The 72,089-nt window shown below is 36.1% G+C and overlaps 2 protein-coding genes and 1 pseudogene across 3 annotated transcripts; all 3 read right to left on the bottom strand.

The window, feature by feature from the left end:
- Window positions 1-2,294: 2,294 nt before the first annotated feature.
- Window positions 2,295-17,557, bottom strand: ENAM (enamelin). Its single transcript, XM_079152963.1, has 8 exons — window positions 16,289-17,557; window positions 14,914-14,982; window positions 14,747-14,791; window positions 14,010-14,051; window positions 12,180-12,437; window positions 11,181-11,243; window positions 9,219-9,272; window positions 2,295-6,506 (listed from the first exon to the last, which is right to left on the bottom strand). The coding sequence occupies exons 1-8, from the start codon at window positions 16,340-16,342 to the stop codon at window positions 3,681-3,683; spliced, it is 3,411 nt and encodes a 1,136-aa protein (XP_079009089.1). The 5' UTR covers window positions 16,343-17,557; the 3' UTR covers window positions 2,295-3,680.
- A 13,664-nt stretch (window positions 17,558-31,221) lies between these two features.
- Window positions 31,222-39,010, bottom strand: LOC306669820 (vasculin-like protein 1; annotated as a pseudogene). Its single transcript has 2 exons — window positions 38,939-39,010; window positions 31,222-32,252 (listed from the first exon to the last, which is right to left on the bottom strand). The product of its transcript is annotated as a vasculin-like protein 1 (transcript).
- A 687-nt stretch (window positions 39,011-39,697) lies between these two features.
- AMBN (ameloblastin) lies at window positions 39,698-51,626 on the bottom strand. Its single transcript, XM_079153062.1, has 11 exons — window positions 51,522-51,626; window positions 50,531-50,599; window positions 47,845-47,907; window positions 46,340-46,387; window positions 45,788-45,898; window positions 44,159-44,395; window positions 43,092-43,130; window positions 42,808-42,867; window positions 42,660-42,704; window positions 42,231-42,275; window positions 39,698-40,502 (listed from the first exon to the last, which is right to left on the bottom strand). The coding sequence occupies exons 1-11, from the start codon at window positions 51,534-51,536 to the stop codon at window positions 39,960-39,962; spliced, it is 1,275 nt and encodes a 424-aa protein (XP_079009188.1). The 5' UTR covers window positions 51,537-51,626; the 3' UTR covers window positions 39,698-39,959.
- Between the last annotated feature and the right edge of the window lie 20,463 nt (window positions 51,627-72,089).

Genomic DNA, 72,089 nt, shown 5'->3' on the forward strand with positions numbered 1-72,089 from the left:
ACTCTAGATAAAGGAGGCAATTGCCAATTTGGTTTAACAACTAGGGGACTGACAGGTCCTCTACCAACAAAAAGTTCTGCCATTATCCTTCACTAAATACACTGTGATTAGACACTCTTTAAGGAAATGGTGGATGGTCTGGGAAGAATATATCCTATAACAACGCTTGAGAAAAAATCTTTTTACCAGATTTAGCTACAACAAATACATGTGTCATACAGTGCAGAAAGAAATTAGATATGGTTATTTGGATAAGTTCCGAGGTAATTAATATATAGACTCATGAAATGCAGAAATGGAGGGAGCTGGGTGCTCAGGCAGATGAAATGGGGCACTAGAAGAGCAGGGAACGTTGGTTGGGGAGGTGACTAGTCACCATCTATTTCACAATTTTTGTCTGTGTCATATTACAGCTTGGCTTCCTCCTTACTTGTTCATTTGAAGGGTTCTTTGCCGCTAGAATTGAAATTTTCATTGTTACTTGCTGAATTATGTTTGTAAATTGCATTAACTATAAATTCAAAAGGAGAAAAAGGTCCAGTGATTGTTACTGGAATGGGGTAAGGTGAAGAGGCAAAGAAGAGGTGGTTAAAACCAAATACCGTATTTTGTGAAATGGTGATACTCTATTTTCCATCAATTGAGTTTTTCGTCTGAGTTTTGATTAACTGTTGGCTTGAGTCACCCTGAAACCTTTATAGTTTTGTGAAGGAGGGACAGGCCTGTTGATTTAAAGTACATTATTTCTGGTTCTTAGAAATGAAGTTTGGTTTTCAGAGGGCAGGATGGGTCTTTTTTAGGTTTCTTAAGGTTATGACTGATGGAGATAGGAGTGAGGAAAGAGGAAACAAATGGGCAGAGATTTGTGTAAGTAAGTAATAAATAATTCAAAGTTCTTGTTAAAGATGTGTAAAGTTAAGAGTAATGTGAATGAACAAAGTGGAATATGTTATCTACATCCCTAGGTGCTTCAAAAAGTCAAAGGAAGAATCTCCATGATAGTGGTTGCTAGGCTACATTTTCAGAGGTTTCTTGGAACCCAACATTTCTTCATTCTACTTTGCCTCCCACATAAAGTGACAGACTGCAAGATTTCTTAAGTCAACAGGAGCAATGCCTCCAGACAAGTCTGTCACAAACTATGTGTCAGAAACATTATAAGACAGGTGCGTATTAGTCTTGTCGTATTATCTTCTGTGTTTGTGATCCTCTGATATTATTTTCTTCTTCTTATTAACTTTATCAACTGAAGGTTATAACCAGTCATTTTAAAATCAGCAGGTGATGACTGCTAGATGTAGGAACTCACTATCGTAGTTGGGCAGTAGTGGTGGGGTGGGGATGCTTGAGCAAGGGGATCATTTTCAGAGCCTCCCATCTTTACTGAGTAACCCTAACTTAGGGCACACAGTGATTAATTGTTTTAATATAAGTAACTCAGTTCTGGTATTGAGGCTTGCAGAAGCATAGGTGCGCTCATGAGATACAGTCATTTTCTACAGGAACACTTTCCCTTCTTTTTACAGTATGTTCTCAAATTCATTAGATGTTTTAGTCACACAGTGCTTTTTACATTTTGCATTACAGAAATATCAGATGATAACTTAAGTAGTAGTACCTCACAAATGTAGATGAGTCAACTGACTTGGCAAAACAACTATGTGACTCATGTTTTAGTGAAATACAAAGTATGTATTTCACAGTGAAAGTATTCATATTGAGATAAAAATTGTTTTAAAAAGTAGTGAAATATAATGTTTTATTTTGAGATGGTATTCTCAAAAGACAGTTTTATACAGATTAAGTTCATGATTTTTCACTATTAACTAAAGTATAAAACTAATGACATGGGGAGGAATTAGAAGCTAGTGGATGGCATACATAATCTATAATTCTATGATGCAAATGTTGCTGAATATATTAAGCTACAGAATGCGGTGTCTTATTCAGCATCCCTTACATTTCACCTGCAGGAAAAGTATACTATAGGGTTTTCATGCAAGTGTTGAAAACCATTAAAAAATCAATCAAAAAATATTTACTGGGTATCTTCTGTGGTCAAGACACCATGCTAGGTACTTTAGAAAATTCAAGTGCAAAGTTTCTTTTCTCAGGAAATTTTAACATTGTTTTTCCCTAAATTTCTGAGATCATATGAAATATGTTCTGGGAAATTTTCTCCCAAGAACTCCTAGGATTAGAAGTTAACTTTCTAGGTAATTTGAGAATTTTATTCCTCCAGGTAAGCAATGTCCAGATAATAGACCAAAATGCCTTTAGTAAAAGCAAAAATAAAATGAAAAAAAACTCAGATATATTCTAAGCAAGGCAATATAGAAATACCTACTTTACAAAATAATTTACACTATTTAATTAAGACACCAAGAAACTGTGCCTGTGAATAATCCTACAAGGACATGAAGAATAAGCATTTTAGTGGTAGCATATGTTGGTGGAATCACTTATACTGAACTAGTAAAGAAAACTAAACGTTTAGTGTTTTTTATCTGCATAAGACAGTGTTTCTTGAAATGTCCTCTATAGATCCCGCAGATTACAAATTGGCAATAGGCTGTGGCAAATCCTACTCTATTTTTCTGGATTCGTAATCCCAGAGTGACAGTTTATTCAGTTCTTCATTCTCTACTTTTCTAAGCCTTTCCCCTAGGCTTCTAGTTCTGGTAACTAACCTGTCTTCCCTTCTGGAATGGGTTTCTCTAACTGAGCTGTCTACCTGATAGAGATCATGAGAAAATTAAAAATATAAGTAAGTGTCAGTGTCTGCCATTTCCTAAATATATCCTACAGTGATGGTTTGGCTGAACCAAGGAAAAATTAGAGTAGAATTTAGATGCAAAAAGTGGGGAAGTGGCATTCTGTCTTAAGATATGAAAATGGCATAGCAGGAAAAGGAGAAATTGAGGGGGAAAAAGGAGTCAGAGAACAGTGATTAATTGGCAAGTGATACAGTAGGAAACAATATGAAAATGGAAAGAAAGGAACATATAATGGAGGAACATAAAGAAGAGATTAATGATGGTTAAAGATAACTTTCTTAGTATGCGAGAAGTGATACAGAAAAAGATGAGGAAGAAAAATTAGAAAGCTAAATATAGAATGGTTGAGGGAGAAAGAAAAGGAAGGTAAGAAAATAAATGATAAAAGTAAAGAGAGAGACACTGGAATAAAAGAATGCCAAGAATATTAACTAGGAAAAAACCTGACAAAAACCAACACACACAAAAGAAATGTAGAGTGCATCAGGACTAAACTGATATTTAGATCTCTGTATATAAAATGAAAAGTTCATCTGCCTTTCAGACATGCAAAACCAAACTATTTTGCGAGTAGGGAACTTTGAGAGAAAGAGAGAATCATCAAGAAAAAAAGGAAACAAACCTAGAGGAGTGGTTTCCAAGTTTCGGGGGGGCAGGGATGGTCATGGCCTTCATGCTTTTCCTTACGTCTGCACTTAATATGTGAAAGTGCTGGATCCAGCTACCCCCAGAGGTCCAATCTCATTCACTTCACCTGAGCCATTATTCCTATTGATGGGGAAAAACTTAAGGGTCACCAAGAAGGTCATATAATTAAGTCTTGGATGGGGCTGAAGTTTGTGAACCACTGGTATAGAAGATTAGTTATTTTCCTTCCCCAAGAACGTTTGATTGAAATAATCCCTAGGCCTGAAGTAGTAAGCAGTCTTGTATATGGTCCTGTGGATTGGTCCCTCTTTGAAAGGATTCAAATGGAGTGTGTTCATCTGCATTAAGTTGGTCTACATTTATATTCTTAAATGGTTCCTCAGTAGCTAACCCAACCAATGTATTAGGATTTTCAGTAGGTATAGTTAGATCCCCATCAAATTGGCCTTGCCTTCCATTACTAGATGGAGTTCCAGGGCTGGCAGAGTGAAGCTTTGCTAATTTGGAGCCAAAGCAGGGTAAGCGAATGATGCTAGGTGGTCTTTGTTGCTGTCTCTCATCCTCATTTTCTTGGACTTCATTTTGAATGCTTTCAGGCTTGGGGCCTTCGCCAGGTGTCCCAATAACAAGCTGCTCAGGAGTAAGGTCAACTGTTCTTTCATTCAGCTGCTTGCTTTCAAAAATTTGTTCCAGAATATTGTTCCCATCTCTAAGATCATTCTTGAGACAAGGTGTATTTTTTGATTGAGGAGAGGACATTATTCCTATTTGACCCAGTTGATTCTCTACAGAACATGGTGTGTTCTTCCTCAGAGTGGACACATCATCTCTAAAAGGACTTGAGTTTTGGCTTTCCCCAGGCAGATTCTTCTCTGAGCTGTTTCTTTGGCCAGGGAGAATGCTTGTCGGGGTGACAATAGGCCTTGTATGCTTGGTATGAGTACTTTCTGTGTAAACAGGGTTGGTGTCTTGGTTCTCCCCTGGTGCAAGACCATAAGATGGAGTGTAATCTTGAAGAGCCAGTGGATTGTCCTTGTGTCCCATGGAGCCACCAGCACAGCAGGAACCTCTTTGGTTGTGGTGAAATAAATGTGCTTCTTTTTGTCCTGATGGGTAACTTTGAGGAATGAAGTCTGGGAAAGCCAAATGTTCTTTCTCTGGTGAATTTAAACTAGTAATTTGCATGTCATAGTTCAAATTCTCACCTTCATGCCATGTTGGATTTTTCTGAAGCCCAGCTGGGGAGTTACTGGAATAGGGATGGTTCTCTCTCTGATCTGGTAGACTAACTTTGTATGAATTTGTTGCTTGATCCCAGAAATTTCTGTTAAAATATGACTCTCTTTCTTTCTGTCCTTGGGTTTGAATCCTCTGGTCCCAGGAGTTCCATGAAGGAAAGAGAGTGCTTTCTTCTTCTCCAATAGCATTATTACCATAATAGCCCCTGTTTTCCACAGGTGGTGATATAGTGGGACCTGGATTATATGAAAAAGTCTCATCTGGGCTCCAGGGATAAAATTCACTATAAGGAAATTCTTCCCTGGGTTTTGCTGGATTATCTAAGGAATAAGGAAGATACTCCTTTGGTTGATTTGAAGGATATTGCTCTCCTTCATAGACCCTCACTGTTGGGTTTCCTTTAACGCTCAACTCTTCCTCTCCCCATCTACTTCGTCCTGGAAAAGATTCATCTCCAGTTGGATCAATTGGGTCCTCTTCATTGTAACGAACTGTCTCTTTCTGGACTGGAGTATTCATAGAGTACCGTGGATTTTCTGGTTGCCTTATAGTGTTGGGAGAATCAATTCTCTCATCCCAGGTATTGCTTCTAATGTATGGCAAATTTCCCCTGGGATAATAGGGGTTATATTCACGGTAGAAAACACTTCCTCTAGAACCTTGGGAAGGATGCATCAAATGTTCTTCCTGCCTCCCAGGATTTTCCTTAAAGTGTGGAGGGATTTCTTTGTTGTTCCAAGCATTTTTTACAGTAGGAAAATGTTCTCTTGTAGTAGAGGGGATTTCCTCAGGGTATATAGGCTGTTGTGTACTGTGCTTTAATTCAGGCTGATGAGTTTCTGATTCATATGGAATTCTTCTTGGCTCTAAAGCAATACCTTTGGGCAAATTCTGACTTTGGGTTTGTACATCAGAACTTGGTGCTCTTCTGGAGTCTCCTCTTGGATAATAAGAATTTTCACGTTGATCAATAGAATTAAAATTTGGATTTAGCATATTGTCCTCAGGGCGAGGTAATTTATAATTTGGTTTATTAATTCCATGATGTTGAGAGGTTTTCCAGGCACCAGCTGTATCCTTTGTAGGACTGACTATTCTATCTTTTTGACCTAATGATTTTTCCTTTGGATTTTGGATTTTTTCGTTGCGACTAACAGTAGCCTGTTTTGGGCCTAATGGAACACCACCGGTTCCCATTAGGTGTTTATTTGGCGCCTGAGGCTTTCTTCTGAAATTTGCTGGATTTCCTGCATAATTGGGGTAATTGACTCTAGAAGTGGGAGCATAAGCTTTGCGATAAGTTGGATTTCCTGGACGAGCTGCTTGTTTGCCTTCCCAAGCAAAAGAATTCCACCGAGGTCCCCTTTGAACTTGTTGATTTCGGTAAAAAGGCCCATATTGTCTCTGTCCCATGGCAGTACCAGTGGGCTGCCACTGTCTTCCTGTAGGAGAATTTCGGATGTTAGGATTTGGATACATTTCATAAATATTTGGCTGACTTGGTCTCCATGGGATTTGACTTCTGGGCACCCCCTGGCCTGAAACATTAACTGAAGGGGGAGGAAGGACACCATTTTGAGCTGTAGGGTTGCTCCCAGGGTTGGGTCCAGGGGCATTATTTCCTGGTGGGTGGGTGTCATTTCCACCTTGACTTCTTCCAGGATTTAGTTGGGTAGAATTAGTCTCAGTAACTGTTGAATTAGCTGAGGGTTCTGTGGGAGGGCTCTCAGTTTTAGGAGGATCTTTTTCTTTGGGTTTTTCAATATCGTCAAACATCTCTTCTGAATAATAAGGAGGGTGACCCCCAAAGCCATGATATCCAAAATATCCAAAATAAGGATTCTGTAGGAAAGGAAATGAAAATCAATAATTATTGTTTCCCATCGTGGTGTTGCTTGGAATTTCTTAATGTAATAGGGAAATCTTATCAGCCACATGCTTCTTTTAACTTAATTGGCTGTGCTTTATTTCTTGAAATTTGATTCTTCTTTTATTTCCATGACCCTGTCTGCCCATTTTTGGTTCTCTCTTCTGATATTCTTTCTGGCCTAGATTTTCAATCTGAAGAATTTTAAATTTTGATTTTTTTATTCCATCCTTTATGCTCCTCATTTTGCTGTTCTTGTTTTACACACATACCTTGAGCAGTTTGCATTGCTAATACTTTCAGTAGGAATCCATGCTGATAACCCTCAAAGGCATAACTGTCCACAATGGTTTCTCTTGAAGGTGAGACAGCAAGGCTGCTTCACTAAAGATCAGATGAGTACTTCTAAGTGAATACACCCAGAACTGGGCTTATCTCCTCTAAAACCCCCTTCTTCAAAATTCTATATTTAAGAAGCACTATCAACCCTGTTCCCCAGTTTTCTGCTCTCACCTTTATTTCCCCAGACAGTTAATTACCAAGTCCTAGAAACTCTAAACTTTCATCCTGTCTCAACTTTATCCCCAGTACTACTGAACTGTTGTAATGGTTTTCTTAATGCCTGCTACAGCTGTATGTAACCTTACTTTCCTCTAATCTTGCCTCTCAGTTGCCATCAGAGTAGTGAAGGCTAGGGATGGGCATGTGAAAATCTTGCCACTTTCCTCCTTTAATATAAATGTATTTAAAGTTCCCTATACTTTATAGGATAAACTATAAGTCCTTCAACATAACATAGAAAGCAGTACAGCTTGATGCTAAAAAATGGGGCTCTACACGGATGTGGGTTAACATCTCTAGTCCACCAATGTTAGTACTCCGACTCTTGACTCATCTCAGTTTATTAATTTGTAATATGGAGATAACAAAAAATAATATCAACTTTGTAGTTGTTATGAAGGTCAAACGAGACAACATATATAAAGTTCTGTGCCTGGAGCTTGGCAATTGATAGTGTTATAAATAATAATAATAATAATAATAATAATAAATAATTTTTTATGATCATCTGAGCTATAAACATTACATTCAGCTTCAGTTCCTCCTCCTTGTACTTAAGGCAGTTATAAATCACAGTTACTGTTAGTTTTCTAGGAACTCAATTCATTTTATGTTTCAGTGACTTTGCACTTGGCTTCTTCATATCCAGCCTTGTCCCACCTACACATTTATCCTTTTTTGGCACACTTGACTCATCCTTCAGGACTCAACTTGACTGCTACCTCTCTGTCTTGACATCTACGGGCAGAATTAGGCTCTACTCCCAGGTGTCCACAGCAATACCAACTTCTGTCATAATGATCATCCCACTGAATTTCAGTTATTTTCCTGGGATTCTCCCACTTGATTTTCCCATGTGAAGTTTTTGAGTGAAAACATACTTTTCATCTTAATTTTCCAGTACATACCACAGTGGGAAGTGCTTAATAAATTTTAATTTAATGATTTATCATCATAAGCTTTGTCAGTTTCTAGACATTTGTGATGCATTTAAGTAGTGTAATTTTTCTTTCAAAATAAATGCAATTTCAAGAAAAAGTTTTTTATCCCAATTTGTGGATAGACATGATGAAACAGATGGGTGAAATCCTCATCATTCAGGCAATGGTGGCAGTGGCCCCAACTGGTAGAATATGGGCTTAATGCCTATGCTAATTGCCTGAATTATTCTGTTTCATTTTCTCATGTTATGTTTGTGAAAATTTGAAGTACCGATTTTTAGGTTAGATTGTATATAATTACCTGAATCATTTTTATTTGGGGTTATTATAATATTTAAAGTACTTTAAAATTTTTTTTTAGTTGTCAATGGATTTTCATTTTATTTATTTATATGAGGTTCTGAGAATCGAATCTAGTACCTCATACATGCTAGGCAAGCACTCTACCACCGAGCTACAACCCCAGCCCCAATACTGAAAGTACTTTATATCATTACTGACTTAGTAATCTTTGCTATCATTAGTTTAAGGACACTGTTTTCCCCTCCCCTCACCAAACTATTCTTCATTTCACTAAGCACATATCATATATTTAGGAAAAAGAGGAAGTAAGATCTCGGAGTGGGGTCTTATGTCATGACTGCTAAAATGACTCCTTTGATGACATGGTGCTGGAATATTTTAAGAATATCCTGTGATAGAGTGTAATATAGTAGAAAACCATTGGATAGGATATCAAAAGGCTTAGATTCTGGGTCCAATTCATCCACTAACTTAGTAGGCAAAATTAAATCCTTATTTATCTTCTCCGGGCTTCAGTTTATTTATACAGAGAGGGATCTAAACGATCGTTAAATTCCATTCCAAAAATAACATTGTAATATGCTCTTAACTTTCTTCTCTTTTTTTCACTGTCTGAGTCCAGCATCAACCTTGATAAAAGCTTATTAGCTTTCTTACCAAGTGTGTGAGGGAAATCTTTCAATAAGTGTAGAGGAGAAATGATGTATCACATTTTATTTAGGCCACTGACTAGATTTGTTTAACTTTTTTTTTAAGTTTTGGGAACTTGAGCTAAAGAAAGTTCATATGTTGGATTTGAACTTTCTTACTAGATGTAGATAAAAAAATAGAAGCTAATAGACTGTAATTTCTAACAGGCAATGTAGCTTTTCTTGTACTTACTCCTCCTTCTTCATTGCTGAGTGGTGGACGTCCATAACCTGGTGGTGGTACCCTCTGAAAGGTGAAAAGCGCAGGGAACACAAGAGAAAACCCCTTTTATGTTGCCATTTGTTTGTAAGACTGAAGGTATGTTAAATTAGCTCCAGTCAGTATTGGACATTAGTACTGTGAACTTTTAGCTTCCGAGCCATTGGTTCTCACTAACTATTAAAGAGTTATCCTATCAAAATACTTTTATGGCCACATCTGTTAGCCATCACTCCATCCTACTTCCTTCAGCATTCATAACCTCCACCCCCCATCACACCCTGCCACGCGCTACATGCCACACACTGGGGGAGGGAGAGGAGAAAAGAGAAAGGGGGGGGGAGGGAGTGAAGGAGAGAAATTGAGAGAAAATGAGAGATATTGAGATTGCGATTTGATTGATATTAGGATCCAAACCCAAACATCCATATTAGGACATCTAGTAATAGAGATTGAATAATGTTGTTATTTTTAGATATGTGCTTCATATTTAGGGTTAATTTTCTTAATCAGATTTGGAGGATGAATTTCTGTTCAGGGATTCGCAAAGTGGGAGGATTTAGAAAAGCAGTTGGTTCCTATAGACTTTCTTTTTTTTGGGGGGGACAGGGTCTTGTTAAGTTACTCAGGCTGGCCTTGAAATTGTGATGCGCCTGGCTTAGCCTCTCAAGTAACAGGGACTACAAGCATATGCCACGTGTAGGCTAGACTTTCAAGAAGTTCTGTGTAGAGGAGATTAATAGTTACTTTGGCATGAGAATTATGCAGTTTTAAAAATCTTTACCTGGAACTGCTTTAATTTCCTTAGTTTACTATGGCCAGTGAAAGGAAGTCATTTTTTTATGGAAAAAAAAAAAAAAAAAAAGGAACTCTACAGGGTGTGGTGGCATGTCTGTAATCCTAGCAATTTAGGAGGCAGGAAGATCCCAAATTGAAGGCCATCCTGGACAATTTAGGGAGATAAAAAAATAAAAAAGGGTTGGGGAAGGCTGGGGCTGTGGCTCATTGGTAGAGCGCTTGCCTAGCATGTGTGAGGCACTGGGTTCAATCCTCAGCTTCACATAAAAATAAATAAACAAAATAAAGGTATTGTGTCCATTTTCAACTAAAAAAATAAAATAAAAGAAGGGCCGGGGATGTAGCTTAGTGGTAGAGAACCTTTGGGTTCAATCGTAGTGCTGCCAAAAACAAAATAAGAAATAGAACAGAACAACGAAAGAAAGAAACTCATACTTCTTGAAGTGAATTGTTCTGATTGATAAGCTCTTTCCATTGTAGTTGTGGACAAGAAAAACCCATGGGACAGCTGAATGAACAGTCTTGATGTTGTTTTAGTTTTAAAGACATTTAGCCTTTACTATTAATTTAGTTCAAATAGTTTATTTTGCCATTCATGTTTTAAAAATATTTTTTAGTTGTAGATGGACATAATATCTTTATAACTTTAATAATTCTTTGAGCATTCTTATAAATATCATTTGGAAGATTCTGTATTATGATATATCTGTGACTAGAAACAGTAAGATATGGAAAAATTTTTATTTATTTATTTAAAAAAATTTTTTTTAGTTGAGCTATAACCCAGTCCCAAGATCTTAGTTTAATCATAGCTTACCCTATGTTTTTAAAACTCCATTTAGTCTTAATTTTCCCTTACATTAAATGGAGACAATCATTGTGTTTTTTAATTTCTTAGGGAAGTTGGGGCATAACTGTTTGGTGATTTAGGCAGTGTTCATGCCACTAATTAGTCTGAGCAAAAATTCATTCAAAAAATTATCATTTTCCTGCATGGTTACAGATGGGATAATTTTGGTTTTATGCTCCATTGATTGGTATGTGGCATTGGATTAGAACATATGAACTTGTGTTAATTTAAGATATAAAATGATAATATTAATTTTCATTTCTAATGTAAAGATAAAACATTTTTACCTGTGGAATTGGCCATGGTGGTTGGCCATAGGGAAATAGTCCATTGCCGAATGGTGGGAATGCCTTGAGAGAAAGAAAGAATCAGAGTTATGTGGAAATGAGAAGAATAAATGAAAAATGAATTCTATTATTTGAATGAAAATGAATTCTATTATTTGAATCTTGGGGGACATTTATTTCCTTTTGCATTAAACTGTGTTTTTGTTTTAGGGCAGAGATAATATTATTGAACCTTTGTGTTTCAAGTACTATGCAGAACATTATATATTGTTAAATTCATATAATGCTCAGATAGCCATGGAAGATAGGTACTTTTATTATTTCCATTTTACTTAAGAATCTGAGATTCATAGAAGTTAAGTCACTTTCCCAGAATCTCATGGTAGGGGAATGATTGAAACCAGGATTCAAATCCAGGAGTGTCTTTTTATTCAATTTTGTATTCCATACATCTATAATTGTATGTGATAATAAATGACCAAAAGCCATTGGATGAGATCTTGAGAAACCCATTTGCACATCTTCTTGCCTCATTTTGGGACTGAAGTACTGGAAGCAGTGTTTATTTCAGAACAGTATTTTAGGTCATCTAAGTGTGGATCTGGAAAGGACTTAGAGACCATAGAGTTTATTCTTAGGAAACAGTTGTCTTGAAAGGTGAAATGACTTTCTCATGATCATACAACCAATAAAGCCTGGGAGTAGAACTTAACCCTTCGTTTCTTGACACTTCCTCTAGTGGTCATTTTTGTTATACCATGTTGACTGCATTTAAAAAGGATCTTCTTTAAGTCAATGTATCTGAATAATTTTGAACCAGTTGGAGTTGACTCTTTAGACCATTTTGGATAAATGTCAGAACAAAATATTGTATTACACAAAATAGAACCCTATTAAGTTTCAGAGGAAGTGTGTATTCAGGGATAATATGGACCTCCAAATCCCTTTTATGGCTTTTTATGACTTGAATTTGGAATTTTTTTTCTGGGTGAGACTTACCTGAGGAGGTTGGGTTTCTTCTTTGCCTTGAGTTGTGGCTTGTGGTGGCTGCTTTAAAGGCTGTTTTTGTGGTGGCTTTTTTGGCTGAGTTTGGTTGGGTTTCTGTGTCTCTTGGGTTTGATCAGTCTTGCTCTGGTGTTTGGGTGCTGGGGGATTCTGCCATGCATTGGGTGGTGGCTGAGGCCACATGGGCATCTGGTACTGTGGGAATGGCTGAGGGATTTGCATACCATTTCCATAAAAGCCCATATGTGCCATCTGAAAGAGTAGCAAAAACAGTGAAATCGCATTAGGGTTGATATTTAGGCTTTTCTCACCTGCTAATATCAGTCTCCAAAACTCAACCTAGGAGCTTAAAAATTGTATGGAAATTGACTCAACAATGGAAACTTCAGAATCTTTAGCAGGAACTTTTTTACAAAATTGTGTTACCAAAATGAACTTTAGTTTCTATAAAAGCAAACTAACCAAAAGGCAGAATTCAATGAGAAGTTTATTTCAGAATTTGATAATTTTCTAACTCTGAAATCCTGACTCAGGTAAGAGGTGTAGAAGTTAGGTTCCAGGGAGTTGGATGTCCAACTCAAAACCCATGTGACTTGTTATAAGGCCGGATAAAAAGAAGAAAGAGCAAAAAGAAGATAAAGTAAGTGAGACTATAAAGCAAAATAGAAAAACAAACAAAAATAAAAACACAAAGACAAAACAAAAATAGAAAACAAAAAAGAGAAAGAATTAAAAGTCTGTGTAAACACCCTTATATGGAGCACATATTTCTTGATTACAGAGGGGTCCTCATTAATTCTGCCTTTATCAGAATTTCACAGTTACCAGGTTGAACAGGGAAGCAAAAGTAGTTATAATATGAGAATTCTTATTTATGAATTGATGTCAGTCTTACAATATCAATCCCCATTCAAAGATTTCCTCCCTGATTTAATGCCAGTCGCTATCTCCAGTCTTCATTAATTAGTCTCTTACTATCTGCTCGATGATTACCCATGATACAGTGCAAAGATTATGAGAATTGATGGAAGGCAAAATTGTAAATCTGTGTTGAGATACAGGATTTTATGACAATTAAGTTGAAAACTTCAACTCACAGGCAAGGGCACTAAAAAGAATGAGAATGTGAAAGAGTTGGACCAATGAGAAATTGAGGGAGAGAATATTGAAAATGATGATGATTTTAGGCAAGGGGCTTCAGGAAAGAATGATTTGAATGAGAAGGATTTAGAGAACATTGATGAAGTTCATGTCCTCCCTCCCATCAATGCCCATCATCATTTTACCCCAAAGGTCAAAAGTAACACATTAGACTGTTGCAAGTTTGTTGGAGAAATTACACCAAAAGAAACGACTGATACTTGATTCATGTACTAGTTTTTTCTTAAGAATTAACACATAGTGACAAGAGTAACCCACATTTATTACAATAAAATAAAAAAAACTCTTTCACAATTTTAGTGTCATCTTTCAAGACAATCCAAATAAAATTTACTACCCCCAAATATTTATTATGTTATTTTCTACTATGCTATTTTTGTTGTTATTGTGAACATACAATCTGTGAGCCAATATTTTTGATATTAAGAACACTTGTAATTATGAGACGATTTTTAGTTATGGGAAAGAATAATAGTATTGAAAAAGGAGGAAAATTTAGCAAGAGGGGACAAGCGAAATGATTTTCCCCTTTGAAACTTTTATAGTGATTATGCTGTAATTAAAACGTGTGTAGCTATTAATTTCTCTATTGGCTAAGTCTAACCGTGTAGTTATCTGGATTTAAACAAGAAATCCTCAGATATGCTATAAAGAAGAACTTACGTGTGGGGAGTTCATAAAGTTGAACTGACCAAAACGCATCATCTGCAATGAAAGGAATCCATTAATGTGGAAAACGCTTTATTTAGTCAATTCACAATTCATAAGCAAGTTGAATTTCTGATTTTAAGTAACAGTAATTATAATGTCTTTTACTAGTTATACACAAACATAAAATAAGTATATATAAAAACTTCTAGGGCATTTTAAGTTAGAATTTTTAGAAGAATCAATATAGAATGATAGAATATAAACCTCTGGCCTACTTTGATGTTTTAAAATGTTCTGTTCTATTCATTTGGAGTTCAGAATTTGAGAAGAAGGCAATTCTATGATAAGATAATTCTTTCTGATGTGTATTGAATTTGGTTAGTGATCCCTGGTATGAATTATGTAAAATATATTTATGTACTTAAGCATCTACCATCTAACAACCTTTGGTACAAGTGGCTACTTTTGTTAGCTAACAAAGTTATCCAAAAAGCTAACAACTAAATTTTAACATAAATCAACTTTTACCTTAAAAAGGAATATTGAAGCACACAGGTAGGATCATGCTGGGCGGAATTACTTTGCCTTGATTTGAGAGTTTAAGACATGCAACGCTTCCTACCTTTGCCTTTTTCACAAGAAATTTAATATATTTTTTAAATATCATAAATTTTGCTAGTATTCTAATTTTTTTGAACTTAGAGGATAGGGCCTTGGAAAACTTTTCCCCTGATATTGAGCATACATACCTCTTCACTTTTACTGCTAAATCCAGGCATTCGGGGCATATGCATCTGGAACTGAGAGAATATCAGTGACAAATGCAGAACCTCAGTTGAAATAAGCCCAACAGCTATTCCCAAGCTATGCAACAATAGTACATAAAGACATGGCCCGATATTTAAAAAATACTCACTGGCATAGCAGTAGAATTTCCAAGCAGACCTAGAAAGACCAGGAGAATCTTCATTCTTCCACTTGATACCTAGAATATAAAACTGAGTATTATTTTTGGACTGTGAAATAATTGTGCTGGGGCACTCTGTGGTTTTGTAAGTGCCAGTTCACTTATCTGTCAAGGAGAGTACAGAAATACAAGGGGTCTCTGTTCTTTTCTTATGTTAAGGAACTAGTATTACCTGGTACTGTTCTAAACTGTTGAAAGTATCAGATTTAAAAGGAAAAACATCGGGGCTGGGGATATAGCTCAGTTGGTAAAGTGCTTGTGTTGCAAGCAGAAGGCCCTAGGTTCAAATTCCCAGCACTGTAGAACAGGAAAGATAAAGGAGAGAGAGAGAGGAAAAAAAGAAAGAAAGAATGATGATGTTTGGGAGTTGATTCTTAACACTAAGAAGTGGAAATTAGAAATTAAGTTACCTGAAAAATAGGAATACTTATGGTTTTGAATTTCTAGTTCTCAATTGGATTAGAAAGCCATAGTAATATCCAACTACATTCACTTTAAGGAATAATCTCAATCTCAATGAGTGTATGCTCCAAAATTAGAACTTTGTGCTATCAAGATGTTATAAACAACATTCCATTATATAGAAGTTAATTAACATTCTAGTTAAACTGGAATATTCCAAAATCCTATTTTTTCCTTCTTTCCTCTATTATTCCTTTTATTATTTTAAAAAGTAATAATAAATAACATCACTTATAATAATAAATCATTTCTGCTCAAGGACTGGTCAGGAAAATAGGAAGAAATAGGCAGAAAAGTAAACTTATCTTTTCTAGATATGTAACATCTGTGACTTGTGTTTGGTATAGGTTACAGCAACACCAAGAAGATAAAGTGAATGCTAGTGGATGCTTTCTAAATGTTTCTAAGACTATAGATCAAGATTTTGGGGGAACCTTTGAATGTTTAATTTCTCTCACTTAATCGTCTATTTCATCTCTGTAGTTAAGATGTCACAGTGATTCTTGATAATTCTGTACACTCATGAAGGAGAAGTGGAATTTTATTTTACTAATATAAAATGCCACTTACTTTCTCTTTTGTAAAATTGGTGTATTATGTTAGATGACTCTTATTATTCCCTTTACCTCTTGAAAGTGCAAGATTGGATAAAAGTCTACGATATTTTTTGAATTGAAAATGATACTCAGTGATTTATTTCTGTGAAGTACAATGACTGTGTAAGTTCTTCCACTTCATCTGTGAATACAGATGCTTTGGTTCTTCTGACATACTTAAATAGTGTTTTGTGCTCTCAAGTATACTTCTGATAATGTCTAGTGTCATAGAATAGACATTAGGAAAAATAAGTGAAAATACTCACCAAGTTATGTAACTTAGGAAAAGAGGCTCTATCCCTGCACTGAAGCAGCAACATTTTTTCACCAAAATTTTCATAAGCCTTTGGAAAAATTAAAGATTAAGTATGAGAAGAAACTCAAATATAGAAACGGAATAAATAAATGAAACGAATAGCAAAGCTTCACCTCTGAGGGAGCACATGTCATGTTAACCATTTTATCCTGTCAGACCCTTAGTGGAGGGTTCTCAAAATGAAACTTAATCTTCTGTTGTTTTAAGATTAAGATGAGAGCTAAATCAGAGAGAGAATGACATAGGCATGTATTTTTGAGATACTCCTAGTGCATTGTTGATAAAACTTGACTTCCTTATGGGGAAATGTATGAAGGCACAATATTAAAGGAGTTCTAAGTAGTTTGGAAGAAAATCTATAAGAAAAACAAACATACCAAATAAACCAAAGATTTAAATTTTTATCAGAAGATCAGTCTACAAATAGATTATACAACCAATATAAAAGAATACAATAAGGAAATCAGTCAACATCTATGAATTCAGTTCATTATTTGGCACACTATAAATTTATATTGACAATATCTAATACTTACCCAATGCCGGTTGGAAACTGCAATACATAAAAAAATAAACTTTTACTTGAACTTTGTTAGCCTGTCTTTGAAATATATTCTTAATGATCTGTAGTGGAAATGACCATAAATTGCTGAAGCCAGGGAGAGCTGAGCATGACACATTTATTTTTAAATAACAAAACAAAAATTCTTCATGAATATGTCATGTTCACTACCAAAAAGGCTTAAAATAAAAAGATTCCTCCTTGTCAGAAAGCATTGCATAGCAAGATCACATTTAAGCACTGTTATAGATACGCATAACCAATCAGCTTTAAGGAAAACGGTTTTGCCATCACAAGAATTTAAGGTAACACACACACACACACACACACGCACACACACATGCACAGGTGTTATTATAGGAGCTGTCAAATCAAGTCTCTTATTATACATAATAACAGTTCAGGGAAATGAGCTTACAGCAGTAAGATTTAGAAGATGCTTTCCTTGTGAATTTGGGTTTGAAGTATAGAAACTTCATTTATACAAATATATTTTGGGAACAAAGGTATTAACTATTTACTATTGTCATAAATCATTGGCAATCATCAGAAGGCAGAACAACATATTTAATATGTTTAATATGTAATTAGGATGAACTGCAATGTTATATCCATGACTGACTGAATTACTTGATTTGATTTGTATTATGTAAAACCATGAGGACCTAGTTTCTTTTTTAAAAACTTTTTAAAAATATTTTTTTAGTTGTAGATGGACACAATACCTTTATTTTATTTATTATTTATTTTTACGTGATGCTGAGGATTGAACCCAGTGCCTTACACGTGCTAGGCAAGCACCCTACCACTAAGTTACAACCCCAGACCCCTAGTTTCTTAATAAAATCAAATGTAGTTCAGTCATTGATTTAGAATTTTTAAAAAACTGGTTAAAATGAAAAGTGAACTCTCAGCTATTCATGACAGTACAACCCCATAAAAACAGGAGTAAAGAAATTCACTGAAGGTGTTATGTTATGCATTTTTTTCTGCACTATGACTTTTCATAATAAAGATTTCACTTCTAAATAAATCCAATTGTACTTTCCACTGACAAGAGCAAACTTTGCTATCTTTACTGAACTTTACTGTTTCCTTGTGGTTCCATGAGATAAAATGTTTGTCATGTTGATGTTTGCTTAGTTTAATGCTGGCATTTTAAATTTAAGAATAATTGAATTTGATGCCAAAAGCTGGTTTCTACCTGGTGTGGTTGTACATGAGTTCATCCAGTGGTTGTATATGGTGCTATTCTTCTAAGACATGAGAAGTGCCATGTCTATTATCCTGGGCCAAATAACATTACGTTTTTTAAGCCTTCTTGATCCCCAAATTTAGTACCACAAAGAATAAAATTGTGCTAGAATAATCATCTTCAAGTCAGAAATATTTTTTAAGTTTGTATGTATTCAAGATATGCAAAGTGTATCTGCCTCAAATATCTGACTGCCTTTGTCTGATTTTGTAGAAATGAGTAGCAATTATAAAACTATCCATTGAGATGAATTTGCAAGTGTCCCCTAGGGGACAGTGTATTCTGAGAGGCGAGTGGTACTTTTGGTGATAGATGACCCTACTATATGCCTGTACCATTCATGTAAACTGGATTTTTAATTTTGACTTTAGCATACATTAGGTTATTGGTAGTTGCTCCTAAACCTCACTGTTACCTGCTTTCTCTGTTTACCCTCATTTCCTTTGCCACAAGAGTTATTGGTGGTCATGAAATAATTTGCATTTTTAAAATTCATGCTAATGAATGAGTGAACTTTTTACTGTTGGATTGAATTGAGAAAAAAAAAAACAAGCTCTTTTTTCTTAAAAAACAAAAACAAAAACTAAGGAAGTGCTTAACTATATTTTGAAACCAGTTCTTTAACCCTTTACTCCAACCATTACTTTTTATTTTATAAATTCTTTCTCTCTCCAAATAATTTAAAACCATTGGTGAACATGTTTTATAACTTAGCTTTAAAAATTGTAAAGTGTACTCTTTGCTGTTTTTCATCTGTATTTCTTTTATCCATAAACAAGACTTCTCAATCTGGGATCTGTCAACCCAAGAAATTTTTTTATAAAAGAATTTGTGTGTTAGAGTGTAAACATACTTTTTTACCCCTCCATGAGATAGAATATATATCCTCAAGGGTCTATGACCTCTCCACTTATTTTCCCTCCAACTGTTAGCATTCCCTTATTGATCTAGATTTTAAGCTACTAGGAACAGAATAGTTTTTTGATTTTTTGCTTTTAGCTATGGTGGAAAGAGACTGGGTTTTAAGTTATCAGACTTGAGTTTAAACTTTTTAACAAATTATCCAACTGCCAAATTTCCTGTTTAGTAAAATGGGGGTAATATTACCTGACCCATACTAAATAAATGAAATAATATATGTAAAATGCCTTGCATCTAGGTGATAAGTATCAGCATCTGATTGCTCAATCTATGAAGGTAATTTTATGGTTCTCCATTATAACTTGTAATGATTACTAATGATTTATTAATGATTTAAAAGCAATAAATAACGTCATACTTCTCAGAGAAAATAGATCCTTTTCTAAGTACAGGAAGTTCTGTGGCTTATTAGCAGAGCATTCTGCCACTGCAGGATCACTCAGTGAAGGTACTGAGACTTAAGTAGTATTTTAGAGTTCCATTACTGGTGCCAAATAATGTCAGAGGATCTCCAACCTTGACTTCTCTCTGAAACCATTCAATATATTTTTATTAGAAACTCTTCTAATAAAAACAAGAGGAATAGTTTAATCTTGTATGGACTATGTGGCTAATAGTCATGTTTTATACTACAGTTGCTGAGCAGCTGCTTCACACAAACTGCTAGCTTAGCTGTCTGCCCACCTTGCACAGGATATTAGGGTAGGAAATTTTCTGAGTTAGTACTCAGCAGGGGCTTCACATTCTGGCTTTTCAGCTTATTTATTTTAAAGTCAGTTTCCTCATTTGTAAAATGGGGGATAATAGTAATATTCTTTTTATAGGTTTGTTAAGAATTCAGTGAGATACTTCATTTAAAGCTCTTAGCACATAGAACTGGAAGTGGTGGCATATGCCTGTAATCCCACTAATTTGGGAGACTGAGGCAGAAGAATTGCAAGTTCAAGGCCAGCCTCAGCAATTTAGGGAGGCCCTCAGCAACATAGACTCTCATAATAAGTAAAAAGAGGATGTTGAGTCAGTAGTAAAGTGTCCCTGGGTTCAAGCCCCAGTACCAAAACAAAAAGCAAAAAATACTGCCCCCGCAAAAAAAGTTCTTAGCACATAGCTCGACTAAATGTTACAGGAAAATAACTTGTTATTCTTATTGGTGCTTCTCAATATTTTCTTTATTATTCATTACTGACACATTTTCTCATGATTTCTGAGGATTGTTCTCCTCATTGTACTTATTTATTCATTAAAAAAAGACAAAACAAACAATAACCTCTAAACAAGCAACTAAATATCTATATGAACAGAACAGGAAAAAGAAACTAGATCATAAAGTTTATCAGATTTTATTCAAATTAAATTCAGCATTTTGTCCTCAAGTAGGAAAGTGACTCAGTGAAGTCAGTGAGTAACTTGGTGGGTGGCTATTTATTTGGGCCACCCTCAGAGGTAGTAATTACTTCTTGGAGCTCTGAGCAGTTAGAAATCTCTTATATATGTTCAAGAGCAGCTTTAAAATGATTCAGAATCAAGCAAGAGTATCTTCTCCATCTTCCCTTTTCACCTTGAGGAGACAGTGTTGTTTAAGAACACAGGCCTTGAAGTGGGAAATACTTACAATAGCACTTGACTCAGTAAGTGTTTCACGGTTTGTTTCACGGTTATGATGTCTCATCACGGAAATAATATATTTTATCATTTTTTTCATAACTTTCTTCCTTTGCTATAAAAAGAAACATGTATCTAATATTCTCTGTTTCCCATCACCCTTGTTATTAAGAAACTGAGAGCTAAATTTGATGCTTAATTTACAATGGATATAGATTATATGAGGACTAGACTAATAAAATTTTAGGTGATCTCTTTAAGAAAAAGAATACAGTATTAGACAAGAAAGTAAATATTTGGTTCTGATAAGAAAAGAAATTGCAATAATTTTTAGATTTTTAAAAGGTGAAAAATAGTATAAATACCACAAAATCCAGAAAAACAAAATTTTTCTAATTGCCTGATGCACCTTTATTCTGATTCTATACATTTCGAGCCCCATTTCCCTCTACCCACATGTTTCCAGTGCTAGTTGCCAAGGACACGTTCAATATGACCTCTGGTCCTGCGTCTTTGGGTCACATGCCAAATGTGCATAGTTATCAAGAATAAGGCAGGAAAGAGGAAAATTCCTGAAAACCATTCCTACATGCGATATATAACAATATTTTAACTATATACAGAAGTTGACTGAGAATTATATAAATATTTTCTACTATACCCAAACTACATATATCCCCATCTTAGTTTCCTCAAAATATCATGGTTGTTCCAAAACCATTTGATTTTAGAAGTGTGATGAAAGGAACATTGGAGTAGAAAGAGATAGCAGTCTTAAAATTTTGGGAAAATTTTATGAAAACTCATGACCACGTGAACACATTGTCTCGTCTACTCCTAGGCTGTAGAAGGAGCCTGTGCTTTGCAAGTTGTATGGTGATTCTCTTTCTGACCCTTTACTGAGCCTGCATGTGAACTTCCTTTCTGCTGATGCCTATCATCTAATTTTATTAATCGGATTCTCATTTCTTGCTCTGAACTGTCTAAAAAAAACCTTTTGAAAAGAGAAAAATATAAACAATTTAATAAAATAAAATGGTGATAAATCTGCTGAAATAGTATTCTTTTATAGCAAAGGCATTTTGCAATGTATAATAATAGTGACTTCATTTACCATGTGCTAAGCACTGTGCTAAATGCTTTAGATAACTTCTATTTAATATTCACAAAACCCTATGAAATTGTACTGTGATCCTCCTGCCAACATTTTATTGTTGAAAAAATGGAATCTTAATGAAGTTGAATAACTTGCCCAAGGCTAAGTGGTAGAATAGGGATTTGAGCTCAAATATGCCCGTGGTTAGTCATTTCCCTGGGTAGAGATAGTACAGTATGTATGTTTTTACTAGTCATGTCAGTATACCAGTATTCTATAAAGGTCTTCTCTGTAAAAATGAAGTGGCGTGTCCATAGGGGAAATATTCCAACATTTTGGCATAGCAGCTGCTTTCTCAGTAAGACTTCTATTGCTCAGAAAATAATAGCAAGGATCAATAAATAAGATGGCCTAAACTAAAGGCTTAGGTACAGCATAGGAAAAAACAGTATGAAGAAAAAAAAAAAAACAAACCCTACAGATTGGGAGAAAGTCTTTGCTATTTTAACAACAAAAGATTAATATCTAGACTTTATAAATAGCTCAAAAAACTCAATAGCAAAAACCAAAATGAACAATCCATTCAAAAATGGGCAAATGAACTAAACAGACACTTCTCAAAAAATAAAAGTACAAATGGCCAACAATTATATGAAAAAATGTCAACATCTCTAACAATCAGGGAAATAAAAGTCAAAACTGAGATTCTGTTTCACTCTGATCAGAATGGCTGTCATCAAGAATACAAATGATAATAAATGCTGGTGAGGATGCAAGGAAAAGGGAACCCTTATACATTGTTGATGGAAATGTAAATCAGTACAGCTGCTATGGAAGTCACTATGAAGTTTCCTCAAAAAAGCAAAAACAAAAACAAAAACAAAAAAACCTAGAAATGGAACTACCATATAATCCAGCTATACCATTTCTTGGTATTTATTCAAAAGAATTAAAGTCAGCATACTTTGGAAATAGGTGCATTCCTGTGTTTATAGCAATACAATTCCCAATAGCCAAGTTATGGAATCAGCCTAGGTGTCTGTCAACAGAAGAATGAATAAAGAAAATGTGGTATATATACACAATGGAGTTTGCTCAGTCATAAAGAAGAAATAATGTCATTTGCATAAATGGATGGAAATGGAGAGCTTTATGTTAAGAAAAACAAGCCAACTCAGAAAGACAAGTGTTAGAGCTGGAGGAATGGCTCCTCTTGGAGAGCGCACCCCTAGCATGTGCAAGGGCCGTGGTTCGAATCCCTGGCACCTCAGAGGAAGAAAGACAAGTGTCATATGTTTTCTCTCATACATGGAAACTAGAGAGAAAAAAGAAAAAAACCAAAATTTTGGGGATCTCATGAAAATAAAAGAGAATAAGCCAAATTCAGAAAGTAAGGATCATATATTTTCTCTCACATGTGGAAGCTAGAGAGGAAAAAGGAAATTAAAGGTAGAAGGGAGTCTCATGAAAATCAGAGGGAGATCAGTAGAGGAAAGGAAAGTGACCAGGGGAAGGGAAGAGGTAAGGGACAGGGAAAATACTGGGGAATGGTATTGGTCAAATTATATTGTTTTATTGTGTGCATGTATGAATATGTAATAATGATTCCCACAATTATGTATAATTATAATGCACCAACAAAATATTTATTAAAAGGAAAGTAGAAGAGACACCATTAGGGTAGAGGAAGGGGATCAGGACTTGGAGGGGGGAGAGGTGGGTAAGGGGAAGTACTGTGAAATCAATAAAATTATGTTACATGCATATATGAATATGCCACAATGAAATCCACTATTCTTTATCACTAACATAATTTTTTTTTATAAAAAATGAAGTGGGGTGTGAACTTAAAATGAAATTGGTTTATAAAATTTCAATTTCAAATACTGACATAAATTAAAATATTTAGAAAGTCCAATTGCATGGAAAGTGAAAAAAATGAAAAGCTTTACTTTTCTTGAAAAATAGATGAATACTTTCTTGGTATTGGAAATGGAGCTCATTCTGGCAGAATGAACCAACTTTAAATAAACAATTATGGCAGACTAGATAATTGAGTAAGTTGATGCTTATTGAGTCTATGACATCATTTCTGGCCAGACACTCTCTAATCACTTTTTCCAGAAGTGTTAGCACATACACTGACACATCTTTATTCAAATGATGCACATATTTCAGACTTCCTTTCCTAAATGGGCCCATATTCATGGGAAACAACCCTTTGTTTATATATTATATGGGTTCTCTTTTCCACCATTCACCACCCAAATTCATAGGGAATGGATCTCATAAGCCCACCCTTAGGATGTTAGTCTACTGTGTCCTTGGATGCCAACATTTCATACTACAGATGTATTATCTTTTTCTCCCAACTCTGAACAGTAGGTATTTAACACATGTGTAAACTGGTTTTTCTGTCTTCCTCTCAGGACAAGATTGTTCTGAATCTACCAGCTTCATCTATAGGAAACAGTGGGAACACAGCACAATTTATCATTTGAAAGATAAATAACTGGAAAAGATTGGATTTTTTTTAAAAAGGCAGTGTTTTATTTTTTATTTATATATATATTTTTTCTTTCAATGTTTTATGAAAAAAACTTTGCCATATTGTAAAGCTTTCTGAAGAGAGAAAAGAATTTTTAAAAGAGGTAGTATGTAATAACTCATTTCTAAATAAGTAAAACATTCCACCATGAAGAAAGAGAAAAAGGTTCTACAAATCATAGAAACTCAGAGTCAGAAAAGACCTTAAGGGTCATATAAAGAGATGTGTCTTTGTTGTTTCAGTTCTGAAGACCTAAAACCCTGGGGGTCATCCTTGACTCCTCTCTCTTCTCTCATTCTCAAGCAAATCCTGTCAAGATAGATCTAGAATTGTTATGTGCCAAGCTATATTGGTAAATGATCAAACATACTCCATTTTTACCCTGAGACTCCATGTCATGTAAGAAATGTTTCCCCCATGGGAACGCCCCTTCCCCGGTACCCATCAACAGTTGCTTAGCATAGCATGTTAGGCAACACAAAACGGCAATTCTTAAACAATATAAAATTGTTCTCTTATTGGTTCCCATTTTTCTTGGGCAATGTAACCCAACTGCATAAAATGTTAATGTTTGTCTAGACGTTAGTAACCATTCTTTAAATTGTACTCAACTAGGGTCCTTTCTACCTACTTCCCCTTCTGCTTATGATTTTAGATCTCATGATTTTTGTTTATGGTTTTGAATCATAGCAACAGCCACTTATGATTAATGTATTGACATGCTCTAACTCCTGGAGGGAGTCGGAGAATGTAGACTTGCAAGCTGCCCTCCACCCTGCCAGCTGGTGAATCTGGACCACTTACTGGTGAATAAATGTTTCATGTCCTGCTTCAAGACTGACCCGTTGATTTGTTGCAATCTTGCCATAATGGAATGAGACCACTTTACAAATCTCCATCCACTGTGGTCCAATCTTAACCATCTTACTAGCACCACTGTTTCTTGTCTCTCTTTAGTTTATTCTCAAATCAGCAGTCAATGGTACTTTAAAAACATAAGTCAGACCATAACCCTTCTCTAATGGCTCCTTATGCATCTATGTGAAAGCTAGGCTTTGACGTTCTCACAGGGTCCTATGGGATCAGATCCAACTTCTCTAATGCCCAGCTCCTACAATTCTCAATCCCTTCTCTACTCCAGTCACTTAGGCCTCATTGCTTTATCTGGATCATACCAGGCACGCTTCTTAGGACCTTTGGACTGGCTATGTCCTTTGCAACGTTTTCTTTCAAGGTCTGCATGCCTTATTCCCCTGTCTCCTTTAGGCCTTCACCCAAATGCTACCTTCTTATCTAGGCTTACCTAATGAAAATGTAACCTCATCATTCTTCTTAGTCCCTTTTCCTGCTTCATTTTTCTCTATCACATTCATTCCCAATTCATATTTTCTAGCTTAAATTTTGTTGTCTGTCTTCTCTACTACAATGTAAGTTCTATACAGGCAGGGAAGTTTTGTTTGTTATTGTATTCCTTGCACCTAGAAATATTTTTGACATAGGTGGAATTAAATAAAATCTAATCATTGAATTTTTTTATTATATAAAGAACAACTAAGCTCTAGAGAGATTAATTGATTTTTCCATCATATCCACTGCTGACTAGAATCAGATTAGGGATGTTGACTTTTAATTTAATGTGCATTTCACTGCATAATGTCTTCTTTTGTGCAATTATTTTTTGGGGGGGGATACTGGGGATTGAACTTGGGGGCACTCAACCATTGAGCCATATCTCCAGCCCCATTTTGCATTTTATTTAGAGACAGGGTCACACTGAGTTGCTTAGTGCCTTGCTTTTGCTGAGGCAGGCTTTGAATTTGTCACCTTCCTGCCTCAACCTCCTGAGCTGCTGGGATTACAGGCATGTGCCACCACGAATGGCTTGAGCAATTCTTAACAATTGATGTCATATTACATGTTGAAGACTCAGTATACCAAATACTGAGAGGAGCAGAGACTACAAGAGAGGAAGAGTGATAATGAAAGTATCATACATACACAGTCAGGAAGATAGAGCAGAGATTAAAAAAAAAATGGAGATAGCCCTAACTCTATGCCTGACTATTTCTAATCCACGTACAACCTTCAATTTTCCATTTACTTCAGGGGTAATTTTCCCTAATCCATTTATGATCCTAGAACACCCTTGGGGTTTCCCTCAGAGCTATAGAACAAAATGTTTAAAATGTTTGTTTCTTAGCTTGGTATACAAGTCACCTCTGCCTCCTTTTTTTCTTAACACAGAAACATAATTTTCCCTGACATTTGACACTCATGTCATAGTGTTCCATTTTTCCTTTCTAGATTCTTCAGATCTTTCTACATATTTGTGTCTACATGTGCGGTTTACTGAGCCTAGAATATCCTCTTTATTTCTTCTATGTGGAACACATCTCCACATCACTTAAAAGAACCAGCTCAAAAATCCTTTCTATGAAAAATTCTCCTTCTCTCCCAGCAGTCAGGCTTTTCTGTCTTCTTGGTGGTAACATTTACCATGATGTCTATGTATCTAATTTTTGTGATATCATTAGTGGCTAGTACAGTGCCAGGGCCTAGATGGTTCCCAAAATATGTTAGTTTAATGAATTAAGACCAACCACAGAAACTTACTTGAATTTGATTCTTACAATAAGTGATTATGGGCAGGAAGAAGTAGGGGATCATGCAACTTAACTGGTTATGTAAAATAAAGTTAGGTTACTGCTTACCCAAACTTCTCTCGTTTTTTTTTTTTTGTTGTTGTTGTTATTTTGTTTTTGGTACCAGGAATTGAACCAGCTTTGTTTTCCTTTCCAATGATTTTAGAAATTATGCATTTTAATTCATTAATTAATTTAGTAAATATCGAACATGCATTCTTGTCAGGTACTGTAGGCCTTAGAGACACTGAGGTAAACAAGACAAATAATAGGATAGCAAATCTTAAACAAATATTACATGAACTTTTTTTTTTCTTTTTACAATTGGGATAATAGGCAATAGTGTAAACCTTAGTAATTCTGAAAAAGCACAGTAATACCTTCTATTTATTGAGGGTTTTGTGTGTGTGTGTGTGTGCTGGGAATTGAACCCAGGGGTACTTACTCACTGAGTCACATCCTAGTCATTTTTAATATTTTATTTAGAGAAAGGGTTTGACTGAGTTGCTTAGGGCCTCACTAAGATGCTGTGGCTGGCTTGGAACTCGAGATCCTCCTGCCTCAGCCTCCTAAACCACCAGGATTACAGGCATGTGCCATGGTGCCTGCCCCTGCCCTTATTGAGTTCTTCACGTGTGTAAATCACCTGTAAGTTTTTTACATGTTTAGTTTTATTACTTCTCTTATCCCTCATTGTTGGACTCTATTATTATTGTTTTGTTTTGGCATAGAAAAATTAAGTAACAGGGCCACAGGTTGGCAGGGGCAGAATTAGAATTTAAACTGCTGTGTTATATTGCTGTTTAGTGCCTATATAAGAGGGAATATTTTCAAGTTCTAATGAAATCAGTCATGGAGTCTGTTTTAATTTAAAAAAATTTCCCCCCACCAGAACAACACTGAAACCAAGAAGGTATTTCAGTATGTGGCAAATGTTAACCCAGAAACCAGACTGTAAATGCTTTAGTCAGGGAGACATCAGGCTGGTTTCTAATTGTGGGTCTTGTTGTCCTCTCTGGGCAATTCTGAGCAAGTTTTTTATCAACTGGGTTTTGAAAAATGTGTGTGTTTGACTAACTGTTCTCTAAGGATATTTCAGTTTTGAAATCATTCTATTTTAAGGTCATTTTCTCAGGGAGCTTTCTCTGACCAGCCCACATCTCTTCTCCTTCTCTCTTCTCTCACTGTGCTTTAGATTTCTCCATAGAGTTTATCATAACCTCACATTGAATTATGATTTGATTTTTTAAAAAACTACTGTTTTCCTAATGCCTAGAATAGTGCTTGTTATGTGGCATTTAGTTGGATTTTTACCGAGCAAATGTGTCTTCCAGGAGAGTGAGATAGGTAACAGAACCAACATGGGATCTTTCACAAAAATATATGCTTGCATAATAATCCCAAAACTGTAGAAAAGAATGCAAAAATCTGTTTTTAGAATCTTCCCATCAAAGGGAAAACTACATTTTGTGAACTTGGCTTGACAGTAGTTGACTTGGGATGTTTGACCATTGGGCAGATCTAAATGAAAACCTTAGAGAACCAAAACAGAAAGTCTCCATTAGTGTTTCTCTCTTTCTTCCTTCAATTTTTTCCTACAAGAGGAGGAATAACAGTAGCCTGCATGATAGAGGTGCTAAATTTCTGTCTTTTGGGAATGTGTCCTCCTTATTTCATGGAGGTTGCAAAGCCTTCGACAGTCATATAGAAATGATGTCCAAAGTGTGCTAGACATAACTTCAGGGTTGGCCTTGTTTTAAATGCCAGGTTTCCCAAAACACATATTCAACACCCTTGCATTTCTAGTTTGTGAATAAATTAGAATGTAAATCCCCATCCACTCTAAAAAACCCACCCTCATTTCCTTTGTTGTGCTCACTGCAACTTATCTTTAAGTCATTATCAAGCTGGTTATTAGCTGGGTCTCTGGGTAGAAAGCTGCTGAAACTTGGGGAAAGATGAAAGTACGGGGAGAGAACTGAAGGCATCAGCAAAAGGTGTGAAGACAGACAGCTTGATAATGGTCATTTCTCAAAGGTAGAAGTTTTTGTTTCTAATGTCTGGCTTCTGTGAAGTGTGGTTGTGCTGCTGTTTCTACTTTTCTCCAAGTCGCTAATGGTTATGGAAAAAAAAGATTTGTCTAAACTTCTGGTTTGGTCTCCCTCTTTGCAAAATGCATCACTGCTGTCTGTTGATGTCATTTGACAGATAGCCACATGCTCTCTATAAGAGTCAGCTTTTTAGTGCTGAGCAGTTTGGTATAGAAGAGGAACACACTTAGAAACCCAAAGTTTTAATGTGTTTGAGACTTATTTTTCTGGATAGAATATTTCAAGTTCTAATAAAATGTAGATGGTAAGTCTGGGTTAGTTTTAATATTTGCTCCATCTCAAATAATACCATATTAAGACTAAATGGAGTTTTAAAACCATAGGGTAAACTATGATTAAACTAAGATCTTTCCATCATATCTTACTATTTCTAGTCAGGGATACATTATAATACAGACTCTTCCAAAATAATATTTATAAGAATGCTTAAAGAATTATTGAAGTCTGGGCATTAGTCTCCTCAATCATAAATGAAAAGATTAAATTACTGCTTTCTTCAAAATTACTTATGTACACAGTCATAGTCATCTTTATGATTATTGCCACATTCAGTTACAATCTGGATTATTTAATATTTTTTCTTTCATAAAACATTAAACATTTTATTTCAAAAGGAAGCTCTTCTTTCAATCTGTAAGTGGAAAACCAGTGTCACTTGTAAGTTAAAGAGGTTTTTCATATGTTACATAAAGATTATTGTTCTACTGGGCTCAGTGATCTATTCCTGTAATTCCAGCTGCTTGGGAGCCTGAGGAAGAAGGATCACAAGTTTTAGACCAACCTGGAAAACTTAGTGAGACCGTCTTTCAAAATAAAAAATAATTTAAAAAAGGCAGGGGAAGTAGCTCATTGGTAGACCACCCCTGTGTTCAATCCCTAGTACCTGCCCCCCACACAAAAGTTTTTGGATTATTGTCTTCACACAGCTGATGGTTGTGCTGCACTTAATATTCAGTCGCATGGAGATGTTATGTGTTTATCAGTCCAGATTCACTCTTCATCCTTTCCTGCCCAGAAAATATTCCTTTGTCAAAACATTAAGAAACAAAAATCTTTGTGGTTTTATTTTCCATAGGTGAGATATAATGAAGGATTTTTCTTTGGATTTTCAAAGGGGAAATAGGTAAGGACAAATAGAGGTCAGACAGTGATGCTTATCTCTTAAGGTCAAGGAGGATGCAATGAATGATCATAACAAGCCATAGGATGGAGTTTTTTTTAAAACTGATGCTTAATATTTATTCCAAGTTAGTCATTTTTTGCAGTTGTTTTTCCCCTCAATAGGCTTGTGATAACCACATATTTTCATTCTGTAAATAATGTTGTCAAAATGATCTTTGAAATCTCACAAAAGTTTATATTTTACAATTCACCCTGAATATCAAGGTTGCAAGAATAACACAACATTTCCTATATCCAAATATTTCACAGCTGTACCCAAAAAGGAAAAAGAAAAAAAAAAAAGCCCTAAAAAAATCACATGTGCTTTGTTAAGGGCTGAAGTTACCCAAGCAGCCAAAAATAAAACAAAATATCCAAATTATTAGCATTGATTTAGATAATTATAACTTGAATAGTCACTTTGTCCTTGACAATGTTTGCTGGAGCACGGATTTTAGTACCCCAGGGACTGGTTGTAGAAGCTGTTGCTGTAGACCAGTGTCTCCTCCTCTCTGTATCTCTGCAGCGCCAGCTCCCACCTGTGCATCCACACGAACTGTGTGTGTGCATTTAAAAAACCTTTTCCATCACACAAACTTCAATGAAGAACAATGACAAAAGCTGAACATGCCTACTGCTCTTTCTTTGGGACATGATTATTTTCTTTGTGCATGAAGTATTCAACACCATAAGTAAAGGTAAAGGAAAAGGGAAAGAACGATTTCTTTGTATATTTCCTAAACACAGAAGACAAGTTTACTAGGTCAGATTTACTGTGAGCATATGTGTCTCCTTCCAGGCCTCATCATCTGATATTTCACTGTTACTTGTTTCTCTGCCTGAGACTTCAAATACTGCTTTATAAGTGCTTCTCCAAAGGGAGAGCAGGCTGAAACTGAAGCTTTGCAAAAAGCCATTCTTTGCAAGCATATTCTTTCGGAGAGGAAAGCAATTCTCATCATTTTCAAAAACACGTGCTCTGCTTCTAGAGAGTGTAACAGGATACACACTTCCTCCATGACAGAGAGAAAGACTGTTCTGAAGGCAGCCTTGGTTCAGGTGCGCTGTTGGCCTTCAAATCCTCCAGCTTATATAAGTCTCTTTTCTTTGAGAAGTCTCCATTCTAGTCATCCTTGAGACTTGAGGCACTCACTCACTCATGCTATTGTTGGTTTTGTGGGTCAGCTTGGTCAGATGAGAGGGGCTGATCTCAACTGAAAGGGTCATGTTGGAGGGACTCTTTTTGGGAATGCTTAGAACTGTGCCACCAGCTAGTACCACTGGTTTGGTAACAAAGATTGGATTAGTAAATGCAGACTTCTGGCTAGAGGAAGGGGATTCTGATTTGGGTTCTGTTAGATTTCCATGCATTGGTCTTGGAAGGAGGTGGTGCAGGTATAGACACTCGGAACCATGATGATTTGTTTGATGATTTGTTCCCATTTGCATGACGAGACCCAGGTGAGGTGAATGCAGCAGAGAAACCAACAACAGGATTCTCTTTGGAAACTTTTTGAAAACTAGCATCTTGGAGGGTTGCTTGGCAATATGTGGGTTTTTCCACCCTCTGGAAGGGCTCCCTATAGGTCTGCATGACTGGCTCTGTTTGCCAGCTTCTGAATTCAAAGAAGGAAATTCTTCCTCTTTTAACTGCAACTTTTCCTCCTTGTCTTCTTCCTTTTCTTCCCTAAGCTCTGTAGGCAGGTTTTCCTGAAAGGCACAGCCTTTCCAGCAGTGGAATCTGCCATTCCAGTGTCACTGGTTCCCTGTGCCACCTCCACAATGCTGGCTCATCCCATGATGACTTCAGGAGGAGCTATGCCAACTAGAAAGGTTCCCTGTGATTTCAGCACATGCTCCTTAGAGATACCAAAGTCTATAGCATCATGGTGGAACAAGAAGGGCTGGTGCCAGGAATCTCCTGTGGTTCACAGGAGCCCATTGTTAAAAAAGCCATCAAAAGGAATTGTGCTGACAGCTTTCTCCAAATCTATCTTCTGTTTTTAAAAATTTGTTCTAATTAGTTATACAGGATAATAGAATGCATTTGACATATCATACATAAATGGAGTATAACTTCTCATTCTTCTAGTTGTACATGATATAGAATTAAACTGGTTGTATAAACATATATGCACATAGGGTCATAATGTATGATTCATTCTATTTTCCTTGCTACCCCCATGCCCTCTCCACTCCCTTCACTCCCCTCTGTTTAATTCAAAGTACCTCTATTCTCCCCTAGCTCCCTCCCCCATTGTGAATTAGCACCCACATTTCAGAAAAAAACATTTGACCTTTGGTTCTTTGGGATTGGCTTATTTTGCTTAGAATAATATTTTCCAACTCCATCCATTTATTGGCAAATGCCAACATTTCATTCCTTTTTAGTGCTGAGTAATATTCCATTGTGTATATATACCACAGTTTCTTTATCCATTCATCTGTTGTAGAGTACCTAGGTTGGTTCCACAGTTTAGCTATTATGAATTGAGATGCTATAAACATTGATATGACTATGTTACTATGATAAGCTGATTTTAAGTCCTTTGGGTATAAGCCTAGGAGTGGGATAGCTGGGTAAAATGGTGGTTCCATTCCAAGTTTTCTGAGAAATCTCCCTACTGCTTTCCATAGTGGTTACATCAATTTGCAGTCCCAGCAGCAATGTATGAGTGTACCTTTTTCCCCACATCTTCGTCAATATTTATTGTTGCTTGTATTCTTGATAATTGCCATTCTGACTGGAGTGAGATGAAATCTTAGTTTTGATCTGTATTTCTCTAATTGCTAGAGATGTTGAACATTTTAAAAAATATATTTGTTGATGGATTGTATTTCTTCTTCTGTGAAGTATCTGTTCAGTTCCTTAGCCCATTTATTTTATTTTTTTTAATCAGAAAAGAATGGCTTAATTTTTTAATTTATTTCCATTGTACGTATACCTTACATTTTTGTCACGTGCCATATTAGATTATATGCTTGTTTTTTTAAATTAATTTTTATTGTAAACAAATGGGATACATCTCATTTCTCTGTACATGAAGTAGAGGCATACCATTTGTGTAATCATACATTTACCTAGGGTAATAGTTTTTGATTCATTCTGTTATTTTTTTTTCTTTCCTTTTCCCCCACCCGTCCCATCTCTCTTTTCCCTCTATACAGTCCCTCCTTCCTCCATTCTTGCCCCCCTCCCACCCCCCATTATGTGTCATCATTCACTTATCAGCGAGATCATTTGTCCTTTGGTTTTTTGAGATTGCCTTAGCCCATTTATAGATTGGGTTATTTGTTTTTTGGTATTTTTGAGTTTTTTACATATCCTGGAGATTCAAGCTCTGTCTGAGTTGTATGTGGCAAAGCAAATCTACCTTCTTTTTGTGGTGGGTGCTCTGTGTTTTTCAAAGGGGACTGGAGGTGACTTAACTGACTGTGATGTTGCAAAATTAAATCCAATAGGAACAAAGTCATGCTGTGACATTTAGGTCATGGTCTCTTTTCAGCAAGGTGAGGCATCCAACCTCATGGCCAAGATCCCAGAGTATAACCTCTGTTTTCTGAACTCCTTGAAGTTACTACTTGGCTCTCCCTTGACATTTTCTTGTTAAAAAGTTGCTTAAATAGTCTGGACAGTAACATGCCTCGTGATAAAGCACAAAAAAGCCCAGCTTTGTGTGGCTCAGTCTCATAGTCCCCTGGATTGCTCACCCTAAACTACCTAGTGCCTGACGCACTTCCAAAAGGGGAAGAGGGAGGGAACATAAAAGTATTTGTCACATTTGAAAAGGGGGGTAAAGGGAAAAGAGCTATGTCAATGGACATAGCTCATTCAGTGTCCTTGAATAATGGCACTATGATGCTACCTAAATAGGTAATAACAGTGAGTATAAATTATAACAAGGTCATAGCCAGAAAGACAGGTGGTCTCATGCATGAACAAGTAATGTCATCAGAGTGACAGATCAAAAATATAATATTAAAGCCCTGGAAAAGATCTTCTGAGTAGTCAACTCCAGTGGCAAAACGACCACTAAACAAACCTCTTAAAACGCCAATGTTGTGACTCTTACACAACACATGCAGGTATGTTTATATTTGTCTTAAACTTTAGAATCTGAAGATATGAGAAATCTTGTTTTAGAAAAGAATCAGAAAGAAACTTGATGTACTTTCCCCTCCACACAATAGCAGCTTTCAAGTCAAACGTCTCAGTTTAAAGCGCCTAAATGTAGGCTTTTTCTTTGGTCTTCACTATTTATAAATTCAGAACAAAATTAAAACAAGTAGAAAGATAGGGGGCAGGAGTAGTCAAGGAGAAAGAGTTTCCAAATGAGGCTTCCTTCTCTTCGGTTTTCTGTGTTTCTGTGTTGCTTCTACCCCACACTGAATTTAGCGACTGGATGGTGGTACAAAGAATTTTCTGAACATGTTTGAAGAGTGTGGCGGAGGGAAACACTACTGCCTACGGATTAAGACTTTTGAAACTATAAACCCCCAAATAAACTTTTCCTCCTCTATGATTGTCCTGGTCAGATCTTTTAGTCACAGCAGTGAAAAAACTGACTAAAATATTCCTAAAAATAATTATTGATCACTTTTAACATAAACCATCAAATATACAGTTATATGTAGAAAGAATAATCGCCTCATCCTTGAAATTTACAGTATTGGGGAAAAAAAGACAGACAAATGTGTTATTTAAGAGGTGTGCTGTCTGCAACACTGGCATGGCTGAAGTGGCTAGTTCTGTATTTGTGGAGCACAAGACTGATGTGCCTTCTGTGGTACATTTCTTACAGATGATGACTCATATGTGTGCCATACCAAAGGGAACTGACCATAGTGATGAGCATATTCCTGTGTATTCATTTGTTTTTCCCATAACACTGAAAGATGTTTTAGATCTGTGGAAGAAAACTGTGATACTCATGTATTCTTACAAAGTTCACTGCAATACTCTGGAAAAGTGGAACTATAATAAAAGACATTGACAAAGTGAAAAAAAAAAGAATTTTTCTACTGCTTGATAGAGAAGTCATTTTTAATTTTGGATCAATTTTCAACATTATTCAATTGTTAAAAGTTCACATGAATCTACCAATCAGGTGGTATTGAGGCTACAGCCAAGACAAGATGTGGCATCTGAGGATATGTCCCCTGCTTCTTGGCCCAGCAGAGGTGAACAGCCCCCAGTCATTAAAAGTTCTTTCCAAACTAGGATGGAGGGTTAATCAGGATGTTTGACCAGTAATGTTCTATTTTGATCACTAGTTGATCACAGGTCTAGGAAACAAAAAACAAAAAACAAAAACAAAAACAAACAAAAAAAAGATGAGCAATCTGTTACAGTGCTGCTTCAGAAACAAATTCTAGTTTCACTGAACCTAACACAAATTATCATAGTGGAATTCATAGTCTTTTATCTAGTTTTCAGATTTAGAGCCCCTCAACTGGTGGACACCAGATCCCTAAGAGGGAGGACTCTGCAATGTGGCCACATATGTGTACTATCAAAGTTTCCTGAAGCTTTCTCTAGAGGGTCCTGAAACAATTTACTAGGGAGACAGTGTAGGGTGGGATGGGAAAGGAAAATACCCAGGCATTCTGTGGTTATTACATAGTGATTATGAACCTAAAAAGCCTTCATAGTTTACTAATTAATGCTTATAGAAGTCATATTAGAGATGGGATTTTGGTTCCTATTCATCTAACAGTGGATCTCGTGGCTCTATCATGTGGTAGTTTCTCCAGTCCCAGAATGTATGGTAAGAATAGTTGCACCTACCAACTGGCAGGATTCCACAATGATTCCTACATCAGTGGAATGAATGCTATAGTGGGAATGGACAAGTGGAAGGAGGCCCCTGGAACTATACTTTCCTTCTTGGTCTTAACAATGTAATAAATACTATGGGTGAAATGCAGAGATTACTGTTACCATTGAAGACTTGAGAGATGCAGCAGAAGGTGTCCTAATACCTCCCCAATTAACTCACCTATTTGGCTGGTAAAAAAGCTAAATGGGTTATGAGGTGTCAAAGTGGAATATTGTAAACTCAATCAGGTAGTGTCGCCAGTTGCAGAGTTCTTTGCAGCTGTAACTTACTTGGAGCAAATCAATATAGTCCATGGCACTTGTGTGTACCTATTGATCTGGCAGATGCTTTTTCCTAATCCAATCGGTAATAAAAATCAGAAGCAGTTTGGTTGTAAAAGATACAAACAACACCAGTTTTTAATGTTTTATCATAGAACTATGTCAACTATTGTGCAATTTGTCATAATATAGTCCTGAGGGTTCTTGATCATTTTCATATCCCAGATGACATCATGACTGCCCAGGACATTGAAGACTTAACGCAGCAGGATTTGATTAACATGGAGTAGAAAGTCATAGGGTGGGATATAAATACTATAAAAGTTTGTGGACTGTGATGGCATTTCTAGGGGTCTAGTAGTGTGAGGCATATTGGTAGAGCTGGAGTTGTTGTTTCTTATGTTATCCTATAAGAAAAATGAAGTGCAATGTTTCTTGAACTTCTTTGTGTTTTGAAAACAACATATGCCACATATTGTATAACTTGAAAGGCTGACAATTTTGAGTAGAACCTAGAGCATGAAAGGGGTCCATGCTATAATGTAAGCTTTCCTATCACTTGGGCATTAAGACCCAGAAGACTCCAATTTATTGGAAGTATTTATGTGGTCACAGTGTGGGATCTGTGACCAATCCTGACAGGAGAATAACAGCATAGAACTTTAGGATTTTCTTTGTGAAAAGTAATTTTTGCTTTTCTACTAGACTGTGCTAGAGACAATGGGAGGTCAAGTGATTGATTATTCCATTTGACATATCCATCTTGGACTAGGTGCTATATGATTCACTAAATAATAAAAATGAACATAAATGGCAGCAATGGAAATGATAAATATGACTCCTGGTCTGGCAGACACAATTGCAGAAGCAACTCTTCAGACTCGCACAGACTTCATCGATATAACTTTGATGACTTTTCTTCAATTCACGCATGTGTCATAGGGAATTTCATGAGACTAGAAACCAGATATCTAGGTTTGTCATAGGTAGTACTAGTTTATAACTGTTGTCCAGCATAATCATTGACAACACTCCTTTTCATTGTCAAAAATGTCCCAGTAGAGAATCACTTACATGGCCACCCTTCCTGAGACCAATTTATGGAGAGGAAAGAGTGTGCATCTAGTTCATGGGTTTCTGTGTGGTAGTCTGGTATCAGCCAAAAATGCAAAGTCAATATACTCAGGGGGCAGAACTTTAAATGGTGTATCTGATTTTTTATTTTGTGTGGAAGAAGAGATGACCTGAGATACAGAATTCTCAATCAGGGTATTCAATCAGGGTATTCCATATAAATCACCAGGCCAGGGATTTGGAAAGAATAAAATTGGAAGATTGGTTATAAGGAGGGTCCAGAAGAAAATTATTTGTACAGACCTCTCAGGATAGGACATAGTATGAAGATATTTGTTTCTCATGAAAATGTCTGCTAGAGGGAATGCTCAATAATTAAGATGACCCTTTCTGCCAGTGACATTTAGCCTCCTTCTCTGGCAATGTTGTTGTCTGCTCAATGTGCTGGTGCTGGGGAGAGAGCTCATTCAGGGGCTCGACATGATACTACTCCTCGATTTAGCTTTTACCACTGTTAACCCCCCAGCCTAGTAATAGCAGACACAAACTTTGGCCTTTGATATTACAATATTTTCCAGCATATGAGGTCTCACAAATGCATGAGATAAATGACAAAGAAAGACCAGAAGGGCAATGTGTATAGTGTTCATGAAAAAGCACAAATTCATCAGATTATGGGAATAATCCATTCTTCCAAAGTTACTGCTGCTGTTTTGTTGATTTTTTTCTATGAAATGGATCAGCTGGAAAAGAAGAACACTCTTATGATTCAAAAATTTCGCCTGTGTATTTTATCTCATGGTTCTTACATTAACCCTGTGAGCCAGGTATCTGCTCCACTGTAGAAATCAGTGTGTGCACATGCGCACGCGCACACACACACACACACAGATTAAGTTTCACATCTAAAGGCTCATAGATTTTAAGGTGTGATGTCAAGGTTTGAACCTATATCTGTCAGTATGTCTTTTACCATTTGTATTTTTGGGACACTGTTTGGAAGTCTAAAATGGGTCTAATCTGTTGGCTACTATGGAACAGTCATTCTCTTGCTCTTTCACCTATGCCAAAGTCACTGAGATAGATAGACTGAGTTTTTATCTTCTGCATCTTCTCTTCCAGCTCTTGTCATGGGGAGAGCAGAGCTCTGCCTGAAGAGAGGAAGTCAGTAAGTTGTGGCAACTTGCTCCTGTTAAGGCTCCTGAAGTATGCCAGTTGGGAAGCATCTCAGGACTTTTTTTTCCTTGTCTGTATCCCTAAAGTGTTCATCAGGGGATAGAGGAGAGTCTGAGTTCCATGGAATCTAAGCCGGGGCTAGGCAACTTAGTAGGAAGTGGAGAGAGTAGAATAGGAAACAAATTTTTAGGGATAACCAAATCTGGACCTGCAGTCTCTTAATTTAGGAATATAGCCCTGACATATACACACCAGACCCTGGTGACAAGCAAGGGTCATTTTCTATACCTCCTTTCCCATGTTATATTTCATAGGATTGAACTTATTCCATGTCTTTTCTTGTTGTTCCTACCTCTTGGTAACTTTGTTCTGCATTTTTGATACTGTTGTGAGAATACTTGTCTGATTCTTCCTCGTCTTCCATGCCACTTATGCTGGATTAGGTGTCTCTTCTCTGAGATTCCAAGGGTACCTTGTGCTTGGTCTTTTCATAGCGCTTTTCATGTGTACTGTAGGATTGAGTGTATCTATGTTGCAGTATCGATGTGAGATAATATATGTAAAGTAGCTGATCTTGGCTTAGAGTGGCTGTTTTTTAAAATTAATATCGTGATTCTCTATCTAGTCAATCATCCCCATTGTTATCTTCGAAAGAAGGAATTATATGCCTGATGCCCTGCCCACTGTGTAGGATTTAGGTAGATAGTCAACTTTGGTTGAAAAAATAAATGAACTGAATAAAATGAGTTAATGACTAGCAAAGGTAAGGGATGAGTATGCTTTTCTTAACTACTCAAATATGTAAATAATAAGCATACAATTCCTCATATTTTCAATGAGAAAAACATCTTTATTTAAAATAGGCTAATTGTTTTAGATTAAATAAAATACTCTAAAAATAAGAATTTAAAACTCAATGTATGAAACCCAGTAATACCAGTAAGAGGTTCTTTACCCATCCCAATTTAATCAAGTTTAAATGAAATAGCTTTGGATTCTGAGACTATGTGCTTCTTGCATAGAGAAAAGAAAGCAGTGCTGCATTTCCTGGATATAATAGTGTCATGCTAGTAAGAGAAATTCTATGATGCCGAAGATAGTTAAGAAACAAGATTATCAAATGCTGAGACTCTTAGACTTTCTGTTGATAGTGTTTCTAAATCATAGAGAGAGTCAACACATTTTATTTCAATAAGAGAATGAAAGCAAGAAGGGAACCTACACTATTTCTAGCCACTTGTATTTATTAATAGATGCTTAGCGTCTTCAATGCCTTTGCTGTAGAAGGTAATAAGTGTTTTAGCAAAAAGGTACACTATGGGGACAAAACTGGGAAGCTTGTGCATACAGAAATAACTGATACCTCAAGGTTGTCAGGGCTCTTGGAAATGCCATGCATCATGTACCATCTGGGGTTGGTGGACTTTGTGTCCTGGCATTGATGTTTGCTGAGTATCTGGGGTCATTGTGGTATCCATGGTTGCCTCTCCCATACCCAGGGGTGTGGTAACATCAGCCCCATAGGTCTCATAAACCTCAGCTAATTCAGGGGTCATCAGTGGGTCAGCAGATGCTGGGGTGACCCCAAGGGGTCCCTTTCTCTGCCCTGCAGGGCCCCTTGCCAGGCTGGGAATGTTGTCATTAGGGAAAGCAAGGAGCCCTGCGTGGGCACCAGGTGCTGTCTGTGAAAGGAGTGCTGGGTTTTCTGGATGGGCTGGGTTGGCTTCCTGCACAGGGGAGCCTTGTGCACCTCCTTCTCCCTTCTCAGGACCTTTGGTTCCAGCCACTGGGGAGTCAAATTCCAGAGTAAAATCTCCACCCATGGCTGGATTGGTGGACATTCTCCTAAGGCTGTGCCTCAGGCCTCCAAATCCTGGGAACATGGCTCCATAGGCCATGGGGCCTCCTCTTCCTCCCTGGAAAAATCAACATTTATCAAAGACACTATTAGTACATGCTATTAACAATGCCATGCAATTATACTTGGTCATATTCACTGAGAATCTAGGAAAACATTGATGGAGAACAGGGAACTGGCTGACAGCTTTGTGTAAGCATTTTTCTCCCTGAATTGGCTTTAAAATATAACAGAAAATATTCTGCACATATCCAAGTGGAAGAAAGCCACTTCTGTGTAAGGTAGAAAGAGGCCCTTCACTATGCTTGGCTGGAGGGTAAGGCGAGCAGTGGGGCACAGGACAGACGAAAGAAAAAATTAGTTTGAATTTAATTTTAAGAAAACAATGAGCAATTGAAATGGCTACTACAAAGAAAAACTGAAATCCATAACTGTGTTTGTTGACTGATGTTTTGGAGGATCTTGTCAATGGAATTTCACGGTATTCCAGAACTTATCATGTTTCTTTTCTACCTTTACTACAAGAAATATGGGAGCCCAAATCTGGGACTGTTTGTGGTTGATCAGAATTGTGTGACTCATGTGTGTGTATTCTCATTTCCTTACAGTTTTGACTCACTTTGAATCCTACCTTCAAGTTTCTTTGGCTATTTTTATTGTGTGTTTTTCATAAGCCACCACAAAATCTCTTGGGAACGAGGCAGAATATAAATAACTTGATTAATATTATAAGATGGTAATTAGCACTTAATTTGAATTTTTAATTTGCAGCCAATTGTGTTCATGTTATATAGATACAATGCTCTTTCCTTCTATCTTCTCCTGGCTCTATTCTAAGTCTCAGCTCTTGCTGTAAATCCTTGGTCTGGGTTAGTTACATTTCCTTTCTTCCTCTCTCTCTCTTTAATAAGACAGTGATTCTCCTTATCACATGAATTTCACATTATCTGCACTGTACCTGTCTTTTCTGTTCATTAGAATATAAGCTCTGTAAAAGCAGGAATCTTATTTATCTTATTTATAATATTTTCCAACGCATATGGCAAGCAAAAGGCACTCAAAAATGTTGAGCTGTGAGTTTTCTTTTAGTGATAGCATGTGTATATATTTATTAATTTGATAGGATATGTAGTTGACAATAATTTGTTAATTTAGTATAACTTTTTCTTTGTGTTTTAACAGATGTAACAGGAATTTCTGAGAGAAAATGTCAAGTTGTGTGAGTTTTTTGGTCTCAAACTTAAAATTGTAATATTCATATGTGATGTGAATATAAGAATATACTATCATTGACTTAATGCACTTTAAAGTTTATAATAATAACTATAAATAAATATAAATTTTAAACTTGGCTAATTTTCTTTTCCTTTTTGATCCTTTAATTTTGTGATGTGAATTATTTTTTGCTGCTATCAAATTGAGTATTTAGGAGATTAAATGGTCCTAGAAAGAAAGGGATTGTGTATGAATTGCAGGTATCTTTTTTTGGAAAGTGTTTGTAGTTCAATGCTGAGGGTCTTTCAGGAGAGGTATCTTTTCTGATCATATACGTGGAATGGGGCAGAACTCTATATTCAAGAATGGTTATCATTAAAAATATAGGATTTCCTATATAGGAAACATGATGAAATCTTTTGATAGTACTTCAGAATCAAGCTTCTGGTTTGGGAGTGGAAAAATCTGAGTCCTGTGCTCTTTTGACTACTTTCACAGTGTCTCTTGTAGCTAGTCTTCTATGATTGTTCTTTCTTAGTCACTATTTTAAAAGTTAGAAGATAGTACTCACAGCCATTTCTTCTGAACTCATGATGCCAAGCCTGGCAGGTGCATTCTGTTCAAAAAGAAGCAGTGCATCGTATTATGAACCAGCTGTCTTTTATTACCTTCTTATCTACTCAAAACAAAGCTAAAAGTCATTTAGCATTTCCTTCAGCCTTAATATTAATGCAATACCCAGAGGCAGAGTAGAAAGTCCAGTCGTTCTTGAATAAATGTAGCCAATTTGCCAGATCTAAAATTCACTTTTCCTTAATGCTATTGTGTGTGTCTGGTCAGAATTATCCGAATAGGGAACTGTGCCTCCTTACCATTTCAGTTGATAATGTAGGCATTTAGAGAATATTTATTTGCAATATCTTGTGTGAGGTCTGGATTTTTATAATTTTAGACCTCAAGATGATTAAATTAAACAGACTTTTAATAGAATTGGACTTACCAGTTGACTTGCTCCATAGGATGTGTAAAACATTCCTGGATAAAGCTATGCAAAATAAAATGGTCATCACAAAATGTTTTTTCCAAGGGAAGAACTTTTAAATTAATTGCAAACAGAGAAACTGTATTTAAAAAACAAACAAACTTACTGCTGATGGTTTGTTTTGTGGAATTGGTCCCCGAGATATCAAACGGGCTATATGGAACAACTTTAAGTGGTAGAAAATAGAATAAATAATTCACATCAGCAAATACCACTCTAGTAATATATAAGAATGATATGAAATACATTTTCAGATGGACTACTATGAAGAATTAGTACTTAACATTTAAGGAAACAAAAGACCTGTAATTTAAAAATTTCATTCAATTTTTTTTTTGAAAAACAGAAATATTTTTCCTAAGAAAGTATCTCAATGAGATCTGTACTTACTGATGGAACTTGTGGACCAGCAAAATCCATTACCAGGAGCTATATCATAGATAAGGATTAAAGTTACCAGTCAAAATAGACAAACTGAACAGACACTTATTTACAATTACAATAAAATAATTTAAAATGTTTCTCTGTTTCATTTTCTTTTAGTTCTTTGAGAGGGTGACCCAAGAGTTTACAATTGTCTTTCACTAACGTGACTCAAGTGTACTGGCAAGACAATTTGCCAGATCTAAAATTCACTTTTCCTTTAAATTTTATTTTGTGTGTCTGGTCAGATTTTCCTATATCTTGCCAAATAAAAAGTAATAAACTTTGGACTTAGAACATACTTGGTTTGAATTCTGGCTCTGCCACTTCGATTTTATGTAATCCTGGCCAAATTCTGTAATTTCTTAAAGTTTATCTTCTTGTCTTTACTAAAGATGATAATATCTATTTTTATAGATATTACCTTTATGTTGTATGTCTGTCTTTCTAGATTGTAGTCAGGATGACATGGGAGAATGTTAAATACTTCCAGTATAATAGTTACATGGTACCCTCCTTTTTCTGTCCATTGTTCTTTTCTCTATCAAAGATACTTTATTAAAGGTAAAAAATACTTTATTAAAAAGGTAAAAAATACTTTATTAAAGTATTTTGTACTTTTGGTTGTCATCTTTGTAGAGAGGCAATAAAATAAGATCCTACTTGTTATGCTGAAGGATCAATCCTTTCCTTGTCTTTCTAACACATGGAAAAACAATGATAGATTTCCTGGACTCTCTGGCCTGCCCTGCATCCTGTGGAAACTTCTATCTTTTGCAACTAAGAAGCCAAGTTTTAAAAGCACGAGATCTTTTCTGAATGTGTCCTATCTCTGGTGGTAAAGGGTAGAAATGGATATTTATGTTTTACTCAAAAAATAAGTCCTCAAAATGAAAGGCTGATCAGTAACATATATATATATATTTTAATGCATTCGTTCTGAGGGCTGTGATTATTTAAATAGGGCCTGCAAGTTAGTTTTCTTTCATTAGGTTAGTAGGTGATCCTGATCAGACCATAGAGAAAAGAATTACCTTAGACGTTGGTGGCTTCTCTGATGGTGCCACCTGTTGCTCAGTTGCTGGTGGTTCTCCATCCTGCAAGGGGAGCTGCCCTGGGTGCATTGGAGGTTGAGGCCCACCCTTCTGGGCTGTTGCCTGGATGGCGGTTGCAGCAGTGGGCTGGAGGAAAGGTTTCAGTCCTGGTTGTTGAGGCTGCAGGGATGGCTGTGATGGGAGAGGTGGGGGATGCACAGGCAAAGAATATTCATACTGTAGAAAAATTTGAAAAGAGTGTCAGGGAGGGATGTGGTGCCTAGAATTTCTACAGCAAAAGGACTTGGGTGCTTTCTATTTGGAAGGGATGCTAGGAAACTTGAAGCAGCATTTACATAGGAAGCAGAACGGATGTTATACGAAGAAATTTTGAGTGTGTTTGTTTCTTCTACCTCCTTTTGGGATCACCATTGCTCTGGCAGATGGGAAGCTACTTGAACTTCCTGATGGAATGATTTATTCTTTTCCTTCTCTGGGTTACTATGACTACCTGTATGTATTTTTATTTTACCACTTTCACTGCATTATAGTTATTTGTCATAAATCTTTGTTCCCCAGGTAATTAAGAAAAAGTAATGTATCTTGTTTATCTTACAGCTCTTGTATTTAATATTAATATAGTTCCTAACAAGTGCCTGGCACATGATAGGTACTTTATATAATTTGTGAGTTAATGAAAAGATAAAAGCTAATTAAATAAAATACATATCAAATTCCTTCATCCATTTTGGAAAAATGAAGTCCATTTTGGAAAAAAAATTAGTCAAGTGAGGAAACAATCATCATTGACATAATTTATTGACTATTAAATGTGGACTGGTGTATAATGCTTCTGATGAGGAAGGCCATCTGGAATTAAAAGTTTCTGTCAAAACCACCATGTTTATTTGCTTTTTTCAGAAATTACTTGTGCTGAGTAGCTCTAAATTGCTTGTAGATAAGTTGCAAACTCCTCAAACTGGCAAGGAAGTCTAGAAATAACTGGCTCTGTTTTGCTTCTTCAACCATTGCACATGTCTAAACTCTCATGATATTACTTCTACCTTGCAGTTTAGTGCCTTGTAATGTGTTGTCTTATCTCCCATAACACAGACATTCTAAAATGTCTTTATTTTCATCCCAAACCACAGTTTGATTAATTTTATACCTGTTAGGCACCCAATCAATAATGGTTAACAGACTGATATATTTATTGACTTCTATAGGGTTCATTGTGTTTTAACAAGCATGTTTGTCATCATTTGAAATTAGCCATTGAGTAATTATATTTAGGTAATTTTGATTAAAATGAAAGCAATCCAAGCTATAATCTGTTTTCAGTTCCAAGGATTGTTTATCTATTGTGCTTGCTAACAATAAATTTAACATAGATCCTTGGTATTTTGGAGACCATTATCTTTCTATGTGAAATGCATATGTAAATGGGTTGAAAATTTTAAAAATTCCAATTAATAACAGTAGTTATAGGATTTGTTTTATTTGGTATTAGACTAATTATTGGTTAATTGCTAGTTCTTATTGATTTATAATAAAACATAACTTCAAGAAGACAAGTAGGGAAAGATTTTAAAACTTGAAGTTTCAAACACACTTATACAATTAACTTACCTGTTGAGTTTCCTGTTCTCTTGGTCTTAGCCATGGGAGAGAGGAATGTGGTGGGAGGAGACCAGGCAACCACAAAGAATTAAATGACTTCCCAAAGCCAAACCTAGAAAGCTACGGACATGGAGAAAAAACAAAACAAAACATGCTTACATTTCAGTATTATGAAATACATGTAAAAGGGAAAAATAACATTGGTTAATATAAAATGGATAAATTCTTCCTTCCAACAAACGAAAATTTTGTTCTGGGTATGACTGCAGTATTGCCATAAACTTGTTTAAGATTCAGCTTTTTAAGCACATGTGTTTTGGGCTATATAAAACTGATAATGTAAGAAAGGATTTTTTTTTTAAACTAAAGATAATTCAATATTGTTTTTGTTTTCCCCTCTCACCTACCTTATTTTGTTTTAGGCAATCTCAATTACTTATTTGTTTTTACAATATTTATGGTATTATCTATTCATAAGCAAATTTTATGAATTACAGTGCTGTTACCACTATCACCACCACCACTAATTCCTGTAGTAGAAATATTTGAAAATATGATTACCTGAGAAAGTGCATTTAATCCCTGGAGACTTCCCAGCTGTCTCATTGTCTATTAAGTTAAAAAAAAAAAAAAAAGTGAGTTAGTGTTTGTCACATTTGTTATCTATCTTTTGACCCAGTTGATTTCTCATGACATTTAACATCACTGAGATAAAGTTTGGGATGGGTTAAGTTGAATAAAACGTAAGTAGACCCAAATCATCACTGAGAGATGGAAATGTAAAAATTTGGGTTTGCCACTATTGTTATTCTATTAAAACAACAAGCTTGCTTTTATCATTAATTAAAGGAGAAAGTGTCAGTTAAGTGTGTGTGTGTGGGGGGATCACATTAAACAGGAGAAAATGACTCATTCAAGTGAAATATGTGTACTTGTGAGGATATTGCTTCATAAAATCTTTTCCCCTACTTAAATTACTTCATCTTAAACAAATTCAACATGAAAAACAATTTAGAAACAAAACAAACCAACTTTCAACTTTTTCCCAAACAAAAAAGACTTCAAAATCATAAATATAAAAAAACATTGGAAGAAACATCTGGATAGATTATCAAGAATGCGGTTATTTCAACAAAAGTCAGTTTTACTTTTTTAATAGGAAAAGATTTATTGGAGTACTGTAGATAGAGTTTAAGCTTGAAAGTGAGAAGAAAACTTCAATGAAATGAAGTTCCATGTGAGATAAACTTCTAGCCCTATTAGTTGACCTCAGATTGTTATGAAAGAAGGAAATTTTTCAATGCCTTGTGAAAAAAGTGTGATATTTATGAACACTTAAATTTCTATTTAAAAAATTTTCTTAGTTGTACATGGACACAATATCTTTATTTTATTTTTATTTATTTTTATGTGGTGCTGCAGATCAAACCTAGTGTCTCACACTTGCTAGGCAGGTGCTCTATCACTGAACCACAGCCCCCTAAACTTCCATTTATAACTGTCAATTTTTTATTGTATGGTCAAAAGTTTCTGTTTCTGGGTTTTTTCTGGGGTTTTCTAAACAGACTATATATTATTTATGAGGACTGAATAAGGCAAATACATGCTTTACAGGTGGTATTATAGTACAATGCTAATGCCATTTATAGAACTTCTTTTGAACAAATGAATTTTGTACAGGTAAGTTTTCTTCATGAGAATTTTATTACATTAGATATTATAAGCAGCATGGTTAAATATAGATTATCTGTGACTATAGAGCAATGTGTTTTAATTAATGGCAAAATTATATTAACTTGTACATAATATATATTAAGGTATTAATTATAATTATTGCTTTGGTTCACATACAGGTGATGTTCTAAAGCTTAAAGAACTTGCAAATTTAAAATTATAGAATTATATATAATAAAGCTCTAATAAATCTCATTAACTTCTCTAGAACTGCTCAGGATGACAGTCACAGACTTCTGACTAAGAAAACTGAGAAACAATCCATCATATCTCTCTGTGATTAGGGACATGCCAATGTAAAGATTATATATACAAACTCTAGTAATACATACCTCAAGGCTCAAACTAGCCATGCCAGGTGGCACGCCTTGTGTTCCAGTTTGCTGAGGAAACATCTAAATGGAAATAAGAATGATTTTGAGTTCTCTTAGAAACTTTCTTAAATGCATCTTGGGAATAGAAATTGACCCCAGTACATAAAGGGTTAGCTGAGAGGCAACCATATTGGTTTATTACTCAAATGAATTGGTATATTGGACAGAATGAATAAGAATTTAAGTTATTTGGGAGAATTATCATAATATTTAATAATTTTGCTACCTATGCATCATTTATTTTTGTGTACATCTTACTGCTATGTTACTTTAAAAGCAAAATTTGATTTAAAAAAGTTAAACACAATGAGAAGTAAAATAACAAAATAGATTGTAGTAAAATAGAAGTAAATAAAGCAACAAAATTTCTTAAAAAAGCAAAGGGGTCACATTAGCTGAATTTTCATGTGCTTTCAGCAAACCTCCATGCTTTTTTTTGGCTTATGGAATTGAGAAAAATCATGTGTGAAACCTAACTTGCTTCCAATTCAAAGGGCTTTAACAAGACTTTCATCATCTTTAGTGAAAGATTACTCAATGTATCAACCTGTTGATCTGTGTTTATATTCTTAAATCACATCAAGTCTAGTTTTTCTTAGTTTTCTAGCACTAAGTACTGTGCTATTACACTCAATGTGTTCATTTGTTAAAAGTTGTTAAAATTATAGTTATATTTACATATTTTTAAAAATAAAATTATTTACCTTTTTAAGCCTTCCTTATGTTTTCAGACATTAATATGCGCAATACCAGTGGACAAAATGGAGAATGGAAGAGTAGGAATTAGAGTAAATGGATTTTTGAAGTCTTTGATTCTTTGGATATTTTCAGTATTTAGGGTCAAGGAATGATAATGCCTTCTTTTCATTTGTGCTACTCATATTTATGGAATTTCTAATAAATATATTTGGATCATTTATCCTTTAGAAGTAAGAAGTTCAGGAATTATACCCCATAATATTTCACAGCCTATTTTTTCAAAATCCCACTTTCTAAGTCATGGTGCAAATTTTTCCAAATAATTCAGTTTTGGACATGAATAGAGGGGAAGACATTATAAATGTGTAGCAAACACTCTGAATAGAGAAAGAGGTTAGCTGTATAGAGAGGAAGAATGATTGTGAGTACATGTGTGTGTATGGGTATGAGAGTGTATGATAGGGCAGACTGTTTAGAATTTGAGAGGATTGTAAGAGCAGGGTCTTCTTCCTCCCCATTGACCAGAGTACACATAACATCTTAGATGAATTTAACTACAGGACAAAATATACTTGGTTTTCTATATGTTCCAAGGCATGAATTAAAAAACACCATTTACATGAATGTAAATAAAAATACACTTTCCATGAGGAAATAAAAGGAGAAGAATATCTGTTTTGATGGACAATTGTAAGCAATTGTCCTGTTCCTCAGAATGGACCTGATTGATGAAGGTGCAGATTAGGTCAGGTTCATAATGTCAATGTATCAGATGATTGCGGTGGATCCTAATGTTAGTAAGTTAGGGTGGCAACCTCAATTTTTCTTTCATTTAAAATTCATCTTGTATGATAGAACAGAAATCCGATTTTTATTGAGGAATTAAATATTTCATTCTTGTAGTTTTCATCCTCTTCAAAACATTTAAGAAACCCAAATAGTTAACCTTTTCTCTTAAGGAATCAAAATAGTCTGAAGTTCATTTGAGGCCAGCCATGAGCTCCTCAAGATAAGAGATCATTGCTTAATGTATCTTCATGTCTCCAATGCCCAGTACACTGCTGAATGCATGATATCTGCATGTAATTGTAATTGCATGTCATGCATACAGCAACTGAAAAAATCTTTGCTATTATCAGAATTACACAATTGACTGAGGTAGTGTAATGCTCCAAGGATCATGCACATATAAGATCCTTACCATATATGATAGTGTGGATCAGGTGTTGGACTGTGACATGTAATTAGCCCCATTGCCATGACATATTTTAATTTAAGAAGCTACAACTCTGTCACACAATTTCACTCCTAAAAGTTACTCAAGTACTAACTTTAACTGGAATTACCTAGTTTAGTAACCAAAGTAATTTGACCAATATTGTCCTTTTTATTTATTTAATTTTTGTTGTAGTTGTAGATAGATAGCATGCCTTTATTTTATTTGCTTTTTTAAAATTTTTTTTGGTATGTGGTGCTAAGGATTGAACCCAGTGCCTCACATGTGTTAGGCAAACACTCTGCCACTGAGCCCCAGCCCCAGCCCCAATATTGTCCTTTTTAAAGTATGAAGAAGTATACTTTACTTTTTTCAGAGAAATTTCCTCTTTCAATTTCATAATGATACAGCAAGGAGTTGATAGCAAAATTGTGCCATATATTGTGGAGGCCACCTAAGTCTTTTAACTTCAAGTGAATGAAATAAAACTTAGAAATTGTCTTTGAAATATTTAAATATTGTTTGGAATAGAAAAATTATGTGACTGATTTATTCATTTTTGATAATAAGGTTGCTATCTTGACTACCATGACTGATTCATTAGAATCTACACCAATGAATTAAATCAAATGATTCCATATATGGACTCTCAGCCAATGTCATTTCAGCATTGCCTGATATTGAACCATCAGGAACCTATCTACGGCATACTCTAGAAGACAGACTTACCGGCACTGCAAAACTCATTTCCAGGAAGCACAGGAACAGTATCAAGTCCTTCATTTTGAAAAGTGGAATCTAAAACACAATGGGTTGGAGAATTAAATCAGGTGAATTTGTACATCATGGTTAAAAGATATTTAAAAAAATGAGTCTGAGTCTATGCTCTTCCAAAATAATCTGGTTTAAAAAAACGCCACAAAATCCAAAATGTTGCTCAACAACTGAGTTATATTTTAGTTGTTCCTGGAATGAATTGGCAAGCAATTAAAAATATCTTAGCACTTTATTATGGAGCTGCAATCTAAATGACCATTTAGAAACCACCTGTAAAGATATTCTCTAAATGCTATGCTACATTTCGTAAAACAAATTATGAATAAGTCCCTTCCACTAAGTGAAATTTGGTCTATCAAGTACCATTAACAGAAGATTATACTTTGCTTAAACTTTGGGACAAATTTTGAAATACACTTGCAGTGCAATCCCAACAAACCTTTATTTTCAGATGTATGGGATATATCATTTGATGTTTAGATTATCTACATAACTATGCCAAAACTTATCTTTTTCAAATTAGAGTAAATTGAATATTTTAAGTTCTTTTGACTTTAGTAGAAAATATGTCCCAAAATTCAATTTTCCCTCCTAAAATGAATTATCTTGCTAAATTTATTCTGTAAGTTCAAAAGCCTCTTTGCTTGTACACAAATAGAGACCTGAATAATAAAATTTTTGCTTGTCTTCTAATACTTTTCTAAATTAGGGACTGTCACTAATAATCACAGACATTAAAAAGAAAAGGTCTATAGATAAGTCTGTTTTTGCGTAGCTGAATGGGTATTAGTCATGTCTTCTCTGGAACATGCTAATGGATTATAATAAGCTATTATTCGTCTTCTAGTGACAAATGAAGATAAATATTCTTTATAAAGCTTGCCTGGAGATAGGAAAAAAGAACTTACAGGAAACACATGGAAACCATAAAATCACATTTTACCTTAGATGCTGACATTCACTGTGTTCTCAGGGTCTGTTGATGTTAATCAAGATAGTTCTAAGAAAAGAAGATTGAATTTTTTTCTGGACTGTGCCTGGGACTTGCTCTGTACATCTCATTCAGGGAAGATCAGAAACCTTTATTTAAAGTGCCAGTCCACCAATCAAAGTGAAGCAAAATGCAGGAAAAAAAAAATCTCTGCTCCTGCAATTAGTCCACACCCTTTTATTGCATGCAAGGACATTGACCCTGTAGGGTCTCATTATTTTTAATTGTAACTCGACCCTTGTGTTTATTCAGAGAACTGAATTATAGGGAAAACAGCAAGGGAATAACGGACACAGGCTCTAAAGACAATCATTTTGGTGAGCTGAGGGAAATATATGTAAAATAGTTCCAAAACAAACCATTATCTGTTTTGTGCAAGCATTTATCTGTAGATAAAGCTAGTGACCCAATGCCAGCAATCTCAGGAGTTTCACACTCAGGTTTATTGTGGTAAATGTAACTCCTTTCTCTCCTTTCAACACATATACACTCTAGAGGGAAACACTAAAGTATCTTTCTGGGTTTGAAAGAGAGGGTGAAGAATGTTAGAATAATGAAAGTTTTGTGGGTTTTTTTCCCCACAAAATTTTCTAGGTATTTTCATATTTAAAAATAACCGATTAGAGAAAACCAAGCTTTTGTAAGACATTTCAGTTGGACTCTCTGCAGTAATCACTTTGGGTGCATGTTCTTTGTGGGGACAGGAAAAAGATCCAGAATATTCTCCATGAACCAATCAAATCAATGGGCACAACTTTCACTTCACTCTTTAGATAGATCCATTTTTAGGCATTAGTATCAAGCAAGGTTAGTAAGGCAAATTTAAAACCTTGAAAGGTTAATATCAGCATGGATGGGTTTTTCTCCATGAACAGATAAAAATGTTGAGGCTATAGATAGACTATCAACTGTGTTTGTTTTTTCTCTGCCACTCTTAGGTTCTGCAAAGGTGTGATTTAATACAGGGTAGGGTTAAAACACAGAAGGGATAGTTTCTGAAGAAGGGATGACTCAGTACACTCTAGGGAAGTAGAGCTCTTGCCAATTACAGGGAATATGGAGGAAGCTGGTATTTTGGGAGAAAGACATCTCCATAACCAAGTACAGTTCTAATAGCTTCAAACAATGTTATCTAAGAAGCTGTCCCTGAAAAACCCTTTTCTCCCACTTATAACAGAATAATCTTTAGGATGCAAAGAAATAATGTCAGTGTGTTTTATAAATAGTAAGATATTACTGAAATAAAAATGTTATTTGCCCCACTCCCCCCAACTCTGGTACTTGATCAAGTCCCTTAATTTCTATGAATCATGGTTTCTTTTTTCATAATATAAGGCTAATAACTTACAGTCACAGGTTTGTCTTGAAAATTCATTGAGATGATGAATATGCAACAGTTGCCAAACAGTGGGCGCTCAATAAATGTGTCGACTGTCCTTTTAGTGGGAGAAACTGCTTGAAACGTGTGGCCACACTGAAGTGTGTGTGGTGTGTGTGTGTATGTGTGTGTGTGTGTGTGTGTGTGTGTGTGTGTGTGTGTGTGTGTTGGAGGAGGTGTTGTGCTGCAGTTAACTTCATGAGCTCCAAGGATAAAGGAGAGACCCAATGGTAGGTGTTTCCTTTGTATGGATGTTGGTGCTGAATCCATGGGATTGAATCCTTTAGTCGACTTCTAAAATGGGGAATGATGTGTGTATGTGTCTTTTTTACAACTTATGAGCATGATTATGGCATGAAGCTGTTTTTGTAGGATTCGTATGTTCTACTTTGCTCTTAAGCAAAATATCCAACATATCATAGTTGACATTGCTTCTTCCTATCTTCAAAAGTCCTTCATGCTTACTCTTGTATTCTCTGTTTCCAGATGTTTACCTGGTATTTTCTTTCTCTTCCAATATCTTGCATACCAAGAGCAAAGTTTTCTTAAATACTGGTTTCAGCACTTTGCCCCACTCACAAACTTTTTAAGGATCACTAAAGCTATCATGTAAAATTCACTCTCTGTAATTAGACAGTTAAATTAACATTTCAACTTACCTTTCCATTTTTTTCTCCCACTTTATGTGGGCTACTGTGCATTGACACAGTAATAATGACTGTTGTAATCAGTTGGGAGTCAGTTTCATTTTACTGAATGTTTTTGGGAAAGTTGGTAAGTATTCTAATAAATTATCTGAATCATGTTTTAAATACAAGAAAATTGGAAATTAGTATGAGCATAAAATGAATTTCTTGTAGTCATTACAGGTGTTAAGGCAATTACTCCAGCTGACAGAAATGATGTTGGTATGGCTATACCTATATGAAGAACAATCAGAGTACCAATAAAATGCTTAAAAATGCTTGCATCCAGAGTACAGCAAAAATGAATAATGAACAAAAACCCTCATGTAATATACAACAGGAAAACTCACAAAGAAAACTCTAGGACAAGGAGGTCCTGCAGAAGATCTTAGTGTAGCGAATAAGAGTACATCTGTAGGTACTCCAGCACAGCACCACCCAGGCCCAGCCCACCAGCACTGAGTAATGCTGCCCAGACCCAGCCTGTGATCTCCAGTGCTACACCCGCCCCTGCCGCCGTGCAGATTCAACACTGTGCTATGGCTTCCCATCTACCAACACGTGGGGACACCTCTGCCTGCCATCATGGATTATTCCTAATATGGATGCCACCATCTTTAGTTGGGGCAGCTCCCATCCTGGGATACCACATTACTAAGTACCTTTCATACATCAGGCTACTGAAGACTGGGAGGTTTGAATAGTATATTACAATTTTATTGTAGATTTTTAAAAATTATTATTCCTATTTTTCTATTTTTTAAAGTATTTTTCTCACTCTCTCTGTTTTACTCTTATCTGTTTCCTAGGAGTCTCTTTCTCCCTTTTCTCATGCTGGCAACCAACTTCTTTTGATTCTGCTTTCACTCTTCCTACGATCTTCTCATTAACGTTATATCCTACACCCCTCCCTATCCTTTTTGTCTACCATTAGAAATTGTAGACCTTATTGCAAACCTATTGTTCATGCTCTAGATAATAATCAAACTCATCATCTCTGTTTATACAACAATACTGTTAACGTCTTTTAGGGGATATTTAATTTAAGACTGCATATCGTTTGTATTGTGTGCTGCTAATATTGATCTCCCCCTTAAAGGTGAGGTATTGGAAACCTGCAGGGACACTATAAAACTATAGGGGGGAAACTGTAATACCTTGGATCCCCATACCAGAGGAGAAGATACATGAACAGCATGAAAAAAATAAGGGAAGAAAGGACCCCAAACAAACCAAGATGCTATATTAATAAAATCCATTGACAGTACAGTAGAAGAAATGTCAGAAAGAGAGTTTAGAATGTACATAATTAAAATGATCTGTGAAGTAAAGGATGATATAAGAGCAAATGCAGGCAATGCATGATCACTCCAATGAACAGTTAAAGGAGCAAATGCAAGAAGCAAAAGATCATTTCAATAAAGAGATATAGATTCTGAAAACAAACAAACAAACAAACAGAAATCCTTGAAATGAAGGAAACAATAAACCAAATTAAAAAATTCAATAGCCTCACCAACAGAATAGATCACTCGGAAGACGGAACCTCAGACAATGAAGACAAAATATTTAATCTTGAAAATAAATTTGATCACGCAAAGACTGTGATAAAAAAAATCATGAACAGAACCTTCAGGAATTAAGGGATAACATGAAAAGAACAAATTATTGGGAATTATTGGGATTGAGGAAAGCACAGAGATGCAAACCAAAGGAATGAATAATCTATTCAATGGAATAATATCGAAAATTTCCCAAACCTGAATAATAAAATGGAAAATCAAATACAAGAGGCTTACAAGACACCAAATACACAAATTAACAACAGAGCCACACCAAAATGCCCAACATACAAAATAAAGATAGCATCTTAAAGGCCATAAGAGATAAGTATCACATTACATGTGGTGGTGGTGGGGAAACCAATACGAATATCAGCAGATTTCTCAGCTCAGACCTAAAATTTAGGAGGGCCTGGAGCAACATATTTCAAGCTCTGAAAGAATGTGAATCAAGAATCTTATACCCAGCAAAACTAGTTTTCAGATTTGATGATGAAATAAACTCCTTTCATGATAAACAAAAGTTAAAAGAATTTACAAATAGAAAGCCTGCACTAGAGAACATTCTCAGCAAAATATTCTATGAGGAGGAAATGAAGAACAACAATGAAAGTCAGCAAAGGGAGGAACTACACTAAAGGAAAAACCAATCAAAGGAAAAACCAAGTTAAGTCGAGAATCAAAAATAAGGCAAAATGACTGGGAATATAAATCACATCTCAACAATAACCTGGAATGTTAATGGGTTAAACTCATTAATCAAAAGAAATAAACTTACAGATTGGATTAAAAAAATAAAAAGGCCCAACAATATGCTGCCTTCAAAAGATTCATCTCATAAGAAAAGACATCCACAGACTGAAGGTGAAAGGATGGGAAAAAACATATCATGCACACAGACTCAGCAAAAAAGCAGGGGTTTTCCATCCTCATATCAGATAAAGTGGACTTCAAGCCAAAATTAGTCAGAAGGGATAAGGAAGGACATTTCATATTGCTTAAGGGAATCATAAATCAACAATTGTGAATATTTATGTCCCAAACAATGGAGCATCTCTGTACATCAAACAAATCCTTCTCAAATTCAGGAATCAAATATACCACAATACAATAATACTAGGTGACTTTAACATACCTCTCTCACCACTGGATAGATCTTCCAAACAAAAACTGAACAAAGAAATCATAGAATTCAAGAACATAATCAATAATTTAGACTTAACAGACATATATAGAATATTCCATTTATCAACAAGCAAATACACTTCCTTCTCAGCAGCACAGGGATACTTCTTTAAAATAGACCATATGTTATTATTCCAGAGAGCAACTCTTAGCAAGTACGAAAAAATAGAGTTCCTACCTTGTATTCTATGAGATCATAATGGAATGAAATTAGACATCAATAATAAAAAATAGCCACTACTCCAACACCTGGAGACTAAATAATATGCTATTGAATGATGCATGGATAGCAGAAGACATCCGGGAGGAAACAAAAGAATTCTTAGGGGTAAACAAGAACAATGATACAACACATCAAAATCTCTGGGACACTGTGAAAGCAGTACTAAGAGGAAAACTCATTGCATGGAGTGCATTCAATAAAAGAATAAAAAGTCAACAAATAAATGACCTAATATTATATCTCAAAACCCTAGAAAAAGAGGAACAGATTAACACCAAAAGTCATAGAAGACAGGAAATAATTAAAATCAGAACTTAAATCAATGAAACTGAAACAAAAGAAAAAATTCAAACAATTGATAAAACAAAGAGTTTGTTCTTTGAAAAAATAAAATTGATAAACCCTTAGCCACACTAATGAAGAGAAGAAGAGAGAAAACTCAAATTTCTAGAATTTGTGATGAAATATCATGACAGACACTTTTGAAATACAAAACATAATTAGAAGCTATTTTGAATATCTATACTCCAAGAAAATAGAAAATCTTGAAGACATCAACATATTTCTAGAGACATATGATCCACCCAAACTGAATCAGGAGGGCAATACACAATTTAAATAGATCAATTTAAAGCAATAAGATAAAAGAAGCCATCAAAAGCCTACCAACAAAGAGAAGCCAGGTCCAGATGGATTCTCAGCTGATTTCTACAAGGCCTTTAAAGAACTAATTTCAATACTCCTCAAAGTATTCCATGAAATAGAAAAGGATGGAACCCTTCCAAACTCATTCTATGAAGCTAGTATCACCCTGATACCAAAACCAGACAAAGCCACATCAAAGAAAGAAAACTTCAGACCAATATCCCTGGTGAACATAGATGCAAAAATTCTTAACAAAATTCTGGCAAATCCCATTCAAAAACATATTAAAAAGATAGTGCATCACAATCAAGTGGGGTTCATCCCAGGGATGCAAGGTTGGTTCAACATTCAGAAATCAATAAATGTAAATCACCACATCAACAGACTTAAAGTTAAGAATCACATGATTATTTCAGTAGATGCAAAGAAAGCATTTGATAAAATATTTTCCCCCTTCATGCTTAAAACACTAGGAAAAGCAGGGATAATAGAACATACCTCAACATTGTAAAGGCTATCTATGTTAAGCCCAAGTCCAACATCATTCTAAATGGAGAAAAATTGAAAGCTTTCCCTCTAAAAACTGGAATGAGGTAGGGATGCCCTCTTTCACCACTTCTATTCAACATCGTCCTTGAAACTCTAGCCAGAGCAATTAGACAGACCAAAGAAATTAAAGGGATATGAATAGGAAAAAAGAACTCAAACTATCACTATTTGCTGATGACATGATTCTGTATTTAGAGGAGACAAAAGATTCCACCAGAAAACTTCTAAAATTCATAAATGAATTCTGCAAAATAGCAGGATATAAAATCAACACTTATAAATCTAATACATTTCTATTCATAAGTGATGAATCCTCAGAAAGAGAAATTAGGAAAACTATCCCATTCACAATAGCCTCAAAAAAATTTGGGAATCAATCTCACAAAAGAGGTGAAAGACCTCTACAATAAACACTACAGAACAATAAAGAAAGAAATTAAAGAAAACTTTAGAAGATGGAAAGATCTCCCATGTTCTTGGATAGGCAGAATTAATATTGTCAAAATGGCCATACTACCAAAAGCGCTATACAGATTCAAAGCAATTCCAGTTAAAATCTCAATGATGTACCTCATAGAAGTAGAGAAAGCAATCATGAAATTCATTTGGAAGAACAAAAGACCCAGAATTGCCAAAACAATCCTTAGCAGGAAGAGTGAAGCAGGAGATATCACAATACCAGATCTTAAACTATTCTACAGAGCAATAGCAACAAAAATGACATGGTATTGGCACCAAAATAGACAGGTAGACCAATGTTACAGAATAGAGGACACAGAGACAAACCCACATAAATATAGTTGTCTCATACTAGACAAAGGTGTCAAAAACATACAATGGTCAAAAGAGAGCCTCTTCAACAATTGGTGCTGGGAAAACTATATGCAGCAAAATGAAATTAAACCCCTATCTCTCACCCTGTACAAAACTCAACTTGAAATGTATCATGGACCTAGGAATTAGACCAGAGACCCTTCACTAAACAGAAGAAAAAGTAGGCCCAAATCTTCATCATGTTGGCTTAGGATCAGACTTCCTTAACACGACTCCCAAAGCACAAGAAATAAAAGTGGGAATCAATAAATGGCATAGATTCAAACTAAAAGTTTTTCTCAGCAAAGGAAACAATCAAGAATGTGAAGAGAAAGCCTACAGTGTGGGAGAAAATTTTTACCACACACACTTCTGATAGAGCACTGATCTCCAGAATTTATTAAGAACTCAAAAAACTTTACACCAAAAATGTAAATAAACCAACCAATAAATGGGCTAAGGAACTGAGCAGACACTTCACAGAAGAAGATATACAAGTGACCAGCAGATATATTAAAAAATGTCCAACATCTCTAGTAATAAGAGAAATGCAAATCAAAACTACCCTAAGATTTTATTTCACCCCAATTAGAATGGCTATTATCAAGAATATAACAACAATAGGTGTTAGCGAGGATGTGGGGAAAAAGGTACACTTATACATTGTTGGTGGGGTTGCAAATTGGTGCAGCACTGTGGACAGCAGTATGGAGATTCCTTAGAAAACTTGGAATGGAACAACCATTTGACCCAGTTATCCCATTCCTTGGTCTATACCCAAAGGACTTAAAATCAGCATTACAGTGATGCAGCCACATCAATGTTTATAGCAGCTTAATTCACAATAGCTAGATAGTGGAACCAACCTAGATGCCCTTCAATAGATGAATAGATAAAGAAATTGTGGTGTATATACACAATGGAATATTACATAAAGAATAAACTTATGGCATTTGCAGGTAAATGGATGCAGTTGGAGAATATCATGGTAAGTGACATAAGCCAATCCCAAAAAACAAAGGCCAAATGTTTTCTCTGATAAGTGCATGCTGATACATAATAGGGGTAGAGGGGTAGGGAGGGAGTAAGGGAAGAATGGAGGAATATTGGATTGTATAGAGGGAAATGAGGGGTGAGAAGGGTATGGGGGAAAGGAAAGATAATGGAATGAGACAAACATCATTATCCCAAGTACACGTATAAAAATAAAACTTTTCTGAAATTTCAGCTGATAACTATGGAAACTCATGGAATCTTGTGATGGGTTACCACAGCAGGTTTGCAGGGAATTGGGTGTGTTTGGGGGTGAACTCTATGCCTAGCCATGGGACAAGAACTGCTTACGGTGATCACACACCAAGAGCCTCCTCTGAGTAGACCTTCTAAGAGCACTTTACATCCATGTGTGTAATGGTCACCACACACCACTCATTATCTTCACTTTTCAGATAAAGAAAACCAGAACTCACTGAGGGTAAGCATATCAACCAAGTTTACTCAGAGGTAAATTAGAAAACCAGTATTCATTCATTCAATAAATAATGGGCATCCTAGGCAGGTCAGGGACTTACTAGGGGCTAGAGTTGGTGTGCAACAAGGACAGCACACTCCACACTCATAGAACTTTTGGTCCTGTGGGATACAGCCAAGGGAATAGTTACAAGAGATTGAGAAGTTGATGGAGGCACTCTGGAGTGTCATGAGTCATAGGGGGCCCCCAGGCAAAGGGATCACCTACATGGTTTCCTGGTATTGATGCTGAAGCACTTGTGAAGAAAACCTGTGAAGCTCAGATAACTTCCCTAAAGCACCTAAGAACCTTCTCTCTAGTCCTCTTCACAAAAGAACTTCAAGTTCAAATTGTATGGGCTTTCAAGGAGAAAGGAGCAATTTTCTCCCTAGGCATCAGCAATACAAGTTCCTTGGAGAGGGCATAGCCAAGGAGAAAGAATGTGTAAAATTTTATTTGTGTAGTAATTAAAGGATAAATTATACCTAGTATATAAATTCCATGTGGGCATTTTGTGAAAAATGTCACAGAAAGGATTTCCTTCTCTTAATTACAGAATGAGTCTTCCAATACAGAAATTTCCCAGGAGATCCCTACAGTGCAGCTGCTGGTACTTTTACCTCTGCCCACCCACTTTCTGCCATATTTCTCAGGGACACTCTCTCCCTCCTAATCTTCCACCACCTTCTGGGGTAACCCAAGGCCCTTACCTCAGGAGACAAAAGCATCTTCTTCCAATAGGCACCTGAGGGGGCCTCACTTTTGATTTTTTTCTTCAGTTTCCTCCCCTCACTCCCCCCTCTGTTATTCATTCACTAATCATAGCCTTCTCCCTCACTGTGCTTTCTTCAGTTTGTACCTTTTATAGCTTTCTTCTCTTCATCGTCCTAAATAAAATTAATCTGAAGGAAAGCAAAAAGAAACGCCAACAATACCAATTTACTTTGCTGAATATGCATTGGTGTCCCATTTCAGTGAATCACACGCCTGCTGCAGGTTGAAATCACTCAGAATAGAGTAGAGGAAGTGGACCAGAGTGGGGGTGGGGAACGGAGGTACTGGGGAGTGAAATGGAGCAAATTATGTTATGCCCATGCACAAATATGTCACAATGAATCTAACTGTTATGTATAATTATAATGCACCAATAAAAAATTAATTGAAAAAAGAAAAAAAAAGAGTACATCTGTTTAAATTCCCTCTGTTACTTACATATAGTATTTTCAGGCAGTATTTTCATCTGGGAAATGCAACTTATGATGTCAACATTAGTTTAATAAAATTTAAATGTAATAAGGAATATTAAGTATATATTTAGAAGATGTTTAGTGACCATGAATTATTATTATTGAATTAAAGAAACGGTGTGCTAAATGTGCTTCATATTGGACTCTTTAAAAGGATTATTGAGGTATAAAATGAGTACAAAAAGTACCACATATTTAATGTATATTCCTTTATGAGTTTGGTCCTATGCATGCACTCATCATACCATCATCACAACCAAGGTACTAAACATATTCATCACCTCCAAAAATTTCCTTGTGTTATTCTGTGACTTTTTTTGTTTGTTTTTGGTAACTAACTTAGCATGAGAGCTATCTTAACATATGTAAACATATTTTGTGGTACTGGGAATTGAATCCAGGGGTGCTTAACCACTGAGTAACTCTTCTAACCCTTTTTTAAAATTTTACTTTTCAGACAAGGTCTTGCTAAGTTCCTGAAGCTGAACTTGAACTTGCCATCTTCCTTCCTCAGCCTCCTGAGTCACTAGGATTTCAGATGTGCTTCTCCGTGCCTGGTTCTTAACATATTTTAAAGTGCACAATATAGTATTGTTAACTACAGGCACTACTGTATGTTATAAAGTAGATCTCTAGAACTTATTAATCTTGCAAATGAATAACAAATGCTTTTTATCCATTAAAAATAATCCTCCATTTCCCCTTCCTTCTAGCCTGTGCTTCTCTGTGTTTATTTTAGATACCTCATATAAGTAGAATCATGCAGTATTTGTCCTTCTGTGACTAGATTATTTCACTTCACATGTCTTCTAGGTTCATCCACTTTGTTATATATAGAAGGACTTCCTATCTATACCACATTTTCTTTACCCATTCATTTGTTGATAGACATTTGGATTGTCTTCCTATTTTAACTATTGTGAATAAAGCTGCTATGAATATGGTGACTCTTCCTAGACTTTTTTTAAAAAAATTAAACAATCTTTTTCAGTTGTTGATGGACCTTTATTTTAGTTACTTACATGTGGTGCTAGGGATAGATCCCAATACCTCACATATGCTAGGTAAGTGCTCTTTCCACTGAGCCACAACCCCAGCCCTCTTTCCAGACTTTTCTACCCGCTTAATACTTGTTTAAGTTCTACTTAGATTTTACCTCTTTTATAACTCCTTCCCCCATCATTGTATTCCAGTGTGATTTTCCTTTCTCCAAATTCCAAATATTTTTTTCAATATTTTTATTGGTGCATTATAATTACACACAATAGTGGGATTTGTTGTTATATAATCATACAGGCACCCAATATAACAGTCTAATTTGGTCAATATTGTTCGAAAGTACTTCCCCATTCCCTGACCTCACTTTCTCTACTCTAATGATCTCCCTTCGATTTTCATGAGATCCACTCCTTCTGCATTTCTTTGTCATTTTCCTCTCTAGCTTCCACATATGAATGAAAAGATATGACTCTTAGCTTTTGGAGTTTGGCTTATTTAGCTTAACATAATGTTCTCAAGTTCCATCCATTTCCCCGCAAGTGAATAATTTAATTCTTCTTTATAGCTGAGTAAAACTCCATTGTGTATATATACCATATTTTCTTTATCCATTCTTCTATGAGTGAACACCTAGACTGGTTCCATAGTTTGACTATTGCTCTAAACATGGGTATGCATGTATCACTATAGTATGACTTTAAGTCTTTAGGATAAACACCAAGGAGTGATATAGTTGAGTCATATGGTGGCTTCATTCTTAGTTTTTTGAGGAACCTCTATATGCTAATATCTGTACTGGTTATACTAATTTGCAATCTTATCAACAGTGTAAAAGTGTTCCTTTTTCTTACATCCTTTCTATCATTTATTTTTGTTTGTATTCTTGTTAACTGCTATTCTGATGGGAGTGACATGAAATCTCAGTATAGTTTTGATTTGCATTTCCCTAATTGCTAAAGATGTTGAATATTTTTTCATATATTTGTTGGTCATTTGTATTTCTCCTTTTGAGAAATGTCTCTTTAGTTCATTTGCACACTTATTAATTGGGATATTTTGGGTTTTTGAGGGTGTTAAGTTGTTTTGAGTTCTTTATGTATTTTGGATATTAATTTTCTGTTAGAAGAGTAGCTAACAAATACTTAACTTCTATTGTATAGGTTTTCTCTTCAGAATTCTCTCAAGAATATTAACTGTTCTTAATAGTTTCCTTTGCTGTGTGGAAGCTTTTTAATTTGATGCCATTCCATTTATTGATTCTTCTTTTTCTATTTTTAAAATTTGCTCTAATTAGTCATGCATGACAATGGAATGCATTTTGACACATCATACATAAATAGAGTATAACTTCTCATTCTTCTGGTTGTACATGATGTAGAGTTGCACTGGTCCTGTAATCATATATGCACATAGAGTTATAATGTCTGATTTATTCTATTGTCATTCCTACCCCCTACCCTCTCCTCTCTTTTAATTCCCTCTGTCTAATCCAAAGTACCTCTATTCTTCTCTACATTTATTAATTCTTGATATTATTTCCTGAGCTTTAGAAGTTCTATTGAGGAAGTTGTTGCCAGTGCCTGTGTTGCAGTATGCGCCTATGGTTTCTTCTAGGAATTGCGGTTTCTGGTCTACTTCCTAGGTTTGATACATTTTGAATTGATGTTAGTGAGGGGTGAGAGACAGGGATCTAGTCCCAATCTTTGACATACGGATAATCTGTTTTCTGAGCACCACTTGTTAAAAAGGCTGTCTTTTCGCCAATGTATGTTTTGGCACCATTGTTAAGGATCGGATTACTATACCTACGGGGGTTTGTCTCTACATCTTATACTGTTTCATTGGTCTATGTGTGTGATTTAATGCTAGTACCATGAAATCTTTGTTACTATAGCTCTGTAGTATATTTTCAAGTTGGTTATTGTGATGTCTCCAACATTGCTTTTTAGCTTAGTTGCTTTGGCTATGCTGGGTCTTTTCTTCCAAATGAATTTTAGGACTGTTTTTCTAGTTCTGAGAAGAATGTCATTGGTATTTTGATGGGGATTGCATTGAATCTGTAAGTTGCTTTTGGTAGTATGGCCATTCTGACAATATTAATTCTACCTATCCAAGAATACAGGAAGATTTTTTTCTTTTTTTCAGCTTTTGTTCAATTATTTCTTTAGTGTTCTACAATTTTCATTGCATAGGTCTTTTATCTTCATAGATTTATTCCCAATTAATTAATTAATTATTTTTTTGAGGTTATTGAGAATGGAACTGTTGAGAAAGTTTTCTAAGATGGTGGAATACAGAAGGTCACTTTTCTGGCTGCTCCATGGTGCGAAACCAAGAAAGCAGACAAGTAGCTTTTCAACAAGGTGGGTGAAAAGAAAGGGAGGAGGGAGGACTTTACTGGGATTTAATTCTAGGCATTCAAAGCAGATTTGGGACTCAGGAGATTGGATAGAATAAAGTAAGGAAGAAATCCCCAGCACCACCACCTCTGGTGTTGCAGGAGGCATCAAAGTGTTCCCTCTGTGAGCAAACTGGAGGGATAAGGGAATTAAAGGAACCCACATTTTTAGGAAGCCTGAAGCATGTCAGTGCATGGAGAGTTTAGAGATTAAAGACCCTGACTAAATTGAAAGTCATTCTGCACAATATCCTTGTGTGAGAAGGAAGCCTATCTCTCCTGGCTGCTTGTGGAGGACTACAATGCTGAGGCTGGCAGCTGGGGGAGCCCATTCCTGGCAAACCTGAGTTTGGCTCAAAATAAGGTCCTGGCAAACCCACACTGCAGGACATGGAATATTCCTAAGTGACCAGAAGAAAATCAAATGTGGACAAGGGTTTACACAGGGGAATACCAGCTCTCCCCTTCCCCTGCTAATCCTGCTGCTTCCAGGAGGACTGGCTTGGAGAGATGCACCTGGTTGGGAATTCAAAATGGCAGAGGTGGGAGAGATTGAGTTTGGGGACTGAACCCAAGACCATGAAACATGGGGTCTGTAGGTGACAAAGTGGGCTAAGAATTGACTCCTTCACTGCAGGAATGGAACCCAGGGGAGATCCCTGGGCTGCAGTCTTCCAGAGTGGACTGGCAATTACTGGGCCCTGAGGTGCACTGATTTAAGATCTCCAGACTAATTGGCATTCAGTGAGGAAACTGGAGCCTACCTAAGCCTAAACCCTGCCTATGTGATTACCTCTCTCACTCCAGCAACCCCACCAAGAGGGTGGAACAAACATCATACTTCAGATGACCTCACCTAACTCAGCTAAGAAGGGAAGATGAGACTCTTTTGAAATCCAATGGAACAATGGAAACAATTCTTGAACTTTTCATTGAGATCTTTTTTTTTTTCTCTTTTCTCTGTTTAATTGTGGCCTTAATAATTTGTGCTTATACATATCCATATTTGTTTTTCTCTTATTTCTAGCATTTTTGAAACCAGTTATTTTCCACGGATCAGCATTTTGAAGACTAGAATGTTTGATTAGTATATTTCAGTTTTGTTTTGTATTCTTTTATTTTTAATTTTTAAAAATTTTACTTTAGGGGTTGGGGTTGTGGCTCAGTGGTAGAGTGCTCGCCTAGCACACAAGAGGCCCTGGGTTTGATCCTCAGCACCACATAAAAATAAAAAATAAAAAATAAAAAATAAAAAATAAAGGTGTCCACCTACAACTAAAATATATATATATTTAAAAAAATTTACTTTATATATTTTTTTCTCTTACTTATGTTTCCCTTGATTCTTTCTCTCTTTTCACCTGCTAACACCCAATCTCTATTATTCTCTTTTTTACTCTTCCTTTAAGTTTTTACTTCTGTCTTCTCTCCTCCTCTCTCATACTCATCACATCCTAATCAGTTCTGTTCTCTCCCTACCATTCAAAATTGTAAACCTTTTTGCAAACTTATTGTTTTTACTGCAGGCAATAACTGCTTATATGATTTCTGTTTATTGTGACAATTAACTTTAAGATGTCATAGCAGGGATGATTTGGTTTAATGCTTTATATTGTTTGCATTGCTTGTTGTTATTATTTATCTCCCCCTAAATGGTGATGTACTGGAAACTTTTGGGGACACTAAATCCACAGGGTAGAAACTCTGTTGCCTCAGATTCATATTGATAGGTGGGTAGACACATAAACAACATGAAAAAGCAAGTGAAAAAAATCACTCCAAACAAACCAAGATACTTCAGCAATAGAATCCATTGATACTACAGTGGAAGAAATGTCAGAGAAGGAGTTCAGAATGTACATAAACTGATCTGCAAGGTAAAGAACAATGTAAGGAGTGAAATCAGGGAGAAAATACAGGAAGTGAAAGATTACTTGAATAAAGAGAGATTCTGAAAAAAATCAAGCAGAAATCCTTGAAATGAAGGAATCAATAAATCAAATAAAAAATTCCTTGGGAAGCATCACCAACAGACTAGACCACTTGAAAGATACAGTTTCAGGCAATGACAACAAAATATATAATCTTGAAAATAAAGTCAACCACAGAGAAAAGATGTTAAGAGACTGGAATTATTGTCCTGCTTTCTTTCTCAGAAGTTTCATTATTGGAGTATAAGAATGCTATGCACTTTCATAAATTGATTTTTTTTAACTTATTTAAGCCTGAACATTTATTTTGTGATTTTTTTTTGGTTATACACTACTGCAGTTTGGATTTCTTTTCTTTTTTTTTTATGGTAAACAAATGGGATACATGTTGTTTCTGTTCGTACATGGAGTCAAGGAATACCATTTGTGTAATCATAAATTTACATAGGGTAATGTTGTTTGATTCATTCTGTTATTTTTTTCCCTTCCCCCCACCCCTCCAACCCCTCTTTTCCCTCTATACAGTCCTTCCTTCCTCCATTCTTACCACCCTCCGTATCCCTAACCCTAAACCTAACCCTAACCCTAACACTAACCCCTCCCACCCCCATTATATGTCCTCATCTGCTTATCAGCGAGATCATTCGTCCTTTAGTTTTTTGAGATTGGCTTATCTCACTTGGCATGATATTCTACAATTTCATCCATTTGCCTGCAAATGCCATAATTTTATCATTCTTCATGGCGGAGTGCTCTATCTGAAGTATGAGTGGCAAAGATATTTTCCCACTCTGTAGGCTCTCTCTTCACATTACTGATAGTTTCCATTGCTGAGAAAAAGCTTTTTAGTTTGAATCTATCCCAGTTGTTGATTCTTGCTTTTATTTCTTGTGCTATGGGAGTCCTGTTAAGGAAGTCTGATCCTAAGCCAACAAGTTGAAGATTTGGACCTATTTTTTCTTCTATAAGATGCAGGGTCTCTGGTCTGATTCTGAGGTCCTTGATCCATTGTGAGTTGAGTTTTGTGCAGGGTGAGAGATAGGGGTTTAATTTTATTCTGTTGCATATGGTTTTCCAGTTTTCCCGGCACCATTTGTTGAAGAGGCTATCTTTTCTCCATTGCATATTTTTGGCCCCTTTGTCTAGTATGAGAAAATTGTATTTATTTGGGTTTGCGTCCGTGTCCTCTATTCTGTACCATTGATCTATCTGTCTATTTTGGTACCAATACCATGCCGTTTTTGTTACTATTGCTTTGTAATAGAGTTGAAGCTCTGGTATTGCGATACCCCCTGCTTCACTCTTTCTACTGAGGATTGCTTTAGCTATTCTGGGTTTCTTATTCTTCCAGATGAATTTCATGATTGTTTACTCTATTTCTGTATAAGGTACATCATTGGGATTTTAACTGGAATTGCATTGAATCTGTATAGCACTTTTGGTAGTATGGCCATTTTGACAATATTAATTCGGCCTATCCAAGAACATGGGAGATCTTTCCATCTTCTAAGGTTTTCTTTAATTTCTTTATTTGGTGTTCTGTAGTTCTCATTGTAGAGGTCTTTCACCTCTTTTGTGAGATTGATTCCCAAGGATTTTATTTTTTTTTTGATGCTATTGTGAATGGGGTAGTTTTCCTAATTTTTCTTTCTGAAGATTCATCACTTATGTATAAAAATGCATTAGATTTATGTGCATTGATCTTACATCCTGCTACTTTACTGAATTCACTTATGAGTTCTAAAAGTTTTTTGGTGGAATTTCCTGGTTACTCTAAGTATATGATCATATCATCAGCAAATAGGGATAGTTTGAGTTCTTCTTTTCCTATTCGTATCCCTTTAATTTCTTTGGTCTTTCTAATTGCTCTGGTTAGAGTTTCAAGGACGATATTGAATCGAAGTGGTGAAAGAGGGCATCCCTGCCTTGTTCCAGTTTTTAGGGGGAATGCTTTCAGTTTTTCACCATTTAGAATGATATTAGCCATGGGCTTAGCATAAATGGCCTTTACAATGTTAAGGAATGTTCCTACAATCCCTATTTTTTCTAGTGTTTTGAGCATGAAGGGGGGGTGCTGTATTTTATCAAATGCTTTTTCTGCATCTATTGAAATAATCATGTGATTCTTGACTTTAAGTCTATTGATATGGTGAATTACATTTATTGATTTCCTGATGTTGAACCAACCTTGCATTCCTGGGATGAAACCCACTTGATCATGGTGCACTATCTTTTTAATATATTTTTGTATGCGATTTGCTAAAATTTTGTTGAGAATTTTTGCGTTGATGTTCATTAATGATATTGGTCTGAAATTTTCTTTCCTCGATGTGTCTCTGTCTGGTTTAGGTATCAGGGTGATATTGGCTTCATAGAATGAGTTTGGGAGGGTTCCCTCCTCTTCAATTTTATGGAATACTTTGAGAAGTATTGGAATGAGCTCTTCTTTAAAGGTTTTGTAGAACTCGGCTGAGAACCCATCTGGTCCCGGACTTTTCTTTTTTGGTAGGCTTTTGATGACCTCTTCTGTTTCATTACTTGAAATTGTTCTATTTAAATTGTGTATGTCGAGATTCAAGATGGTGGCCTAGAGGGTGGCTGTGTTTCGTGTTGCTCCAGGACTCAGGACTCAAGAAGAGGAGATATTGAGAGACTTGGGACCAACTCAAAGCAACCGGGTGAGTCTCTCGCATTGGGGAGGTGTCCCGGATGGGGCAGTAGTCCCTGAACGCAGGGAACTTTGTGAAGTAGAGCTGCCAGCAAGACACCCCTCCCCCTGCTGGAGCAGTGAACGCGGACAACTGGGAGCATCGGAGACGTGGCTGCTCAGCACAGCGCTTGGACTCGGTGCAACCCACCCGGGCTCTGGGAGGCTGCCCAAAGGAGAGGGTGCGCGGTGAGCTGTTTGGACTGAAAGCGACCACCCCTGAACACAGGGGGCTGCCCAGAGGAGAAGGAGAAATACGGGCCCGGCATGTCGCTTGGACTTGGAGCAGATGCGCCAGGGCTCTGGGCGGCTATCCGGTGGAGCAGCGTGGTGAGTGGTTTGGACACAGAGCATCCGCTCCTAAACACAGGGTGGTTGTCTGGAGAAGGAGGAGGAGTGCGATGGGGTGCTTGGGCTTGAAGTGACTGCACCCGGGCTACGGGTGGCAGTCGGGACGGGGAGGTGCACAGTGAGTTCCTGGGACTCGTGACGAATGCACCAGATCTCTGGGTGACTGCCTGGTGGAGAATGAGGTGCGTGGTGAGTCACTTGGACTTAGAGCGACCGCTGGGAACACCAGGTGGCTGCCGGAGGAAAAGGAGTGTGGCGGGTCACTGGTACTCGGAGCGACTGTAAGGGGCTCCAGGTGGATGCTCAGAGGAGGGGCTGCATAGCCAGGCAAAAAGTGCAGAGCAGGGTCCCAGGGCCTAGGCAGCTTCTTGGTGGAAGAGCCGCACAGACAAACTGAGGGGCGGAGCGAAGGCTCCAGGACTGCAGGCAGCTTCTCTGAGGAGAGGCAGCCGAAGGAGATTCGTCTGTGAAGGGCGAGGCTTCCAGGCCCAGGAGGTAGGTCCGGGTCCCTGGGAACATTGCAGAAGAAGGCTGCCCAGCCCAGGCGGTAGTTGTGAATTGAACGGAACCTCTGGGAGGGGAACCGACCAGCGAGACCTCCCCACCGGGTGAGTCCTCACTGTCGGGTGAGGTTCTCCCAAAAGGACTGTAAAACCAGAGACACAGGCCCAAACTGGTCTTGCATCAGCCCACATACTACTTCCCCTTTGGATGACCATTCGTCAGCAAATGAAGGTACCTCTGCCCACTACCAGGGAATATACCCCACCAGAAGGGCACCACCCCTACTGAGTCAGCTTCCTTGTGGAGCACCGCATTATCAACTTCCTCCAAGACTTCAGGCTACTGAAGGCTAAGAGGGGATATACTAGAAATCTTCAGGGATATTATAAGTCAATAGAGGAAATCTGCAATATCACAGCGGTCAATTGATACCTGAACAATATGAGAAAACAAGGAAAGAAAATGCTTCAAACAAATCTAGATGTTACATCAATGAAACCCAACGACAGCATGGCAGAAGAAATGACAGAAAGGGAGTTCAGAATGTACATAATTAAAATGATCAGGGAAGCAAATGACGAGATGCAAGAGCAAATGCAGGCACTGAATGATTGCACCAATCAACAGTTAAAAGAGCAAATACAGGAAGCAAAAGATCATTTCAATAAAGAGTTAGAGATATTGAAAAAAAGCCAAACAGAAATCCTTGAAATGAAGGAAACAATAAATCAAATTAAGAACTCCATAGAAAGCATAACCAATAGGATAGAACACCTGGAAGACAGAACCTCAGATATGGAAGACAAAATATTTAACCTTGAAAACAAAGTGGACCAAACAGAGAAGATGGTAAGAAATCATAAACAGAATCTCCAAGAACTATGGGATATCATGAAAAGGCCAAATTTAAGAATTATTGGGATTGAGGAAGGCTTAGAGAAACAGACCAAAGGAATGAACAATCTATTCAATGAAATACTATCAGAAAATTTCCCAAATCTGAAGAATGAAATGGAAAATCAAGTACAAGAGGCTTATAGGACTCCAAATAAACAAAATTACAACAGACTCACACCAAGGCACATTATAATGAAAATATCTAACATACAAAATAAAGACAGAATTTTAAAGGCCGCAAGAGAGAGGAATCAAATTACATTCAGGGGGAAACCAATACAGATATCAGCAGATATTTCAATCCAGACCCTAAAAGCTAGAAGGGCCTGGAGAAACATTTTTCGGGCCTGAAAGAAAATGGATGCCAACCAAGAATCTTATACCCAGCAAAACTTACCTTCAAATTTGATGATGAAATAAAATCCTTCCATGATAAACAAAAGCTAAAAGAATTTACAAAAAGAAAGCCAGCATTACAGAACATTCTCAGCAAAATATTCCATGAGGAAGAGATGAAAAACAAAGAAGCAAATCAGCAATGGGAGGAACTATCCTAAAGGAATTGTCAAATAAAGGAAGAACCAAGTCGTGTCAAAATAAATAAGTAAATAAATAAATAAAATGAACCAAATGACTGGGAATACTAATCATATCTCAATAATAACCCTGAATATTAATGGCCTGAACTCATCAATCAAAAGACATAGACTGGCAGATTGGATCAAAAAGAAAGATCCAACAATATGTTGCCTGCAAGAGACTCACGTCATAGAAAGAGATACCCATAGACTAAAGGTGAAAGGATGGGGAAAAACGTACCATGCACACAGACTCAGCAAAAAAGCTGGGGTATCCATCCTCATTTCAGATAATGTGGACTTCAAGTCAAAACTAGTCAGAAGGGATAAAGAAGGACATTACATACTGCTTAAGGG

Source organism: Sciurus vulgaris (assembly GCF_902686455.1).
Source record: "Sciurus vulgaris genome assembly, chromosome: 9".
Classification (NCBI taxonomy): Eukaryota; Metazoa; Chordata; class Mammalia; order Rodentia; family Sciuridae; genus Sciurus; species Sciurus vulgaris.

Coding starts and splice junctions, on each gene's coding strand:
- ENAM (XM_079152963.1), bottom strand. CDS start 16,342: ATGTTGCTGCTTCAGTGCAGGGATAGAGCCTCTTTTCCTAAGTTACAT. Junction 14,052..14,746: donor TTAGCAGTAAAAGTGAAGAG/GTATGTATGCTC, acceptor CTTTCATTGCAG/ATGATGCGTTTTGGTCAGTT. Junction 9,273..11,180: donor CACCATGGCCAATTCCACAG/GTAAAAATGTTT, acceptor TTCACCTTTCAG/AGGGTACCACCACCAGGTTA.
- AMBN (XM_079153062.1), bottom strand. Junction 42,705..42,807: donor CACAAAACAAACCATCAGCA/GTAAGTTTGTTT, acceptor TATTTTGCATAG/CTTTATCCAGGAATGTTTTA. Junction 40,503..42,230: donor TGAGTTCAGAAGAAATGGCT/GTGAGTACTATC, acceptor TGATTTTTCCAG/GGAGGAAGAGGAGGCCCCAT.